This window comes from Girardinichthys multiradiatus, chromosome 5 (assembly GCF_021462225.1).
Source record: "Girardinichthys multiradiatus isolate DD_20200921_A chromosome 5, DD_fGirMul_XY1, whole genome shotgun sequence".
Classification (NCBI taxonomy): Eukaryota; Metazoa; Chordata; class Actinopteri; order Cyprinodontiformes; family Goodeidae; genus Girardinichthys; species Girardinichthys multiradiatus.
Window position 1 is genome coordinate 44,526,888 of NC_061798.1, and position 60,948 is coordinate 44,587,835.

At 40.2% G+C, this 60,948-nt stretch overlaps 2 protein-coding genes across 12 annotated transcripts; both read left to right on the forward strand.

Annotated features, from left to right (window-relative positions):
* The first annotated feature begins 4,617 nt into the window (after positions 1-4,617).
* uchl1 (ubiquitin carboxyl-terminal esterase L1 (ubiquitin thiolesterase)) lies at positions 4,618-10,953 on the forward strand. 2 transcript variants are annotated; one of them, XM_047364484.1, is made up of 9 exons: positions 4,618-4,766; positions 4,855-4,866; positions 5,245-5,373; positions 8,224-8,365; positions 8,810-8,895; positions 9,185-9,232; positions 9,451-9,520; positions 9,600-9,658; positions 10,184-10,953. In XM_047364484.1, the coding sequence occupies exons 1-9, from the start codon at positions 4,734-4,736 to the stop codon at positions 10,265-10,267; spliced, it is 663 nt and encodes a 220-aa protein (XP_047220440.1). In that variant the 5' UTR covers positions 4,618-4,733; the 3' UTR covers positions 10,268-10,953. The 2 variants fall into 2 exon arrangements, with proteins under 2 accessions (XP_047220440.1, XP_047220441.1); XM_047364485.1 differs by lacking the exons at positions 4,618-4,766; positions 4,855-4,866 and adding an exon at positions 4,878-4,930.
* A 3,363-nt stretch (positions 10,954-14,316) lies between these two features.
* LOC124868247 (LIM and calponin homology domains-containing protein 1-like) lies at positions 14,317-57,563 on the forward strand. 10 transcript variants are annotated; one of them, XM_047365260.1, is made up of 31 exons: positions 14,317-14,775; positions 25,669-25,739; positions 25,849-25,918; positions 26,012-26,118; positions 26,200-26,230; positions 26,335-26,445; positions 27,423-27,550; positions 27,686-27,756; positions 31,906-32,107; positions 32,213-32,410; positions 32,785-33,141; positions 33,297-33,539; positions 35,065-35,322; positions 38,510-38,869; positions 38,994-39,323; positions 40,512-40,850; positions 41,076-41,111; positions 42,765-42,894; positions 42,977-43,134; positions 43,223-43,844; positions 45,886-46,197; positions 50,957-51,053; positions 51,154-51,179; positions 51,370-51,483; positions 52,261-52,353; positions 52,462-52,666; positions 52,755-52,854; positions 53,800-53,859; positions 53,942-54,050; positions 55,302-55,404; positions 56,354-57,563. In XM_047365260.1, the coding sequence occupies exons 1-31, from the start codon at positions 14,713-14,715 to the stop codon at positions 56,377-56,379; spliced, it is 5,130 nt and encodes a 1,709-aa protein (XP_047221216.1). In that variant the 5' UTR covers positions 14,317-14,712; the 3' UTR covers positions 56,380-57,563. The 10 variants fall into 10 exon arrangements, with proteins under 10 accessions (XP_047221216.1, XP_047221210.1, XP_047221211.1 ...); XM_047365254.1 differs by having other exon boundaries at positions 14,406-14,775; positions 40,515-40,850; XM_047365255.1 differs by having other exon boundaries at positions 14,406-14,775; positions 38,513-38,869.
* Positions 57,564-60,948: the final 3,385 nt, after the last annotated feature.

The following is a 60,948-nucleotide window of genomic DNA, read 5'->3' on the forward strand; positions in this document are numbered from 1 at the left end:
TCATCAAAAGGTGAATACTTGTGCAAGGCACTGTATATGTACACACAACACTGGTTTAGAAAGAGGTTAGAAACATTTTTTAAGCATGAATGATTTACAGGTCAGAGATAAAATGCCTTAATGAAAACCATTCCTCTAAAAACTGTCAAGTATTGGACTGAAAATACACGATAAAGGAGGAAAAGTCCAAAGAAAATATTTTAAAGACCTTCAAGAACCCTGTGGAACAACAACATATTACTGGGAATTATTATACGATTCTCTGGCTCCTTGAAATACGGTTCTCAAACTTTTGCCCCGAGGTCCAGTGCCCTTTACGCGATGCGTCTTTGATCCAACACACCTGAATCAAATGGCTGAACTGTCTCCTCGGCATGCAACCCATTTCTTCAGAGTCCTGCTAATGACCTAATTATTTGATTCTGACGTGTTTGACCAGAAACATGTCAAAGCTGCAGGACCCCCTTGAGGATTAGAATTTGAGACCTGTGCCTTTGAAATAAAATATAAATGAATGAGGAAAAAATTCATTTCATTTTCAGCCTTGTGTTATTTTGCATGTTTCATAAAGGCAGGTCAAACTGAAATGCCCTCAATATGGTGCTACAAGCATGAAAATGTCTTCCCATTAAGGCTGCAGAGAAAGGTGTTTTGTCAGGAAAACTATTTGAAAACATGATTTGGTTCCTAAAACCTAATTAGAGTTGGTAGGACTGACATACAGCCAGACAGTGGTTTATTCATGCAGCAGAATGTGAGCAACATTAAGGTTCACATACCCTGGAAATGTTTTTTCTCACCACCTGACAAACATTAAATCTAACATTTGTTTATTTGTCTACACTTTGTCCAGCTCCTAAGCTGCAAAAGGCTCCACCCAAAGCAAATTCATATTCAAAACTCTTCCATATACACCTGTATTTCTCATACAATGGCTGTGCCACATACATTGTTTCATAAATAAATAAAAATTGTTTCATATTGCTGGAACAGCTCAGGTGCTGCAAAAGGAAACCAGAACTTTATAGGTTGCTGTATATGGACGCCTGTGGTTTGGTGGTGGGCATAAAACCAGACCTGAAAGAGAAGGATCCATACAGCTTAGCACTCGACGCATAGACACCTGATCCAGACTAAGTCTTTAAATATGTATTAGTTTCAAATATCATTGGATAGGAGGGGCCAGCTAACAGGCAGAAAACGTTCAGAAGCATGACATTTATCACAATGGCATTTAAAACACACTAGAGCGCAGCACTTCAGGTCATATTGGTAGAATGAAAATAATGGTCACTCAAAGTTTCAATTTCAACATGATATTAAGGTCTAAACTAAACCATATATAGATGCTGTTATGAGGAGAGAAAACCAAAGTCTCGTCACTAAAGAATATCACCGTGGAAACAAACTATGTTGATAAGCATTGCTAATTGTCCATTCTGGTGCCTTGTGGACTGGCATGCTGAAAATCCTCCTGGTGATAAGTCACTATTTCAACAATTAGCAAGAAACAGATATATACCCAAAGAGACAGTGTGTGTTCATCGTTGTTCAATACATCTTATAGGGATTTAATGTGACTGACCAACTTAAAATATTGGAAGGGAAACAGGTTTACGTATTTTTAAATGTGAAAAGTGTGGCGTGTCCCCATGGGTCAAAACTTTATAGAACCACCTTTCACCTTTCATAACTGAATGTCTCTTGCAGGTCTACACATCTAAGCACTGAATTTTTTTCACTAGTTTTTGTAAATGGCTCAAGCTCAGTTGGATTGAATCAAGAGTCTGTGGATTTAGGTCTGGACTTTGACTGGGCCATTCCAAAACATCACTATGCTTTCATCTAAGAAGTAACTTTGAAAGGCACTATAGATTATATGTTGTAAGATGACAGTTAAAATATTAACATATAGTCACAGTACTACAAAGAGCCAATACAATGTCCTGAGTATAACGGATAATAGAGAGATTTAACTTTGGTAGGAGCAGGTTTAATGATAATTCCTTTCTTTATTTGTTTCCATGTGAGGGAGGAAGTTACGCTGCAAAAAACTTTCCCCCACCAGCAGTTTCTCTCTACTGTTTGAAAGTTTTAATTTGTTCCTTTAAGAATAAATTTACATTCTCTAAATAGTGAGATGAATATATATATCTATCAGTTTCGTGTATTGATGTTCAGGCTCCTTGCCCTCATGTTTTACAATAACAAGTGTGATCAGATTATGTCTTTTCTGATTACATATTCTTTGCTTTGTTTGATTGTCAGTTATATAAGCAAGTGAATACATGAACAGAAAGGCTGTAAATAAATTGTCCTGCGTAGTTTCCATCTGACACGGAAATGTGTGCGGTTAAAATAAACATACATACAGACATACCTCTTTATTTTTGCGTTAACATTTTATCAGATGAAAACAGGGAAAATACACGTAAGACGGTAACAAATTACTATTATATACATGTTGGGCAAGCACGGTGTGCTCAGTACATTTGGGGAAAAAAGAATTACAAATAAAAAGTGTAAGTAAAAAATGAATGTTACGGTTTCAGGTAACGTTATTGTTCAAACTCCATTCATCCTTGGTTACAGCGCCATCTAACGGACAGAGTAGGGAGGATCCACAGAGAAAAATTGGCTGACTCACTGGGTTAAAGACCATGCAGACAGACCATGTTAAACAATAATGATGTAGCTTAGATATTTATTGCGTTGTTATTACTTTGTGAAATATTTTTGTCATAAAATGTTTTCTTCGAATTCTGTGACAACTTGTCTGTTTGTTGTGTTTACAGAACATTTTATTCATTTCTACATGCAAATCTGAGGTAGGTGCTGTGTTCGGCCTATCTATTAAAGCCTGTTATTGGACATATAGAGAGATGTGCAAACTGCATAATAAAAACATTAAAGTGAAACGTTTTACCGAAAAACGCCTATTGGAAAATAAAATAATAATAACAACAAAAACCTACCACATATTCATATGCTAAAAAAGACAGCACACTTTCTTCCCCAATCAACATGTTTGAGTAATGTCCACATTACAAACTGGTGATTTAAAGGAAATAAAATAAACAGCAATATCAAATTATAAGAAACGCGTTTCTCCTTATTATTGTAAAAAACTCATAAGTGGAAATGTGCATTTGTTTCGATTGTATTTGCATGTTCAAGATAAATAAATAAATGGCCAAAAACAACTTTTTCCTATATTCCTTAACAGGCACCTGATTCTACCGTCAACCTATACGGTGACTGTAGGGGGCGCTATTTCATCTATAACCCTTAAACGTTGTGCAACGGATTGATTGGCCGCCATAAAATTATAGATTATCGAGAACATATAAAATAAATAAACAAAATTTTGATAACTCACATTTTTAATCAGACCCTCACGCACACCATATATGGAGGGTGATGACACGGCGTAATGCATACAAAGTACTTTGCTAAGCAAGTTGAGGGGTGGAGGGGGTTTGGGTATTTGGGGGTATTTGCTGATGATTTCATGTTTTTATCAGTTTAAGTGTGAAAATAAAATCAAACCAAAAAATCAAACTACAGATAGGTTTCTTTTTCAATTTGCTCTTGCACGGAAGGACATTTTCCCTGAATCTATTCCCCAAGGTGCATTCCAACTCACATTTGAATAGGAAAAAAGACGTGCTTTAAAAAGGGAACATAAAGGGGAAAAGAAAAATATTTATTTTATTAATAGATAAAGGACAAGTGGATAGATAGATAGATAGATAGATAGATAGATAGATAGATAGATAGATAGATAGATAGATAGATAGATAGATAGATAGATAGATAGATAGATAGATAGATAGATAGATAGATAGATAGATAGATAGATAGATAGATAGATAGATAGATAGATAGATAGATAGATAGATGATACAGGAGGGGTTGGACAATGAAACTGAAACACCTGGTTTTAGACCACAATAATTTATTAGTATGGTGTAGGGCCTCCTTTTGCGTCCAATACAGCATCAATTCGTCTTGGGAATGACATATACAAGTCCTACACAGTGGTCAGAGGGATTTTAAGCCATTCTTCTTGCAGGATAGTGGCCAGGTCACTATGTGATACTGGTGGAGGAAAACGTTTCCTGACTCACTCCTCCAAAACACCCCAAAGTGGCTCAATAATATTTAGATCTGGTGACTGTGCAGGCCATGGGAGATGTTCAACTTCACTTTCATGTTCATCAAACCAATCTTTACCTTCACACTCTGCACGTACTGGTGCAATGTGCAATCAATGAAGACTGGCTACCAGGCTGGTCCAATTTAGCCATGAAACCTCCCACACTAAATTGACAGATGTTTCAGTTTCATTGTCCAACCCCTGTAGATAGAATATGAAGCATGACTCTTTCCGGAAAAAACGCGATTCAACCACTGTGTTCTGGTGTCAAGCGTTGGCGCCTGACTAACATTTAATTATTTTTACACAACAGTATAGTTAGTTTTCTGGGGGTGATTGTGTTTAAAAGCCTAGCAAACAAAGAATGGTCTTTAAATAGAACAAATATTTTCCTTTAAATCTGCCCGCCAACGGTTATTTTATTCTGAAACTCCCCCGTGTCTGCTGATAAATGGTATAATCGGCGGAATTAAAAGCGGGTACACCGTCCGCTTCAGCTGATAGGTCAGAAGTCAGAGTAGTTTAACGGATTTCGACGGTTTATCTGCTGAGTCACTGCCAAACGTTGCTGAAAATGGAGTGGACTGCGATGGAAATCAATCCCGATGTGGGCAATACAGCTACTCCGTAAATATTTTAACGTTTGTGAAGTTAAAAAAAAAACTAAATGTAATTCTGTTTTATTTACGTTTCAGATGCTGAACAAGGTGGGTATCAAACGTTAGAATCAGTAAAGACTACAGTTGATAACCGTTAAAATCCAACTGTCGGGTAAGTTTTACAGCAGTTCTTTAGTGAGGACCGATACACTTAAATTCTGAATACCGACAGGCCTTCGACAAAACAATATAATGTAGCTTATTTAAAATTGTGCATTATTTCTTAAATTTATCCCAATAATGAGGTGAACTGTATATCAGGGTTTTTGTTTTTTAAAGAGCGACAGCATCCTCTCCGTCCGGGCTGCAGGGTGTGGTCTGGACCACGACCTAGCATCTTTCAGTCGCCTCTCTCGGCATATTAATTGTAGTTACTTCCAGCTGTTAAGTTGTTTGTTCTTAATTCATTAGTCTTGCGTGTTTCAGATTATGAACAAGCTCGGTGTGAGTGGAAGCTGGCGTTTCGTGGACATTTTGGGTCTGGAGGGCGAGCAACTAACCGCCGTCCCGAAACCATGCTGTGCCTTGATGCTCCTCTTCCCCCTGACGCAACAGGTAATTCATGGCGCACAGGGGGGCTGTTTGGGTGGGATGGTGAAAAACTAAATGAAAATCCTGCAGTTTGAGGTGCAGGGAGGAGACCGATGGTGCGAGAATGAATCAGCAGATGTCTTTGTGTCCAGACTGATCTTGATGCCATTAAGGGCGAATCTCAAACTGTCGTATAATCAGCCTACAGGTCCTTCTCAAAAAATTAGCATATTGTGATGAAGTTCATTATTTTCTATAATGTCATGATGAAAATTTAATATTCATATATTTTAGATTCATTGCACAATAACTGAAATATTTCAGGTCTTTTATTGTCTTAATACGGATGATTTTGGCATACAGCTCATGAAAACCCAAAATTCCTATCTCACAAAATTAGCATATTTCATCCGACCAATAAAAGAAAAGTGTTTTTAATACAAAAAACGTCAACCTTCAAATAATCATGTACAGTTATGCACTCAATACTTGGTCGGGAATCCTTTTGCAGAAATGACTGCTTCAATGCGGCGTGGCATGGAGGCAATCAGCCTGTGGCACTGCTGAGGTCTTATGGAGGCCCAGGATGCTTCGATAGCGGCCTTTAGCTCATCCAGAGTGTTGGGTCTTGAGTCTCTCAACGTTCTCTTCACAATATCCCACAGATTCTCTATGGGGTTCAGGTCAGGAGAGTTGGCAGGCCAATTGAGCACAGTGATACCATGGTCAGTAAACCATTTACCAGTGGTTTTGGCACTGTGAGCAGGTGCCAGGTCGTGCTGAAAAATGAAATCTTCATTTACATAAAGCTTTTCAGCAGATGGAAGCATGAAGTGCTCCAAAATCTCCTGATAGCTAGCTGCATTGACCCTGCCCTTCATAAAACACAGTGGACCAACACCAGCAGCTGACACGGCACCCCAGACCATCACTGACTGTGGGTACTTGACACTGGACTTCTGGCATTTTGGCATTTCCTTCTCCCCAGTCTTCCTCCAGACTCTGGCACCTTGATTTCTGAATGACATGCAGAATTTGCTTTCATCTGAAAAAAGTACTTTGGACCACTGAGCAACAGTCCAGTGCTGCTTCTCTGTAGCCCAGGTCTGGGGAATGCGGCACCTGTAGCCCATTTCCTGCACACGCCTGTGCACGGTGGCTCTGGATGTTTCTACTCCAGACTCAGTCCACTGCTTCCGCAGGTCCCCCAAGGTCTGGAATCGGCCCTTCTCCACAATCTTCCTCAGGGTCCGGTCACCTCTTCTTGTTGTGCAGCGTTTTCTGCCACACTTTTTCCTTCCCACAGACTTCCCACTGAGGTGCCTTGATACAGCACTCTGGGAACAGCCTATTCTTTCAGAAATTTCTTTCTGTGTCTTACCCTCTTGCTTAAGGGTGTCAATAGTGGCCTTCTGGACAGCAGTCAGGTCGGCAGTCTTACCCATGATTGGGGTTTTGAGTGATGAACCAGGCTGGGAGTTTTAAAGGCCTCAGGAATCTTTTGCAGGTGTTTAGAGTTAACTCGTTGATTCAGATGATTAGGTTCATAGCTCATTTAGAGACCCTTTTAATGATATGCTAATTTTGTGAGACAGGAATTTTGGGTTTTCATGAGCTGTATGCCAAAATCATCCGTATTAAGACAATAAAAGACCTGAAATATTTCAGTTAGTGTGCAATGAATCTAAAATATATGAATGTTAAATTTTCATCATGACATTATAGAAAATAATGAACTTTATCACAATATGCTAATTTTTTGAGAAGGACCTGTAGTTAATCTCTTTCTGTAAGGAAATTTAAAGCGTTGATCGATTCATTACAAACAATATATTTCCACCAATCCATCTGTCTACTGTGGATTATGGTTAATGAAGAAACCAAACTCAGTTTCTCTGAACGGTATGACACTGCACACCACCAATAAAGGATTTTTAATATGAAAATGTCGGTGTAATTGAAAAGCGAGTATATGAACTGTACAGTATGTCTTCAGTAATTAGTCAGTTCTCATTTCAGATCAATAAAGTCTATTTTGCATGTATGACTGTATTCATGTGGTATGGCAACCCGTTTCACTGCTGAGTTCCAGCGTTTTTTCTCCTAATCCCAGGTTGGACCCTTCTGATTTTTTTCAGAAGTAGCTGAAAACATGAGCACAGCAGTTGGAGGCCATTTCCTTCATTTCTTTGTGTTGTCACTTCAAGCTCAGAGTTCAGTTGCAGTCCATGCCTCGTGAACCTTCCTTGACTCTTGAATGAGCTGTGCTTTACAATTAAGCCTGAGGTTATCCCTGTAGGAACATCTCCTTTACTACATGCTCTCCTTCCACTCAACTTTCTATTGAAATAACCCTTCTTGTGGATGGTGTCTGTCAGCCAGATGGCTGTCAAGTCAGCAGTCTTCAATATAATTTGAATAACTGAAAAGTTACTCCTTTATTTTATTTTAAGATTCATCTGTAGATTTATAAGGACAACCTTCTAGAAGCTGTGTCAAAACTAACTTATCAAAAATGCCTAAATAAACCTTCAGAGCATAAAGTTCATGTATCTAGGTTGATGATAAATGACGCATTTATAAAACCCTTTATGTACGCATGAGAAATGTTTCAACTTGATTGAGAATGCTATTAATTTGTGACTCTTTAAATTTGTAAAATTTCAATTATTTCAAGTAGTAATATGTGAATGTTGTAACCTGGACTCCTATTGTGAGCTTTGGGTGAACTGTTCCAGATATGGAACATTAGTATTCACTTTCTTTCAGTGAAACTATGCGTTGGCATCATTGCCAGCTATTTAGGAAAACTGAGTTTGCTGCAGCCTGTTGTGTAGATGATGCTGACTGTGATTCTGTATCTGTGCATTACAGCATGAATCTTTCAGAACTCGGCAGGCAGACAAGGTTTCAGGAGGCTCTGACGTTTATTTCCTGAAGCAGACGGCCTCCAATTCTTGTGGCACAATCGCTCTGCTGCACGCCGTTGCCAACAATAAGGCCAAAATGACTTTTGGTGAGTGCAGCAATAAAAGCATATTTTGTCAGAAAAATGTCCCTTTTAAATATGACCTCCTTTTTTTTAAGATGTTCATCCTGAAGGTAATTAGCCTAAAATCAAAGTAAAACTCTGTAGTTTAAGATGTTGGCACAAGTTTATTCTCACCCTTGGTGCTCTTAATCTAATCTACATGTTCAGTCTTGATCAACACAGCATAAACAACCTGATATGAATTTGAAGTCTTTCACACAACTGACATGAAAATGAGGGAAAACCGTTTTTCCCAGGCCCCATTTGTATATCAACTGTACTTAAAAGTGATTGTAAAAAGATGAATGAAATATTCACTATGGAGAAACCGTCATTGTGTTTCCAAGTAGATTAGATTATGCAGTTTTAGCATGGTGAATGTCCGTACTTGAATTGACCACTTTGCTGACCTGACAAATGCTTGTTTAGACAGCGGCTCGGTTCTGAAGACCTTCTTAGATGAGACGGCTGGCATGTCTCCGGATGGTCGTGCCAAACATCTTGAGGCAAACAAGGTAATGAAATGTAAAGACTAGAGGGATTACCTGTAAAACCTTTTTGTTCATCAGTCTTAGTTTGTGTCCCAACTGTTTTTAGATGGACAGAATAAACTGAGCATTTTAAAATAAACCCCAGACTGTCCTGAAGCAAATCCTACGTTTGACACGTTACCGATCGGTTTTGTTCTAGCCACTTGAGGGCGCTATAGACTGTTGCATTCTCCTAAACTGTAGTTTGGTTTTACTAAATGCTGCATTTAAAAAAAAATATTTTATCAAACTGTCAAATGTTTGTTTCCTCTAGGCAATCTGTGAGGCTCACAATGAGGTTGCAAAGGAGGGCCAATGTCGGGTAAGATGCTGTATATGAACTCTGGCTAGTTGTTTGTTCGACTGAAAGATTTATAAATCACACATTTTAAACAGAAATACTTACCCTTGTCTGGGTGCATACTCTGGTAGGAATGATTTCTGAGATATGTGGTGGAGACATATTGGAGTTAAACCAGAATGTCTGACTGTTAATACGTGTATGTTTAAATGTTTTTTTGTTTTTTGTTTTTCATACAGCCAGAAGCAGAAAAAGTAAACTTCCACTTTATTGCCTTTGTGAATGTAAATGGCCAACTTTATGAATTTGGTAAGCATGTCCTTTTTTGACTTTAATGTCCATGCTTTTGACATTGTACTTTCCTAATTGTCCTGTCTTTGTATCAAAGATGGGAAGATGAATGGACCAGTGAACCATGGAGCAACCAAAGATGAGTCCTTTGTCACCGTAAGCAAAACAGTTTTGTTTATATTATGCTCATTTAATGGCAAACTGTTACGTTATGATTTAATAGAGAAAAAACATTCAAAATCAAAAGCCCTATTGTAAATATTGTAATTTCTTCAAAGTATAAAATTCAGTTGATGGTTACCTGATTATGTTTAAAAGTACCAATAAATACCTCTAAGAAGCAGTTTATAGATCAGAGAGGCTTTAGATTATTGCATGAAACTAGAAGGGCTTCTTATAACTGATAAAAGTACATCAGTGAGTCTCAGTACAGCCAGAAACTGTTAGTATGCTTATGAAAACTGAATTTAACATTACTAGAAACTGTTTGCCCATATTGTTTTTAGCAAAGTGGAAAATAAACCAGTGACCTCAAAATTTGATCAAATTATCTCTGAATATGGTTAGCTTATCCACATGGTAGTTAATTTGTGCTCAGAACAGACTAAAAAGCTTTTATTTTTCAAGTCATGTTGAAGTGAGAATAAATATTGAAAATGATTTGACTCATTTGTTCTGCAGGATGCAGCCAAAGTGTGCCGTGAGTTCATAGAACGAGAGCAAGACGAAGTCCGTTTCTCTGCTGTGGCTCTTTGTCGGTCTTAAATTTTCATGTGACCAAATCATGCAAATTGTAAGCCACATGGTTCAAGAGCATTTACATCACAAACGGTTTAGAGATGACCCACGGTGGTCTGTGCACCTACATCTGTAGGCACTCTGCACTATAATCCTTTTCATCCTTAACGGTAATGTGTTCTTTAGCGTTGGAACAAACTATTTTAGGCAATGTTGCAAGCTTATTGAAAGTGACTCATGAATCCCACATATCTGTAAAGGTTGTTAAACATTTACCTGTGCATGTGTCTAGTTCTCTGTAATCATCTGTCAAACACCTTCTGTGCCAACGAGTGAAACACAGTGGAAACCTTCCCCGTTTTTCTGCATGCCTTCAGTTGCTGTGCAGTTTACCAAGACTGGCCGTTCTTCTACATGGCTCGGCTCTGGTTTAACCTTAGTTTTCGAATATGTTTGAGTAGTCATTTATGGCAACACTTTTGTTCCATGATTCCAGCATTTAAATGCACTTTGTGAAAATGGTTCTAGAATTTACAAGCCTGAAATGAGCACAGCTTTTACAATCTAAATAACTAGTTAAACTGCTCTTGTTTGAGTTTGTGCCATCTTGGGGCAAATGGCTTCAACTATTAAGATTGTTCACCTTAATGCACCTTACAAATTGTTTGCTGCTGTTCAGCTATGGCTATTTAATAAAACAAAACTTAAATGTTGCATGCCTCTGTTTGTTCTAAGTTGAAGAGATCACCATGTGTCACTCTGAACATGACCTACAGATTTATTTTCCTCATTTAAAAACCCACGACCAGAATGTGGCTCCACCTCTAGCCTGGTCATGTGTCTCCATGAGTGACCCAGATTATTTAATTTGAATTGTATCTTTGACAAACTGTTCATGACCTGAAATCCTTGACTTGCTATCTTCAAGTGGTCTCAACGAATTAAATTCTTTGAGCTGTACCTGGAAATATAAAAGGAGCTAACTTGGCACTTTCCATACATCCAGAAAACTAGTGACCAAATTTCTTGAAGCCTATTAAGGATGTTTGTAGTAATAAAAGACCCATATCTAACCAGATGTTTATCAAAATCATTCAGTTTTTTTATCTTGGGCATCTCCAGAGCTTTCTCCAAGTTTCAGGCCACAAGGCTGTGTTTAAAGGGTTATAAATGTCATTAGCAATGCTTTAAAACATCAGTACTGAAGCAGCACTGTTTAACACACATGACAGTAAAATACTGAAGGTAAGAAGTCGGCAGAATTGTTTTTCTTTTTAGCAGGTTAGATTACTCTAACAGTCCGTCAAATAAGTCAGCTGCAGCTCATCCAAACTGCTGTTGACAAAGTTTTCCAGAACTGCCTTCCAGCCAACTGAGTCCATCTCCATAGACTTGTATGCTCAAGTTTTTGCTTCTGTAACCATGACTCATCTTAACTTTTTTTTTTTTACACTCAAATGCATCATGAATTTAATGATTTAAATATTTTACTAGAAGTCCTTGCTGAAACCTCTTCAAAACATTTCATTTTACTGGCAGAAGATTGATCTAATTTAGCTGAAAAACTGACCTGTTGCATGAATCTGATACAAGCTGAGACTTTCACTGCTTTTGACTTGTTCTTAGAAACTGGCTGTAAATAGTTAAATTATGAAGCAAATAATGAAGAGCATCTAGTTCCGGTGGATCCAAACATCGCTTTAAAGGCACAGAGGAGCCCTGAGATTACACCAAATTAGAGAACTGGTTTGCAAACACAAAGCTCTACTACTGTACCTGTAAAGAGTTTGTACAGGTCCTTCTCAAAATATTAGCATATTGTGATAAAGTTCATTATTTTCCATAATGTAATGAGGAAAATTTTACATTCATATATTTTAGATTCATTGCACACTAACTGAAATATTTCAGGTCTTTTATTGTCTTAATACGGATGATTTTGGCATACAGCTCATGAAAACCCAAAATTCCTATCTCACAAAATTAGCATATCATTAAAAGGGTCTCTAAACGAGCTATGAACCTAATCATCTGAATCAACGAGTTAACTCTAAACACCTGCAAAAGATTCCTGAGGCCTTTAAAACTCCCAGCCTGGTTCATCACTCAAAACCCCAATCATGGGTAAGACTGCCGACCTGACTGCTGTCCAGAAGGCCACTATTGACACCCTCAAGCAAGAGGGTAAGACACAGAAAGACATTTCTGAACGAATAGGCTGTTCCCAGAGTGCTGTATCAAGGCACCTCAGTGGGAAGTCTGTGGGAAGGAAAAAGTGTGGCAGAAAACGCTGCACAACGAGAAGAGGTGACCGGACCTTGAGGAAGATTGTGGAGAAGGGCCGATTCCAGACCTTGGGGGACCTGCGGAAGCAGTGGACTGAGTCTGGAGTAGAAACATCCAGAGCCACCGTGCACAGGCGTGTGCAGGAAATGGGCTACAGGTGCCGCATTCCCCAGGTCAAGCCACTTTTGAACCAGAAACAGCGGCAGAAGCGCCTGACCTGGGCTACAGAGAAGCAGCACTGGACTGTTGCTCAGTGGTCCAAAGTACTTTTTTCGGATGAAAGCAAATTCTGCATGTCATTCAGAAATCAAGGTGCCAGAGTCTGGAGGAAGACTGGGGAGAAGGAAATGCCAAAATGCCAGAAGTCCAGTGTCACGTACCCACAGTCAGTGATGGTCTGGGGTGCCGTGTCAGCTGCTGGTGTTGGTCCACTGTGTTTTATCAAGGGCAGGGTCAATGCAGCTAGCTATCAGGAGATTTTGGAGCACTTCATGCTTCCATCTGCTGAAAAGCTTTATGAAGATGAAGATTTCATTTTTCAGCACGACCTGGCACCTGCTCACAGTGCCAAAACCACTGGTAAATGGTTTACTGACCATGGTATCACTGTGCTCAATTGGCCTGCCAACTCTCCTGACCTGAACCCCATAGAGAATCTGTGGGATATTGTGAAGAGAACGTTGAGAGACTCAAGACCCAACACTCTGGATGAGCTAAAGGCCGCTATCGAAGCATCCTGGACCTCCATAAGACCTCAGCAGTGCCACAGGCTGATTGCCTCCATGCCACGCCGCATTGAAGCAGTCATTTCTGCAAAAGGATTCCCGACCAAGTATTGAGTGCATAACTGTACATGATTATTTGAAGGTTGATGTTTTTTGTATTAAAAACACTTTTCTTTTATTGGTCGGATGAAATATGCTAATTTTGTGAGATATGAATTTTGGGTTTTCATGAGCTGTATGCCAAAATCATCCGTATTAAGACAATAAAAGACCTGAAATATTTCAGTTAGTGTGCAATGATTCTAAAATATATGAATGTTAAATTTTCATCATGACATTATGGAAAATAATGAACTTTATCACAATATGCTAATATTTATATTATTATATTTATATTATTCCATATTTCATAATGGAGACATTGTGTTCAAGGTGATGTGAAATGTTAGTTTTCTGACACATATGTGGTCCAGAAACTTTACTTTGTTTCATCTAACCAGACCAGCGTCTTCCAACATGTTTACTTTGTCATGGCTTTTAGCGAACTACAGAGGGGACTTCTTGTGGCTTTCTCTCAACAATGACTTTCTAATTGCCACTCTTCTATGAAGGCCAGATTTTTTACAAATAGTTTTCCTGTTAACAGATTCTCCCACAGAGCTGTGAATCTCTGCAGCTCCTCCAGAGTTCCCATGGGCCTCTTGGCTGCTTCTCTGATTAATGCTCTCCTTGTCTCCTCGCCTGTCAGTTTAGGTGGACTGCCATGTGTTGGTAGGTTTCCAGTTGCACCATGCTCTTTCCATTTTCAGATAAAGGAGTCATCTATGAGATGTTCAAAGTTTGGGATACTAATTTGTCGATTTCTGAAGAGAATAGGTTGCACTGGGTTTTATTTGGGGGTATTAGGGGGGCTGAATACAAATATTTTGTTTGATTTTTCCTCATTTTAAAACAGAGATTCGAGCTTTTATTTTTGTTTTGACGGAATGATGTAAAGTGAATGAAGCACACCTCCTCCAGTCGGAGCCGCTACCAGGTGACCCGTTTGAACTGTAACTGGGCATCTTCTGCAGCGCCCCTCCATCCCGCCTCTCTCTCTCTCCAGTATCTTTCCTGCCTCTCTCGACCTCCCCCCACAGAGATTCCTGCCTGCGCGTTCACGCCTCCTCCTTAAACGCGCGGCGGCGGCAGAGGACGGGAGCGGGGAGCGTCAGCCTCCCACTGTTCAGACTCGATATTTTTAGCGCCTGGTTCGTGTTGCAGCGTCGCCAGAGGCTTCTTCTTCTTCTTCTTCTTCTTCTCCTCCTCCTCCTCGGTCGTCAGTTCGGCACGGTTCGAGCACGAGGGGGGCTACGTGACGCCAACGGCTGCGTGTGGAGCGTGGAGGTGGAGGATACCGGGGAGAAAACAGGAGAGACTTCACATCATCAGCGAATTATCACCGTTCCCCCCCCCCATCAGATGGCTAGTCCCGAGCCGAGCCATCCCGAGCCAGCCTGCCTGGAGGCGCAGAAATGGATAGAGGTGAGTGAGGGGAGCGTTTACCAGCACGGTTCGTTGAAATGGGCCAAACTGCGATATAAATAAAGACACAGGAGCCGTGTATCGTCACCTGTTGGGGGCCACTGCGTAGTGTCGTGTTACCGTTCGGGACAACAAAGTTTCAACCGTCGCCTAGCTCGAGGCTAGCACCGTGGCCACTTTAACAGACTCCAAGCAAGATGCTAGGCTGAAAACATGCAGCTTTAACCTTTAATTTATTAGTGTTTATCCGTTAATGTGCTCGCTTGGCGTAGGAACGTCCCTTTCCCAGGAAAGAGGGGATTCCGGTTGCCATGGCCATGAAGCCGGGCTGCCTACCAGCATCTGATCGCATCGGATGAGATTATCATTTATGCTTTGCTGTCTCCAGTTCCATCATCATCTGCTCGGATGAAAACGCCTCCCTCCATAAGCCTCAGCGGTGAATCATGATTTGCCCGTGGAGCCGAGTTATGACCTATTTTTCTTTACTCCCACCACTGCTGTGTCCTTTAGAGTCGGAGGAATTAAAGCCCGGAGGCTGCAGCAAAATGGGTTTTATCTGCATGATGTGTGATTCTCTGTGATGTTCTCTTTCCATCCAGCTCAGCTCAGGCTCCGAGAAGATTCATTCTAGACAACGATTCATTTTAAAAGGTTTAATATCTAGAGGCCAGCCAAATTTATTGGCACTCCTGTTGTGTGTCATATTTAGAGTAACATTTATATATTATATTGATTTTATTTGAAAGTGGCATAATTTCACACACAAACATTAAGGAAAATTCAACATTTAATTTAAGTACATTAATTCAGTGAGTGAGAAAAGGTTATTTTTACATGAAGTCATTTCTACCACCCATTTGCCAATAGGACTCTAACAAGGTTCCCTTTGGAAGAGAAACAAGCCCACAGCATCACAGATCCTCCACTATACTTATCAGTGTGCATAAAGAGCTTTTCCATGCAGTCAACCTTTGGTTTGCACTAGGGTCCTTATTCAAAATAAGGAAGCTGGAGGGCCCTTTTTCCACTAGTCCCTACTCAGCGAGGTTTGGTACGGCTCTGATTGCCTTTTAGGCTTTTCCATTAGTAACTGTTACATGGAACCATTTAATGTTTTTAGTACCTGCTTGCTTGCAGTTCCAAGCGAGCCGACCCGTGCTGAAGATGCAACATCAGAAGGCTGTTGGTCACTGATTGGATAAATGGCGACGTCACTAGTCGCAGCATATTTTAATAGCTAAGATCTTCAACCGCTTAAATCATTATACGCTGGGCTTATTGTGTATATGAGCACTACAGGTCTGTAGATATCATTAAGTAGCGTTAGCTTACCCTTACAAGTCCTCTAATGTGTTCCCATCAGTTTGGTACCGCTCCATGGCTTCCCTCTCTCCTGTACTGATCCATAGTGCTTCGTCTTGCTGCCCGCAGGCTTCTCTCTTCTTTCACTCTGAGTCTGACTAAGGCCATAGGCTGGGCAGCAATCAAGGCTTTTGTTGTGTTATGACACATAAAAATCACATTAACTTTACTTTTTCGGACTGTGGGGCTGCCTTGCTATTGACGATCCCGCCCACATTGAGATGGTACTCAGTTGTGATCCCTGTACAGCCGACATGACCCGGCCCGAGTCGAGTTAATTAGAGTAGGTACTAATGGAAAAGGGGCATAAGTTGCAGAACAGCTCTGTCTTCTCTAACCAAAGGACTCCGTTCCAGTTTGACAAACTCTCCATGTTTATGTTGGTGATGGTGGGATAGGAAAACTTTCCCAGCCTCTATCTCAAACAACCAGTTGGCAGCTAGATAGCATCTAATGATCGCTAAGTACAATTGGTGAAAATACCACTCTGTTGTTGTCTCTAACACCATTGGAGATTTTCAACCTTCCTTACCATCCTTCTCACTGTGCGAAGTAGCAAAATGAAATTGGATCCTCTTCCAGCCTTGTAACCTGGTGTTGCATCATATTTAAAAGTCAATGTAACAGAAAGTTACAACAGACGTTGCTCTGATTACCTTTAAAAGTATAAATTAGTAGTATATTCTGTTACCTGCATTTTAAACTGTTATGGGTGCCAATAACTGTGTGTTTTTACTCTGGTGTTTATAGGAAAAAGCTTAAGATAATTGAAAATCACCTTATTCAATTAGTCTAGTTCTTCAAATACTGGTTATAATAATATTCTTTACAATAAGTCTTTTAACTACTCGTAATCGAGTACGAGTAAGTCTTTTAACTAAGTTTCCAAAAACTTAAAAAAGCCAAACTAAAACAAATACAAAGCACAAGCCACAGTTTTTACTTTATAAGTTGCATTTTGACCAGCAGAATTTCTGCTCCTCTGTTTCAGGGATCTCAAGTTTAAATCTACAAAAGCACCCATAAAACGTATTTACCTTTAATTGTACGATTTAATTGCACCATTTGTGCCCACCTATGATCTAATGAGTCTCATAATTAGGTAAAGAGGGGGATGATGATGATGGTGATAATTGTAGGGATGTTCTGAAGCTAAAAAGGCATGTCTGTGATGGTTTCAGACCAGTTAGTGAACCAGAAACATCCACATTTATAGTTCAAAACTGAGGCATAAAGAGTGAGACCGCAGCAACAAATCTGAAAGGGTCTTCTGGTGTTAAACAGGAGGTTGATTTTGTGTCGATTTCATTTTATAAGTACCAGTTTGACTAAAGGCACACAAGGTTTGATGAGATGGAGGTCTAAACTTGAAGTCAGCTACAGTTTCTGCACAGTCCACATGTTCTTCCTTTGTGTTTGTTCCCCTTCAGATAATAACATGTTTGTTAGTTTCATGGCAGTTTGAGCACAAACTGGAACATTTAAATGCACTGATCATTTGAACACTTTGCGATGGCAGCTAGAAGTCATCAGAAAAGTACACAAATCTGCTTCCTGTTTGAAGACTGGGTATAATCAGCCAGCCACCTGCAGCTAGACTAGACCGGTTTAAAAGCTGCTGTTTCAGATTTACTGTACAGATATTTATTGTCATTCTTACAGATTGTTGATGAGTCTTTGATGATGCTGTAGAAAGTGATCGGAGTTTTCAGAGTGTTCTGTGTATTAGAGCGTAAGATAAAGCAGTGGTGTCAAACAAAACCAACCCAGCTGTTTGCAGTTATTTCTAGTCATGGAAAGCATGGACACTCATGGTGTGAAAACTAAAGCAGCGTCCCCTCCCTCAGTTTTAAATCTAAAGCAGGCAAGCTGCAAATGATGTGGCTGTTACAGGGCAGATAGCCCAATTAATTACCCAGCTAATGGAGTTAGACTCCCAGTATTACTCTATAATGGTCAGAACAGCACTTTAAATCTACTACAAAATGTAGTGGGGGGTTTATTGTACATTTCTTGGTAGCAAACTGAAAACAAATCATTAAATTATACTATATACAGTTAGAATAACCATCATAATCAATATGTTTTATTAGTAGAGGTTTACAATAATTGTTATGTAAGAAGGTTTTTTCTGTTTTATATAACATTAAAAAAAGGTAATGTTACAAAAAAAAACTGAACTTTTTACCTTATTTTATTGTACCATAGTAATCTTATACCGACTCATGCTGTTTGCTTGTGGTGTATTTAGAAGACACTAATGTCCTTAGAGTTGCTTCATTTAGACGGAAATAAATAAGCCTTTTGGTTTTTAGCAGTAAAAAGATTTTGATTGTTATTTTAAATAGATGAGGCGATCAAGGTTTGACAAGATCTGTCTAGTGTTTTATTTTTAATGTGCAGACAAGGCCATAACCATGACCAACAATCAGTCCAGGTGTTTAAATACACGTTTTGACACTTTCTCCTTCAGTCCTGTAAATTGTATCATGGCTCAATTTTAAAACTTTGTGTCAACAGTTTGCTTTTTATTGAGAGCAGGAGCTAATTCGTCTTTAATGCAAGCCATTAACATCAAATTAGCAGCTACATTTAGTTGCTTTTGTCTTTTTTGCACAAACAGTATACACTATATGGTTGAAAGTAGTGGTTCATTTGCTTTTACAAAGACACACAAACTTTAATGACATCTCATTCTTTATGCAAAGGCTTTAATGTAGCGTTGGCCGACCCTTTGCAGCTACAATTGCCTCACCTCTTTTTGGAAGGCTCGCTACAAGGTTTAAGAGTGTATTTAGGGAGAGATTAGGCCATTCTTCTAGGAGAGCATTTGTGAGGTCAGGCACTGATGTTGGATGAGATGGTCTGGCTCTAAGTCATCCCAAAGGTGCTCTATCAGGTTAAAGTCACGGCTCTTGGTAGAGCATTAAGGTTCCTCCATCCCAAACTAACTCATTAATTTATTTACCAACCTTGCTTTGCAACTGAAGGGGCCATCTCCAATATCTCCACATCTCCACTGTATAATGCTAATCTGAAGGTCACGGGAAGTTTGGAGGTCTGTAGCTATTGGCTCTGCAGATAGTTGATGACTTCTGGACACTGTGCACCCCAGTATGCTCGGTGCTCCGCTGAGATTTTTTGTTATTGTTCCTATTATTTTACCATGCCACAAACGATTGACCACATAATGTTTAGTGGCGAGGAAGTTGCATGAAAAGACCTACGGCACAACTGACATCCCTTCACGGTACCTTGCTGGAATTCACGGAGGTTCTGAGAAGGACCTGTTCTTCCACAAATGTTTGTACAAGCAGCTTGCATGCTTAGGTGCTTGATTTTATACACCTGTGACCATAGAAGTGACTGCAAGATTGAGGTGATTTGGAGGGATAAGAATCACTTTTCTTTAAGTGAAAGGTGTCCTGAAGAAGCTTGTTTAAAAATGGGAACACTTTTTATTCTACTCTTTTATTGTTATCACAAAATACCACAAGACAGCGTGATAAAATCCTTAATCCATATCACCCACCCCAAGTATATATCTAATAAAATTAAATATAGTTTTAAACTGCTGTCTTTTTCTTTTTGGAAAGCCATGGGGATATATTCTTGGTTTTAGTACAAATAACTAACTAAACTCTGTCATAGACAACAGTGTAATTAGATCTTTCCTTGTCTGAAATGTCAATAAATTCCAAAATTTAAGCATCCAAATCTTGTTCAATTTCTCGTAGGTTTTGCTCTCAAATCATTATTTGTTATTAAATCAGTTGTAACCCACAGAAATTATAACCTGAGGACAATTTGTGACTCGGAGTCATTAACTGGTTTCAGCCTACACTTAAAAAAAGTGTCCCATTGGTGGTGGGAACTGTCTGCTCTGGGTTAATACTGGCCTCCTAAGTCTTAATCCCCCCTGCAGTGTCGTTGCTTTGTCGTCTTCCTGCCCCCTAATTCTCCGGTTATTTTCAGTCCCACTCTATTTCTGGGCATGTATTTTTACGACCCCCCCCCCCCCCCCACACAGGTGGGGATGATTCAGGGTTAACCAAGCTGCCCTGCAAAGCTCCCCTGTGCCATTTCTGTGAAGTATGCAAAGTGTATGCGCACACACACACACACACACACATACATACCAGTCAGCATTCAGCCTCGGACACACCCCGGTTGGATGACACTGGTCACTATGGGAACATAACACCGACAGGCTCTCAGGTGTTTCCAGGGGCCAGTGAAGCAGGGAATAACCCGAGCACAGCAAATCTAACTGTTTATAGACCAGAGAAAATATTGGAGAGTCTAAGAGACGATGGAAATGTTTAAAGGGGGTTTAAAACCCACACCAGAGAGGTTTATTTTATGCATATTTAGCAGTTAGCCCCCCTGCTGTTGCTGACATGCAGCACATTGCAAATGTTTAACACATATGGAATAAAGACAAGAATGTGTGTGTCAGGCTTAGCTTGTGCGTGTGCCAGATGTCACAGCATGATAAGGATTAACTCCAGTAGTCCCAGACAGCCAGCTGTTTCTGCATGGGAGAGGAGTGTGAGAGCTGGGAATCATGGATTTTACACGAATCAAGAGTTGAATAAAAGAATGTAACACAATGATGGCTCTGACTCGGGCTTGGTAAAAAATGTCTGTTTTTGTTTCATTGTTTTTTTGATAGTTGAACTCAATCACCAAAAAGTTAGTTTGACAAACTTGCAGGCAATATGCAACTTAGTTCTGTAAAATGTTATGTGTAGATTTGTCTAAGCTATGTCAGCTGTGACTCTGTATCAGAGGCTAAACTATTCAACATTTTATTAGCTTATATCAGCAGATGATGGGGACAGGATAAAGAAATGAGCTTGTTTGGTTCAGTGTAGGTTAAATGTAATCAGAAGTGGAGGTGTTACCATTAAACCACCTCATTATGATTAAATATACCCAAGAGTAAGTTCTCAATGAAATAAAAACCTGACTGGCTGCAGACCCTGAACTGGGATTTGTCTCAGATGCATTTTGGACCCTTACCAGTAAACAATACTAGAACATCCATTTACATCCCATTGAAGTGAAGTGCTGTAAGAATACCAAAAATACTTTAAAAAAGATTTAAGGCAACAAGTCCACTTGAATGAAATATAATCATTGTCAATTTGTCAAAATTCATGTTGATTTTTGTTTTTAGGTGAAAAAGAGACTCAGAATTGCAGCATTTTTGTTCATTTAAATTATTCCAGGTCAAAGCAAATGTCACCTCAAGGCATTTAACGAGAAATAACTGCAATACAATATAGAAAACTATTTAAAACTGCTAGAGTTTTATTTATGATTATTTAACATAACTGATAAATATACTGTTTTTGTTTGTGCAGCTCCGGCTGGACCTTTATAATAGATAATATCATCTCCACATCTAATCCCACTCCCTTGTTCTGTAAGCAAATAAACACATATGCTTCATTATTGCGGTTTGCAAGGACCTAATTACAGAGACATCATTTCTAACATCCTTTAATATGTCTGCATGTCCGTTTTAAAGCGAATCTAATCACTTCCTCAGATGAACAGACTGTATAATTCGCTCCATCTGCAGTGACCTTAATTTGAGTCCACCAGAAATATAAAACATAATTCTGTAGTCACCATGTTATCAACGCTTCCCGTCTTTTCCATAACCTCCAAATGAAGACGACATCTGAAATCCATTTAAATAGGTCAGTGCTTATTTGTATTTATATGACATTTCTAGTGCTCTAAAAGCCTACAGGACATTTGGACATCAGAAGGTCAATGGATATGCAGCCACCACACATTTAACATCTGTCTCTTTGGCGAAGGGAGACTGGAAAACCGAACACCTCCATCCAGTTTAGTTTCAAGGATGTACACAGATGTCCTAAAATAAATGGTTGTTGTTGAGGCTTGATGACCTCGAGGTGACACACTGCTGAAAAAGGGAGTTTTGAAGGCTGTGTTTTTGCTTGGTTGAAGGAGAAACTTGTGTTTTTGCCCACCCTTGTTTGTCAGTTTCAGTTATTTTCAATGTTTTAATTATTGCTCTGACTGTAGATATGGGCAGGTTAAAGACAGTAGCTTTCTTCTTGTTTGCCATTTCCTAACCCATGAAAATCAACACACATCTAAATTACCTGAATAACATGTTCTCTTGTCTTTTCTGTTTTGTAGAGTGGCTAAAAGAAAGGGATTTCTGTGTCAGATCATATTTAAATCCCAGAGAAGCATGGAGTCATGGTTAACTAATTAAAGTTCCTAGAAACTCAGATCAGCTTAAAACACTTCAGTAACAGTTAATTTAGAGGAATTGTTAGGACCGGCAATTATGTGATTTAGTTAAAAACAATTACTTGTATACTTGTATAATAGGAGTTACAAGAACATTTAATTTCCCTTTCGGTTTAATAAAATACTTTTGAAATCAAGATCTCAGGAAATTAAAGATTTGCTATAAGCACAAGGACTGCCATCTTGTTTTGCCCAATAAATGAGTAACAAAATAAACTAGCAGGTATCAGTTTAGCACATTTATTACTTAGTCTAGATCTCTTTTCCCTTATTGTTTATGCTGCCTAAACAGCAGTGGGCTTTGCAGAAACAGAGAAGGGACAAAAAAGATTGGAGCTGCAGCACACCCTGAAAACATCTCAAATTTACCTTAATTCATGGACTTGTATTGTCTGACATTACTTTAACTCATGGAACCTCTCATTTCCAATTTATTGGGAAAAGATCCAGAAACTCTTTATATTTAAGTGTTTTACTGGACAGACCACAGGAGATTACCTCTTCTGTCAGAACACTTGATCATACAGCATCTTAATGTTTTATAACAAAACATTTTTATGATCTTTGTGGACCACAAAAACATAGTTTTCATCATTTTAAGACATTCACTTTTCTACCATCAGTTACTTTCTCCTTCTCTGCACTGTCTTCTATGTATCTTCTACAGCACACATACAATGTTTCTCAACTGTCTTTAGGAGAGCATTCCATTGACCTCCAGCCATTGTGGACAGTTTAAATCAAACTCTTAAATTCACATAAGCACTGGTTCATCGTGACCTCGTCTTGATCTCAGTGAGAACTGATCATGACAAGGTCAGTGAAGTATACATGCTCCCTCTAGGCCTGCATGGTAGCTGCTGCTGCTGCCATTCACCCTGGCTGCACAGAGCAATGCACCATGCAGATGGAGAAGGCTCAAGTTACTATTACTGGCTTTAAAATACGCCTCAAGCCTAGGCTAGGTTTTTGTAGCAAAGGTAACTTAAAATAAACTCTGCTTTTACACATAAAACATGTATTAAATTCCTTCTTTTCCTTCTGTATAAGTGTCTCTTTGCTCTGCAGCAAAAAACACACGTGCCGCAGCTTTTTTCAAGTATTTCTTTATTTGGGTTTCAGCACACACAACCAGCACCTCCACTTTACACCAACTGTCTTTGTCATGTTTAACCTAAATACCTAAACAAAACACACAAAAGTAGTTGCGTTCCCATTTGAAAGTGCTATCTTCTGTGTGTAAATTATGCATGATCAGGCTGTAAATGTTTCAAAGACCCAGACTCCCTGAAATGTTGGAGGAAATGTCACTTCCAGACTTTAGGAGTGAGGATACTTCTGTAAAATGAACACATGTGGGATTTCCATGGGTTTTGTTTTAATTCTGATGGATGTAGTCCCATCAAAAATAAACACTCAGACTTTGTGATGAAAGACAAAAAAGGAAGTGCTGCCAGGGGCAAACATCTGGTCATCACTTATGTAACCAAAACAATACTGTGTTTTTTACACTACAGATGGTAAAATTCTGGAAGAATGAAAAATAAATCATAACCTGGGCTAAATCTCAGAAAGTATATGTTTCAGAGCATTGTTTGGAGTTGTTATGAAGCAAAGCTGATAGTCATTCCCAGAAAATCTAACCTGTGTTATTACCAGTTCTGAGTGACCACCAGCTGCTCTATTAGGAACTTTGCTCTCCCACAAAACCTACTCCGCCCCAACAATATGTTTCAGTTGTCACATTAAAGGCCTCATGCACAGACAAATTTAACTTAACTAAACTTACCCTGATCATGTCTGAAACCTGGCCTCTCTGATCAGTTCTCCTTAGAGTGAACTCTATGAGCACAACAGGTCATGACCCAAAGAAAGTCACTTTCTGCCATTTTGTTCCAAGAAGGAGCAACATCTGCAGGCAGGGAAAACGTACAGGAGAGTGTAGGTTTATCCATATTGAGGAAATTAACTGTTAGGGTGCAGGACTCAAACAGGAGCAGGAGATATGTTTGCTAGCAAATGTTTATCTGAGCACAGAAACAAAAAGCAAAGATTTTTAGCAGGGATTTCAGTGAGAAAAGGACAATTTCTTAGAGAGAAAATATGGATTTCTGTCCTTAAATTAAAAATGTATGCTTTTCTTTTCTGGAATAAAATTTTCCTGTACTGTCATGTATTCTTAATTACAACCAACCTCTAAAAACCCATATTGACCACTGTTCTTAATGAGCATCAGAATCAGCGAGTTCACAATTTGGGTGCAAACTGTAATCTGAGCTAATCTGGATTAGACATCTAAACACCATCAGTCAAACCTCTCTCCTTTTTCTCTTAATATTTGGCCGCTGGTTACACAACAGCCACTGAAATCTCTCCCCCTCTCTGTTCCCTGCATGAGTATGTGGGTTGGTGTTTTAACAAGATGTAACGTTAGTTTGATGATTTTCCTCCTCATCGCCGCAGCACAGGAATGAATCCCTGCAGTCCAGGTTGGGGGATTTGAGGCTACGTGTGGTGGTATTTTAGAAAGGATGAAATGAGGACGTGAAGCAGTGTTTCTTCACTGACCTGGAATCGCTTTAATTTGTCACTACTGAGGCAAAATGTTGGGAGGGGGGAGGGCGAATAGGGAAGCATCAGGTTCCTCTGTCAGTCAGTTACAGTGCTTGAATCTAAGGTGAGTGAGATTAAATGGCAAGAATTTAAATCAGATCTACATAGAACTGATAATGTTTCAGGTTAATTTTCACAAGACAAAACGGTCTCTGGTAGTGATGCATTAATCAGTCATCCAGTGATCAAAATCAGACTATTTTCCTTTCATGGTTCCAAAAGATAATTTTTTTTGTTTTGTTTTATGGGTTAGTAAAAATCTGATAAAGATAAGGACTGGCCTTTTATATGTGCAAACGTATTTCTCTACCTTTTTACATGTTGCAACTTAGCAACCACAAGCTTCAGTGTATTTAACCGTAACAAAGCAGAGAAGGATATAGGGTTTTTCAACCTTAAAAATCAAAATATGTATATAATTTCAGTATAAATCCAGATGTTCTATAAAGGTCTTAGATCTTTGTTAGGGAAGATCAATGAACAATTTATATCAAGAAGACAGAGGAACACAGTGTGAAAAAATAATATGTTTTATTTAATTATCTTTATTCAGCTGTCTGTTTTGCTTGCTGTTTGCTTCCGCCCCATGTCCCTCTTCCTGTCCTCTCTCTGCAGGCTGTAACAGGGAAGAGCTTTGGAGACAAAGACTTCCGCAGTGCACTGGAGAACGGCATCCTGTTATGCGAGTAGGCTTACGACATCATTCACTTTGGTTTCTGATGCCTGACGTAGCAACAACACACATAAACTGCCCTGAGACTCAATAAATCTCTGCTTCTCCACTCATCTACACAGGCTGCTGAGTGCAATCAAACCAGGGCTGGTCAAGAAGATCAACAGACTGCCCACCCCCATTGCTGGGCTGGTAAGAGGACACCTCTGCAGTGTTTTGTTCAGCCCAGTAAACCAACTTCATGATAAGTGCTAACTGCCTGTTATCCCCTGCTGGTTCTTGTAGGACAACCTGTCAGTCTTCCTCCGAGGCTGTGAGGAGCTGGGCTTGAAGGGCTCACAGCTGTTTGACCCGGGAGATTTACAAGATACCTCCATACGAGCTAATCTCAAGTAAACAAGCTCTTCTCTATTAACTTGTATGTTTGCTATAATCATAAATCACATGTTGCATAACATACCTTACTCTTTTAGGGACTCTGACTGCAACCGCAAACTAAAAAATGTAAGTCGTTGTTTGTAGTTTAATCTTGTTTTGCCTTACATTCCCTACATGGATATGTGTGACATTTATAAATGTGAACCAAATGTTGTATGTTTGCCCGTCAGGTGCTGAACACAGTTTTCTGGCTTGGAAAAGCTGCCAGTGGCTGTGCTTCCTACAGTGGTCCTAATCTCAACCTGAAAGAGTTTGAAGGACTTCTTGCTCAAATGAAGCTGGTGAGCCGTCCGTCCGTCCAAGCCACACCTCTGGAAAAATGACTATTATAGATAAATAGAATACTAGAAATTATTAGTTATAGTAAAAATATATATATATGTATATCTACTTTTGAATTTGCTGAATGTGAGTTAGAACTTTGGAAATCTGAGTCTGAAACAGCATGAAAATATGTAGGATCCCTGCTCTAAAGATGAGGAGCCTCTTGTAAAACCAGACTTCTTCAGGCAGGGCAGAGATTGTGCTGATTATAGGCTGCTAGCTCCTGATGAAAGGAGCAGAAACAAGGAAGAGGAGGAGACAGTTAGAAAGATGGAAGCTAGTGAAGAGGAGGTGCAGGGGCATCTGACAGAACATGGATGACCTTCGGTCTTCCTACCATAAGAACTGGATACAAATAATTAATATATTTATAATATAGCATATTGATTATGACAGTTACAGTTTTCAAATACATGCTATTATTTTGCAGAATGATACATTGTTTTGCGGTTCTGCTATTTATAGAGCAACACGAGTCTGACAAGCCGAAATCAGCTGGTTAGTTAGTTAGTTATGTGCTTTGGTAGACATCCTGCAGTCGGTTGCATCACAGACAAGCCACTTGTAGCTTACCAGTTTAAAAACAGTGTTATCATAAAAAGGGCGATGGGTGGCATTCCTTAAGTTTCCGTTCTGGAGGGAAAAGTGAAGTAGCCTTCCTTGACCCATCTGGTCGGCTGTACAGAGCAACAGTTCTGAGAGGGGTTGCGCTGCATTACTGAACCTCGGTCGCTTCAACATTTTAACAACAGGAACAGAAAGCTTAAAAGTTTAGGGTTTTTGAAACAGCAACTTTATAAACCTTTGATAGGTGACTGAAGGCTTTTGACCGGTACTCTGTTTCTGAAGTGTCCTACTATAGACTCAAAGTCCAGTTTTATTATTAAACTCTACACACCTTTTATTTTCCGCTGATGTTTTGATGTTTTTGTAGGAAAGCGATGAGTGCGGCGACAGCTCTCAGAAACGCAGCGTTCGAGACAGCGGCTACGACTGCTGGGACTCAGAGAGGAGCGAATCCCTGTCTCCACCACGACATACTCGGGACAACTCCCTGGACAGGTCAGATATCAGCCCAATCTTTGTCAACACAAAGTCTGCATTTCGATTTAGATGAATGTAAATTTTTTTATTTATCTTTAAATTTAAAACTCCAATATATATCTTATGTGCTATTTTCTCCTTTTGTTTTTACAGTCTGGATTCGTTTGGTTCCCGTTCGCAGCACAGTCCCTCTCCTGATGTTGTGAATCGAGGCAACAGTGATGGTTGGTTTTAATCTCTGTATTTTTGTCCTATTTAGAGAGACCCAAACCAGCTTCCTGCAGCTGCTGACAGTCTTATTCCTATTTACATATTGTATTTTAATTCACACACAAGACAACGGGAGAAACTTCCAGAGCTCTTGGAAACACAGTTAACCATAAATAAATGGACTGCTGTCCCCTTCCATGTTTTTTTAGGGTTACCCTTGGTATAAGGTGACCACTCAGGCTGAGTGCAGACAACAGCTGAACATCACAGCTTGAGTGTGTGTGTGTGGGGTGGTTAATGTTGCCTATTTGGGACCTTTTCTGCTATGTTCACTAACCCTGAAGATTGATGGCCCTATGGGGGCCAAAGTCTGGTCCACATGCAGCTGACCTCTATTTTTAGGGCTTAGGGTTAGTGGTCTGTTGTGAACTAAGTTTTTAAGGGTGGTTCAGAGATATACTTGTAAGAGTTTTAGGTAAGTGACCGGGTTAGAATGGAAGTCAATACATAGTCTTAATATAAACTTTTAAGTGTGTGTGTCCTGTCCCAGATGCATCAATACTGGGTCTATGTAGTAATCACTCGAGATGAGGAGCTGGGACCTGTGTCAGTGAGCAAGTTAGTAAGACTGTCTGGCAAATCTGTTACCAAGCATGAGAAGCCTGTTAAAGAGCAGTGTGCCGACGACTTTTAGATTTAGGTGAAATTACATTAGAATTAGATTCTATATTTTCACTCACAATGAGTTAAAAAAATTTGCTTCTTCTTTTTATGGTGAGATGAAGAGTCCAGCGATGCTTGGAGTACTGAGAAACCAACTTTATTTAGAGACTGCAATTTGGCTTGATGACCATGAGCTGGGGTCTTCAGCTTTGTCCCTCTCCATGTAGCTTGGAAGTAGAGGAAGTTGTGCCAGAAACCTTCTTTTTATGGCTTAAAAATGCCAGACTTTCACTGCACTGCCTCATATCAGGACAAAAGTTGTCAGCAGAGGTTTTGTACAACATTTCTAAAGACATAAAAGCTTATATTCCAGACACCAGATAAACTGAAGTAACAGATTCACAACAAATTTTTGCCCAGTTCACAACAACAATGTGAAACATCAATCTTAAAAGTTATGCTTTTCAAACCTGTCATCCTAAAATGGAAGACAATTGTTTTTGATCCATTACAGAGCTGAGAACCGAAGGTTGAATTTATTTTATTTTGGGTCTTAATCTAAATCACCATCTTTGAAGGAACTATTAGGAGTAGATGTCCTTGCGACTTTTTTTACTATTTTAATGGAGCAACACATTAAATATTATCTCTTATTTAAAGTCTAAAATCAATATTTCTGCTACAATGTTTTGTTTTGTTGGATATAGAAAGTTTTTCTCTTCAATAAAAATCTTAAGAGGTTCTAACTTTTTATTAGTCTAGTTCAGTTAAATTTTATTTACCGTATTTTCCGCACTATAAGGCGCACTGGATTATAAGGCGCACCTTCAATGAATGGCCTATTTTAGAACTTTTTTCATATATAGGGCGCACCGGATTATAAGGCGCATAGAATAGAAGCTACTGCAGTCAAACGTTTGACTGGGGTTGCGTTATGCATCCACTAGATGGAGCTGTGCTAAAGAGAATGTCAACAAAACAGTGAGATAAGTCAGTCAAACTTTATTAATACACTACAAACCAGCGTTCTGATAACTCCATTCACTCTCATGGTAAGGTCTCCTCTACATAGAAATCTATTGAATAGAGCCAACCGCACGTTAGGAATGCATTGGAGTCTATGAAGTTGAAATCAAACGTTAGTTAAAACGTGAAAGGGAACTTTTCCCTGATTCAGTAAACATGTAAAAGAAACAGTTTGATGCACTAAATCAAACGTTAATACTGTTAACCTTTCCTGTTTCTGTCCCCTGACCGTAGTCTGATGACACAGGGAAGACGCTTTCTCCAGGGCCGAAGTTACTAGTTTCCTCGGGGTTAACTCCCTCACTCATACGTTGCTGAGTTGAGCATGAAGAAACAGCATCAAAACACTGAGTTGTTGACGAGATTCGGGGTTCTTTTTAATGACTTTGCAGCACGTAAAAACACAGGGCTTACAGACTCATACACCGCTGCTCCGGTCGCCGTCTCTACCCACCCCACACACACAATAATACCGACGTCACTCCTTCACTCTTGATTCTCAGCTACGGCAGCACACAGCGCCACCTCTGTCCGGAGGAGTAATGTCAACATCTTCCATACACACACACGAAACATACACCCCACACACTGAGCTTCTAATCACATATAGTTCAGGCAATTCCTGCAACAGTACATTCAAACGTTATACACACACAAGTGGTGTTGGACTAGGAGTAAGTACAGTACAGGTGTTTACCGCTATTACTTCGGCGACACCCCTGACTACGGTAGCCGTAATGCTGCAAGCGGTGCAGCTTTGTAGTTTACCAGTCGTACTGAAACATTTTGACAGAGCGCCGTGTACAACCAGTATGGATCAACCAATTAACCAATTGATCCATATATAAGGCGCTCCGGATTACAAGGCGCACTGTCATTTTTTGAAACAATTTAAGGTTTTTAAGTGCGCCTTATAGTGCGAAAAATACAATAATTAATAAAACGATGTTCTTACTGAAGGGAATTTAGATGTTGTAGTTTCTCCCGTTATCCAAGTTTCCTTAAGAAGCCATTATGGATGGTTATATTAATAAGAAAAAGAGTCGTAACATTTAGCCTTAAAGGTAAGAGCATGGTGACTGCTGTCCTTCTAACTTTGCTGTCTGACGATCTTAGAAGTAAGTATAACCGAAACAAAAGCATGTTGTCTTTAAATTACGTGAGAAAGGATTTTTGTCTGCTGAGGCGTTAAAACACAATCAGGACTTTATTAAAGAGAAACACCAAACTCAGGCTCACTAGTGCTTTAAGGGACAAAGGTATAAAGAAAAACAGTCCTAAAAGCCAATATGTTTGGCTTTATGTTAACTAAAATATTAAAATATGTTAAAAAGGTAATCTTTTTTCAGAGTTTGAACACATAAAATAAAATAGTGTGAGCCAAAAAGAACAGGAGTGAATTAAACCTTATGATTTATATTTTATGAAACATTTTTCTTTGCCCAATCAGCTCTACAGGCTCCAGAATAGTTCCCACATCAGAGCCAGCCTTCTTTAACAACTTGGTTATCAAGTCACTGGCTCTGATGCTACCACCCCAACGGATCACTGGAAATGAGATTACGCTCTCCCCAAGAGACTGATACAGGATGTAGGAGCCAGTTCTTTACTTTGTGAATATATTTGCTGGTTTGTGTGTCACTCCTGGTGATGGTGGTTGGGCACGTCAGGCAGCATGTAGGTGTATCAACAGGTGATGTCTAATCATGCTTGGGTGGCAGGATGACTGCACGGTTTGTACTACTTGCTCCACTATGATTGTACATTTTTGCCTTTGATTACGTTTTTGGGTAGGCGATTAATCAGCACAACATCCTGTATAAACAATCAGTTTAAGCTGTAATCAGAGCTATAAATAATGGGAATCTCACCGAAATAAGAAGATGGTTGGACAGTTAATTGAAGCACTTCTCCACCTTCACCCAGCTACGTGACTAAATGGAAGAAGTCACTACAGCGGATCTGTGTCATCTTGCTCAAACACTGAAGGACCTAAGCTTCTTGAAGAAATACGGTCTTCTCTGTCCCTTGCTGTATACAGCCTCACGGTTGCGTCCCCAGTCCAGACTGTTGTGGTGGGGAACATCGACATATTTTATTTTTCATTATGGAAATAGTGTTTGAATTCAGCCTCTTGTCCTTCAGATAACCCCACAACTGCAGAGTCCTCTGAATATTTCTACAGATGGCAGGACTCTGGCGTATGCTGTCAGTCTGAGGTGTGCAGAGTGAAAAGCAGTGGTGTCAGAACAGTACAGGACCAGGTGCTACATGAATAAACTGACTTGGCTAACTTTGCTTGAGTGCATTTGTGATCAGAGTCGTACTGAGTGAGAATACATCTCAGCTTTATTACACATTTCTTTCCTGATGGTCCTCCAGACATCATGATTTTTTTCTGTTAGACATTTACAGTAGTTAGTAAATGTATTATTAATGATGCATTTACATTTTCTTTGTACCTTGATGAACAGGGCGAGGCAGCGACTCGGAGGCTGACGCTCCCAGCAGGAAACCTGATGTGCGGAAAGATGACATGTTGGCCAGAAGAACAGCCAGCAGCGAATCCCGATGCCCAGTTCCCTTTAACCAGTTTCTTCCAAACCGAACAAACGCCAGCTGCTACATCCCCGCCGCGCGGCGAAAACAACACACAGAAGAGGGAGAGCAGCGGAGGTAATTTATTTTTATGAAAAACAAAATCTTTTTGGAAGAGCTAAAACCCACAAGTGTATGGTCTTCAACCCTAATCTATCCCTACCATTACACGCCATTCATCAGTCACCTTCAGACCACTCCAGAACAAAGCAAAAGAACTGTATTGCACCACAAAACCCCCAAAACGGTGACTTGGGCACCTGAAAACAATGCTGAAACAGTAAAACAGGGAGCGGACTTGGAGGTGTTGGAGCAGAGGAGGTTGGAGAAGTTGAAGAAGGCAGGAATTAAAGTTCTTCCTGCTGCCGTACGCTACAACAGGTCAGGGTGGACGGGCATGAGAGCTGCGTCTGCTGTGGTTGTTTTCACTCACTAACAAGTTTTGTTTTTAGATTTTTGGAATGAGCTTGGTTTAAACTGATGTTGCAGCTGTGTGAAGCTTCTCCATGATGAAGTTTATGTCCCTGCCTGGAGGAATCATGGATTTGACATTGCTGGTGTTGTGAGAAAGATATTGACAGAAGAGGTGGTTTAGTATTTGTGTTAAAGGTGTCAGAGGTCTTTAATGCTGCCTGATGGGCATCTCCTGCTGATTTTCTGAAGGATCTAATGATGCATCTGATGGGAAACTAACCAACAAGACTGTCCGAAGTAACCCGCATGTTCCTGCTTCTGATTAATAAATCTTTCCAAAGGTTTGATTTCCTCTCTAAAAAGGACCACCATCCCCTCTACAACCCTAGCACTCCCATAGTAGAAGAAAAGGAAGTGAGGTCACCGTCTCCAAACATCATCCTGCGCTCTGAAAATGAATTTTTGAGCTTCCATAATTCGGCGTGCAATTCCTCCTCTGATGAGGAACAGGAACCAGAGAAGCAGAGAGTTCCTGATGTTCATAGAGATGACTTAGCGTCTCGACGAGTTCACCGGAGCCCAGTTAACTCCAGGGTCCATCAGTTCGTTCCTCCTCCTGTGTGCACCAACAAGGACAGAGAGCGCTGGGAGGGCATCAGACAAGCTTCACAGCACACCCTGCAGGAGAAGGAGATCAGGTCAGCTGTGGTCTCATATTTTTATTCCATTTTCTCCAACCCATTAATAAAATTCTTCTTTTCCGATTTTTTGCGGTGTTGTCTCGTGGTTCACGTATGATCCACTCTGATGGATGACATATCCCACTTATCTTCTCTGGCTGGTGATTGGACAGTGAGAAGGAAGCAGTCTGTGACATCATAACTCGTAATGACAACTCCTCTCTGAGGGAAGAGGAGGATGAGGGAGAAGAGGGAAAAGATAAGCCAATCCCTAATAAGCAGAGGGATGACCTGGCCCGTAGGCGGGGCCAAAGTAGGCCCCTCCCTCAGAGGGATGGACCAATGAGTTTTGTTTCATCCTTCATGAGCCAAGCTGATATGCAGAAGTGGGAGAGACTCAGGATGACTGAACCAAGGTGCTAAACACACTCACTATCTGAGAGTAGTACAATGCTTTTCAGTGCTGTTGTATATACTGTCAGGTGAAAAAATTAGGACAACCCATTAATGATTCTGTTTTTTAAAAGAAATGTTTACACATCAATATCTAATTCTTCTTTTTTATCTCGGGAAAAAAAGGTGATTTAGTTACAGATAACCACCATATAATTCCCCTGTTTTAGTTATTGAACTCAAGATATCAACAAATGTGTTGACTTCCCTAATAGCTAGTCTTACTTGCTTTAGCTGAGCGAGCTGCAGAATAGAATATGTGGAATGAATGAATATGTGGAAAGGTCCCTTGAGCTCACTGTTAAGTACAGTGAAAGATCTGTGATACCGTGGGTGTGTTTTTCTTCCAAAGGCTCTGGGACTCTTGTTAGATTCCATGGGATTGACAACTCTCTGAAATATTATCACTGAGTCTTTCAGCAGGAAATGATCCAAAACATTTGGTTCAGTCATCCCAAAAATGGTTCACCAGACCCCCAAATCTACTTTATTCCATGATCATCTCAGTCTCAGACCGAATTCTTGTAGAAAACTGGGTTGAGCTGAAGAAAAGAGAACATATGAGCAGATCCAGGACAGTAGATGGTCTAGGAAGTGATCCTCGGTCCTACTGATTTAATTCACTTAAAACCAGGATTTGTTTTTCTAAATTTTAACTGTGAGATTACTCAAATAAAAGATGAATACATTTTAAGGCTTTGTAGGCATCTTTACAGGGGGGACAATAAATGTGGAGGGGGCTGTGTGTTTTAATCTGTATCTTTATTAATTAACATATTGTTGGAAATTGGTAATCCCAAGACAATGTAATTTGCAATCAAGGACAAAAAAAACCCTATTAGAAGTTTTACCTTTATAAACACATGATTGGACTAATCTTCCAGCTCATTGATTACCCCCTTACAGTTCTGAAAAAATTATGCTTTAAACATCCCCATTCTCCTTTTAAGTCTCACCTCATTGTTGATTATCTTTATCATTTAAGCTTTCTCTATATTCTTGTTCAACTGGCATTAAAAAGGAGCAGGGAATTGGCTGCTCTGTATGAGACCTGGTGTGTGTGTGTGTGTGTGTGTGTGTGTGTGTTTGACCAAAAAACAGGCGACTGTTGGCTGCGAGCTCTGCTCCAGCTTTGTTTTTGTCTCCGTGCTGATCTCATTGTGACATGAAGAACAGGATAAAGAGTTTTTTGTGCTCCAACGGAGCAGCAGCGAGCAGGAAAATGTGGCTACCTACAGTATAGGAGATAAAATGCTAAGTGTTCTTGTGTGCTGAAGTGATTCAAACAAACAACCCCGTTCTTTGTCCTCCTCTGTTCATCCCCTACTTCCTGCCTAACAAAACATTTCAACCTCATCGACCTTTTGTCTTCACAATCTGATCTTCTTTTTCATGATTTCTCTTCCACCCTATTCTTTTCCCCCTGCTTGTCTGCTTGCTGTGTGTCTGTGTGTTTCCTTGTCTTGATTTGTGAGACTGCATTTACAGTGAGGATAGGCCAACCCCTGTGTGTCAGGCTTGTCTGCAGAAAACTTATGGGAGCTCTGTCAACGGATCAGCAAAGGCTGGACGAGGTCACAGCAAAGTTGTGACCTTTCGGGGCGTCACTGAGATCGAGCAGTCGACAGACACTGTCGTTTCGGCAGGAGGGGATGAGACAGAGTTGCTTAGACGACTCCTTTCCAAGGCAGCAGTAGCCATGCCTACCATTGGCCTGAGCTCCCAGCTTTCAGAGCGGGAACGCAGGTATGGACGAGGGCAAACACAAGACAAATGAAAGCAGTGGCCCCAATCCAAAGTCGCCTGCATTAGTCTGCGCTGCTTTGTGCACTAGTAGGCCCTTTTCTGTTGCTTTACTTATCGAGTTAGTTAAATAAACTGCTTGTTGCTGTTTCTCCATGTTTCAAGGTCCTAATGGCCGATTTCCCTTCACCACCTTATGTAGTTTGAAAGCACTTCTATACTGCACTGCATTGCATCAATTTTCTTGTAGTTTCAGTAGAAAACATGCATGCAGAATTAGCATGAAGGAGAGCTCGATGAATTCGCCAGACGTCTGAGGTGCCTTGTGAAATTAACTTACTCCAGATAAATCCGTGATGGCACATATACAAACAATACACGTTGAAAAGAAATATTAAAGTTTTAGAAAAAAAATCTTCTGCTTGTTCACGTTTTTGTGAAAAGAAGCCATGAGATCTGTAGTTCTTTGTCCCGTCTCATTTGCTTATTTTAGAGCCTTTATATGCTCTAATACAGGTCCTTCTCAAAATATTAGCATATTGTGATAAAGTTCATTATTTTCCATAATGTCATGATGAAAATTTAACATTCATATATTTTAGATTCATTGCACACTAACTGAAATATTTCAGGTCTTTTATTGTCTTAATACGGATGATTTTGGCATACAGCTCATGAAAACCCAAAATTCATATCTCACAAAATTAGCATATTTCATCCGACCAATAAAAGAAAAGTGTTTTTAATACAAAAAACGTCAACCTTCAAATAATCATGTACAGTTATGCACTCAATACTTGGTCGGGAATCCTTTTGCAGAAATGACTGCTTCAATGCGGCGTGGCATGGAGGCAATCAGCCTGTGGCACTGCTGAGGTCTTATGGAGGCCCAGGATGCTTCGATAGCGGCCTTTAGCTCATCCAGAGTGTTGGGTCTTGAGTCTCTCAACGTTCTCTTCACAATATCCCACAGATTCTCTATGGGGTTCAGGTCAGGAGAGTTGGCAGGCCAATTGAGCACAGTGATACCATGGTCAGTAAACCATTTACCAGTGGTTTTGGCACTGTGAGCAGGTGCCAGGTCGTGCTGAAAAATGAAATCTTCATCTCCATAAAGCTTTTCAGCAGATGGAAGCATGAAGTGCTCCAAAATCTCCTGATAGCTAGCTGCATTGACCCTGCCCTTGATAAAACACAGTGGACCAACACCAGCAGCTGACACGGCACCGCAGACCATCACTGACTGTGGGTACTTGACACTGGACTTCTGGCATTTTGGCATTTCCTTCTCCCCAGTCTTCCTCCAGACTCTGGCACCTTGATTTCCGAATGAAATGCAGAATTTGCTTTCATCTGAAAAAGTACTTTGGACCACTGAGCAACAGTCCAGTGCTGCTTCTCTGTAGCCCAGGTCAGGCGCTTCTGCCGCTGTTTCTGGTTCAAAAGTGGCTTGACCTGGGGAATGCGGCACCGGTAGCCCATTTCCTGCACACGCCTGTGCACGGTGGCTCTGGATGTTTCTACTTCAGACTCAGTCCACTGCTTCCGCAGGTCCCCCAAGGTCTGGAATCGGTCCTTCTCCACAATCTTCCTCAGGGTCCGGTCACCTCTTCTCGTTGTGCAGCGTTTTCTGCCACACTTTTTCCTTCCCACAGACTTCCCACTGAGGTGCCTTGATACAGCACTCTGGGAACAGCCTATTCGTTCAGAAATTTCTTTCTGTGTTTTACCCTCTTGCTTGAGGGTGTCAATAGTGGCCTTCTGGACAGCAGTCAGGTCGGCAGTCTTACCCATGATTGGGGTTTTGAGTGATGAACCAGGCTGGGAGTTTTAAAGGCCTCAGGAATCTTTTGCAGGTGTTTAGAGTTAACTCGTTGATTCAGATGATTAGGTTCATAGCTCGTTTAGAGACCCTTTTAATGATATGCTAATTTTGTGAGATAGGAATTTTGGGTTTTCATGAGCTGTATGCCAAAATCATCCGTATTAAGACAATAAAAGACCTGAAATATTTCAGTTAGTGTGCAATGAATCTAAAATATATGAATGTTAAATTTTCATCATGACATTATGGAAAATAATGAACTTTATCACAATATGCTAATATTTTGAGAAGGACCTGTAGATCTTCAGGGCCTTGCTACGTTTTAATACCCCTTACACTTTGCAACATTTTGTCTCGTTACAATATAAAAAAATCAATGTATTTGGATTTTATGTCATAGACATGGAGTGCATTTGTATTCTGCCCCCCTGACTCAATACTTTGTAGAACCACCTTCAGCTGCAATTACAGCTGCAGATCTTTTGGAGCATAACTACTATCTAGAAACTGAAAAATGTCCCCATTTTTCTTTGCATAATAACTGAAGCTCAGTCACAATGGATTGAGAGCATATGTGGGCATCAGTGTTCAAACCCTTGCATCAGATTTTCAATTGGGCTTACACCATGTGTAAGTTTAACACATGATTATACTTTAATCTTAACCATTTTATTGTAGCTCCAGCTGCAAGTTTCAGGTCGTTGTCCTGCTCAAACAACGCCCCTGTCTCAACTCCTTTGCACCCTTTTAACAGGTTTTTCTTACAGTATTGCCTTGTGTTTATCCATCTTCTCATTATCTCTGAGACCAGCCCTTTTCTGCTGAAGAAAAGTATCCCGACAGCATGATACAGCCACCAATATGTTTCATGGTGGGGATGATGTGTTCAGGGTGACATGCAGCATTGGGTTTTCTTTATACAAAGAGTTTTAAATGCAAGTCAAAAAGACGAATTTTGGTCTGACCAGAGCACTTTCTTGTGTTCTTACATGTTTTAGATGCGTTCCTTCTTTAAACACCTTATTCGGTTCGTTTAATTATCTCTCAGCCTCTTACCAAGCTGATGCATGCATGATTACTAGGGCAAGGCACTGTATTTATTTACTGCTATTTGAGTTACAGTCAGCCGTAGGTAATCCATCATTTCTGGGGTTTGCATATTTTTTCTTTGCTTTTTCTGTTTTAATATATAAACTAATTTTTAATAGAATTTGGAGAGGCATAACCTATTTTTTGTCCCGTTTTCTGCTCTCCTCTTAACCAGTTTCTCTGCATGTTTACATTTTATGCTGATCATTGCAATAGTTTGTGGGTGTCAGTTACAATCTCTGTTGCTGTGGCTTTGTGCTGCATGCTGTACTTTAGCAGTCTCGTGGCTGGATCTGCACCCAGTCAAGCTACCCCTCCCCCTGTGGACCTCCAACCCTGGACCACTGAGTCCACTCCTACGCCCGCTGAGATAGACGCTCGTTTTGCTCAGTATGAGCAGAGAGCAGGAGCAGAAGAAGATGATGAGGAGGAGAAAGAGGAGAGGATCCCTGATCTTCAGAAAGATGATATGATGGCCAGGAAGACAGGGGTTTTCCAAAAACAAACAGCCGCTTACAACCGTTTCCTGCCTTTGCCTGGCTCTAAGTGGTGCAGCCGAGAAGAAGCCCCTGCTGATGCAGCGCCTTTTAGCAAAAAGGGAATGCAGGCGGGAAAAAGCAAGGAGTTCAGCACCAGGTGGGATGACAATTGACATTTGCTGTGCTTTTGCATGGTGCAGAAGCCATTAACAAGCTTGGTGTTGCTTGCTTCATCATCATTGGTATTTTAGTTGTTTAAATTACAGACTATTTTGCCCTAGAGTGGATAGCCAACGTCCCAAAGTTCCTGACGAAACACCTCAACACCAACTTGAGGCTGCAGTGATCAGAGCAATGTCTCAAACTGCCGGTGGATCTGATGAGGACGAAGACAATTACGATAAGAACGATCATGTCCCTGACGTGGAGAAAGACGACATGATGGCTCGGAGAACCAGATTGTTACAGAAAGCAAGTGTGGTCAGAGGAAATCAGTGCTTCAATCAGTTCCTCCCGGTCCCTGGATCAGTCAAGTGCAACATCAGCCCGGTGTCTGCAGTGAAGCAGACCTGCAACAGGTCTAAACACACAGAAAACATAGACAGAGAAAGGTATTTACTGTGCTGCACTGAAGACCTGTGTGTTGTGTGGGTAGTTGCTGCAATTAACACTAGAATACTTTGCAGACCTAGTTTGGATTAAATTGCTTTATGTGTCTTGAAGGACTAACATCAGTTAGTACCCTTGTTATTTAAAGCTGATCCTGAATGAATTGGCTTGTTTTGGTTTTCTGCAGGCATGTTTGGATGCCTGGCGTGGATTTATTTGTGCTAAAAGGCTTGCTATCTTGGGTTAGCTGAATTAATGGCTCCTATCAGCTATGTTCCTCACATGAATGGCTTGTTTCATGCTTTGTTTGGACTAACGTGGTTTTTAGGTTTTCAGTCACTAACTTTGGCTTTGGTTGGCGTGACTCTGGTTGCTGAGTTTTATCGTTTTAGATTAAAACAGAACTGAATCAAAAGGAAACCGCTGCTGTTCCTCTCAGGTGGAAAACACTTGAAGGATAAGTTCACTCAAATTACAATGCTGCCTAACTACTCCACAATTTGTAACAATGAATGAAAGAAATCCTTATTTAGTTAAACATGAGCTAATATTGAGTTCAGTTCAGTTATTTATATACACAAAACAAATATCATCTCAAGGCATTTTACAAACAAACAATTCAAATCCAGTTTTATAGAATCTAATTCTGATAAAATTGTATTGAACTTATTCCAGTCCAATCTAATCATATGACAAATTCAGAGGAAACTTTGTCCAAAAATGTTACACAATATAGAAAAATTAATTTGATTATTAAAATTGGAAATATTTTTGCACCAATTGTGTTGAATCGTTGCATTTGGATCAATCGTTTATCCACAGCATGCATGTGGTGACAGTGGAAAGCAACAACTCCCTTTCAACGGGAGCAGTTCCTGGCTCCGTGCGAGTGGCCATCAGCTGCAACCCACTGAGGGTTTGAGTGGACAGAGGCGGCACAGAAAACACAAGCACTGGTCCTGAAGTGCTTTTTATATGTAAGACAATGTGGACAGAGGTTCTGGCAGCAGTAGATCTTTTAATGGCTTCATCAAAGAGAGAAGCACAGATAAATTCTGAGCTACTTGCACTACAGTGGGGAACTGATCCAATGAGGCGATCAGCAGTCAGTTTTTGGAGAAACAGTTCTGATTTACCATTTTGGTGTATTTCCTGTTAATCCTGGCTCTGTTATTGGATCGTTGTTTCAGCAGCATTGTTGCCATGACAACACAACATGAAGCTCCGCCCTTGAAAGCCCCAGCCAGCCTGAGGTATCCTGGGCTGAGGGGGAGACGGGGAAAGGAAAAGCAAGAAGAGGGAGACACAGTGATGGTCCCTAACGCTGCTGTCAGTGATGTGACTGAACCATCCTCCTCCTCTTCTTCACTCAAACCTCCTCTCAGTCCTCCCTTGGCTCAGATTGGTAGGGTGGAGGAAGAGTTGGAGGTTAGAAGAGAGAAGGAGAAAATTGAGGAGAAAAACAGAGATGGGATTATGAAACTGGAAAAGAAACCATCTTGGCTGGAGGATGAGCTTCCTCCAATGATGTGAGATGAATGTTTGCTTTTTCATAATTTCTCTGATTTGACCAACAGGACAGTAGCACTGACATCAAAGCCGGTCTCTTCCTGTTTCGCTCATCATGTCTTCATATTAATAACAGAATCAATTGAAAGTTCTCTAATGTTCACTTCTTAACTTGTTTGAAACGTGACACGTGCCTTTCGGAGCCCGTTTTCCTCACACGTTTTCTTCTTCTGCTGCTGTTATAGGGTGAGCCGACGAGTTGCTTTTCTGTTAGACAACGAGTAAGTTTCACTGACTGGTTCTCACTGAGGTCCTGCATGACAATGTATGCATGGTCTGCATGTCAAGATGTCGGTCAAAAACTGCAAAGATTCACCTTGCAACGACAAACATGCTGGAACTGTTTTTCTTTGTCTGCTTTTCTTTGTCATCTCATTGTGCATTTCTACCACTGGGCCTGAATGTTTAATTGCTTATTTCATTGTTTCATTCCTTAATGCTGGGTAAAAGTTATTAACAACCCCTAATTTCATGAATCCTATCAGATTTTCATGTAATCTTTGAAGTTGTGTTGATCAGTAGTTCTTTCCTTTCTATCCCTGACCCTGTCACCACATTATCCAATTTGTACTAAAACAATTAGATGAAGGGAACAAGAGGAAGTCAAAAGATGGAGCAACAGGTTGATGCAAAGGTGCTTGTGATCTCAGCTTTTTACCATTTTGCCCTTTTGCCACTTTGATGGTTTTGTATCCAAATTTTCTTGTGCAAAATGGAGCCTTCTGCCTTGGGATGTTTCATACCAACCACGTGTCAGTTTGTATCTGCCGGGGGGATATTTCTGACAGCTAATATTTTTTTAATCTAAATTCTACTCACAGTCTACGGTAGGGATATGTGGTTATATAACCACCCACAGGCGGTCACGTCTAGTTATTTAACTCATACAGGTCTAGGATGAGAAAAGGGCGCAGCTAACATCTCTGCAGATCCCACACATGCTGAACACAAACTGTTTGGATTTTTACCCTCAGGTCGGCGCCACAGAGACAGTTTCTTTCCCCAGGCTGTTCCTCTGATTAACTCTCAACAGTCAGAGTCTCCACATCATTACTATACATATTTGCCCTAATTCAACCTTGTCTTCCCCTTTTTGTAAAAACAATGCATATGTACATATTTACAGGATAGGGTGCCTATCCCCAGCAGTTATTAGGCGAGGGGCAGGATACAATCTGGACAGGTTGATCAGAAGTCATAAACTTTCATAATTCATACAAATCATTTGGCCCAAATGGGGATCAGAACCAAAAAAAAATTTAAATAGGATATATGACAAACTAAGATCAAATATACATGCAATTTAAGTGATTTAAGTATGATTATCTCCATAATTCATTAACAATACATAGCCACCAAGCGAAATAAACTTATACACAATCATTAGATAGACATTTTTACTGGAACAAAATGGAAATTGATAGGGATGAAATGGCAACAAAACATAATGAACTGACCCAGAATATTGACCCATTGGTCAGATTTAAATTGCTTGTCAACAAATTAAAATAAATGAAAAGTATCAAAATTAAAATGAAAGAAATCCTCTGAGAGACCTCTAGAAAGCATTTAGAGATATTGTTCAAGCTACTAAACAAATACTTGTTTAATCAAACATTAAAAGATTTCATGGAAGGCTTGGCTGCTTGGAAGCACAATGTAGAGAAATAAGGGATTTTCACCATATCATACTCAAAAATGATTGTTTGCCATTTCTGTTTATAATTTTTTTCTGTTTTGTCCGTGCGTATTGTTTATCATTACACTCTTCATATCGCTCGACACCGTGTGCTGCAAAACAAAAACTCATGCATGTAATTAAAAAACTTATTTTTCAGAGTCAGACAGAACATTTACAGTGTTTTAATTTCCAGGAGTGTGAGTATGGGTGACATGGCCAACGAGGAACAGGTGGGACACTTACCTTCGCTGAGTCCATCGCGATATGAACGCATGCAGCAGCAATACAACGCCTTTCTGGAAGAGGGGGACCACTGGCAGGATGTAAGGATCTTCATGTACTGAAATGGTGTAAGTTAGCGTTTAGCAGAGTTTAAACTGATTGATGCTGTGAACTTTGTCTCAGGACCTGGCTCGCTGGAAGAATCGGCGCCGCAGCGCGTCCCAGGAGCTGATTAAAAAAGAGGAGGAGAGGAAAAGAATGGAGAAAAGGATGAAGGAGGACAGAGTGGACGGCAACAGAAGGAAGAGCATTAAGACTTACAAAGAGATTGTAGAGGAGAAGTATGTATACGTTTTACTGTTGCTGTAAACGTGAGACCAACATATCTGCGTTGTATTAAGTTGTGTCCTGGTTGTTCCTGTTTTTTAGAGAACGTAGGGAAGCTGAGCTGTGCGAAGCCTACAGAAATGCAGCGACTCCGGAGGAGGCAGCTATGGTTTTGCAGCGTTACGCTCTCCGCTTCACCATCAGCGATGCAACACTGGACAGCCTGAAGCTGCCCAGAAGCACCAACAAACCCAAGCAGGACCTGAACCAGACAGAGCAGGACCCCAAACTGACATCAGCTGTTAATAACGCAGAGATGTTGGACCATCCAAACCAGCCAAACTCAGATGTTGTAATGAAACAGGAACGCTTATTAGCTCGAGATATAAAAACAGAGGGTATCCATGAAATAGAGAACTCTGGTGTGATCACCACCAGCTCTTTGACACCAGACACAAACTCACAAAATGAGAAGCCTCAGTCAGAACATCTTTATGAGCCCTCCACCCACCTGATAGACCCACACGCTGAGCACCAGAAACAGCCAGACACAGGAGTACCACCACCCCAGACTGAGTTAGCTTCATCTCAACCTGCACAACCCACACACACAGTCCACTCCCCTCTATCTGCACCCTCCAGACCGCTCCCCCTCCTGGTAGCCAAGCCCTACTGCCCACCCAAGAGCTGTCCCTCTGGACAAAAACATGTCCATGTCCAAAAGGTAGGAGTTCTGTATTTGTCTCATCTTATACCATGGATCAGAACTAAACGCCTCTGTGAAAATATTTTTTTACATAGAAAAATGAGCATACTGTATTATTTTCAAAGCCTTTTCCATCCTAAATGTGAAACAGATTCTGCACAATTCAACAGAAAAGCATGCATATAATTAAGAAGATAATTCAGTTTCCTTGAACGCCATAAATTATCTGATTAACCTCAGATAAAGTTTTGCTGTGCAAGGATGCCATTTATCTCTTTGTACATACTCATACCAAAGAAGCCTCAACAAAGAATTAGTTTAAAGGTTTAGGCATTAATGCAACCAGGTTATTCCCATTTTTTTATGTTTTTCCTCTAGAAGATTTGTTCCTTTTTCAGCCGGATTTTACAGAAGATACATCATAATATATGTGGAAAAGGTTTAGGAAATTAGTTGTAGTTTTTTATTTCACAAAAACCTACCTACCCACCTACCTACAGTACAGACCAAAAGTTTGGACACCTTCTCATTCAAAGAGTTGTCTTTAAAACTATGAATTAACACATGTGGAATTATATACTGAACAAAAAAGTGTGAAACAACTGAAAATATGTCTTATATTCTAGGTTCTTCAAAGTAGCCACCTTTTGCTTTGATTACTGCTCCGTACACTCTTGGCATTCTGTTGATGAGCTTCAAGAGGTAGTCACCTGAAATGGTTTTCCAACATGTTTAATTCATAGTTTTGATGCCTTCAGTGTGAAGCTACAATATTCATAGTCATGAAAATAAAGAAAACTCTTTGAATGAGAAGGTGTGTCCAAACTTTTGGTCTGTACTGTACCTACCTACCTACTTACCTACTTGACTAACCACACCTACTAACCTACCTGACCACCTACCTATCTACCTACCTACCTAAGTCCACCTACCACTGTTGTCAGCTAAGAACAGGAACTGAAGCTACATTTCACACAGGTTCACCAAATTTAGAAAATGGCACAATGAAACAATATTGCCTGGTCCCATTTCAGCTGCAACAGTCAGACTTTAGGGTCAGAATCTTTGGTTGAGACATGAAAACATGGATCCATTCTGCCATGCATCAACAGTTTAGGCTTGTGGTGATTAGATAATGGTGAAGCTAGTACCAGTTCAGCATCATTTAATGAGTGTCATTCATTATCTCTGACCATGCTCTTCCTTTTATGACCACGTCATTTGATGGCTACATCAAGCAGGATAATACAGCCTGTCAGAAAGCTCAGATAATCTTCTAGTGGTAGCTTAAACAAGACAATGAGTTCCTCCTACCCCAGTGGACTCCTCTTCCATTAGTAATCTCCATATGTCCAGAATGTCTTTCTTCCAAAGAAAACATCCAAACCTGGCTAAAATCTCAGAAAACCTTTTTGGAAGACGGTCTTATGAAACCAAACTTGAACTTTTGGACCAAATCAAAACCACACCAACAGTGAAACAGGGTAGTGCCAGGATCATGCTGAGGGGTTACTTTTCTTCAGATGGATCTGAGGATGAAATCACTAACAGTACCAAATGGCGGTCAGTTCTGGCCCAAAAGCTTCAGTTGTCTGACAAAAAGCTGTGAGTCCAGGCACACATCCAGTCAACGAAAGGATGATAGAAAAGTAAAGATTATTTATTTAAATGGGTTTACAGATATTCTTGTGTTTCACGCAGTTTGTTATCTTAACAGAATAATTTCACTGATATTTTTTAGCAATAAATAAGTTAAACATTTCTAACCAAGGAAACTGTAATGAACATTTTTCATGATAACCAACAAAAAGGCGATATATTCTATAATAAATAAGAGTTGTCAAGATCTGAAACATTTATGACCTTTATAAATAAACATATTGATATTTATAATAACCTGTAATCCACATGTAATTTTGAGCAACAATCCTGAAACCTATTTTATAATGTTAGTGTAAAGCAGCGGTTTTTTAAAAGTATTCATCAAAGATTTTCTGTGAATTCTTGTAAAAATGCTAATTGGGTGTTAAAAGCAGATACTTGTCTGTATTCTGTTCAGACGGACGGGTTGATGCGGGTAAACGGAGAGGCGACTGAGGATTTCCCGCCCCTTCAGGACCCGCTACAGGAAAACAAAGATGTTTCCTCCCAACAGACACAAAAACATGATCTTCCAGAGGAGACCGAGGAAAGTCCAAAGACTGCAGAGCAGCTGGAACATCTGCAGACGGAAAAATCAACCCTGACTTCAGGCTCTGCCATCAGCTCCCTGATCGCAGGCCGAAATTGCATCATCACAACCACAATTGTGACCGAACTTACAAAGACGTACATGGAGCTGCTTCAACCAGACATCCAGAACAATGGACAGGTAATTAAACAAGAGACACGTTAAAGGATCATTGCTCTAATTGGTTGAAGCCACTTTTATACATTTTTCCAGTTTTATGTAGATTGTTGAAAGCTTTTCAAAGACGCTGGATACATAAACAAATCTATACGACAAATGTTATTGTCAAAGTTAGTGTTATTGTTGTCAATGACTGATTTTACTGCAAAGAAAACTATATAAGTGGGAGATTTCCAGGACGTTTCCCTTCGCAGGGGCACAGTTCCACTGAGAAGCTTACAAACTCATCGTAGGCATGAATATCGTAATATTTTGGGCTTTTATTGATTTAATTTAATTGCTCTTTTCCCAGGGTTCATTGATTATACTCCATTCAAGACTAAAATCTGATTGGGCCATTCTAGGACATCTTACTGATTTTCTTTAAACCACTGGAGTGTTGGTTTTGTGATGTGTTTAGGGACATTATCCTCCTAGAATGTCTCTCTGGAAGGTTATGCAGTAGAGTTTCTCCTATTCTGACCAGTTTTACAGTCTTTGTAAGTGACAAATGTGACCACAGCATGATTCTGCCACTGCCATGCTTCACTTTGTTGGTGTTGTTGGTGTTGTTCTTGATGGCAATAACATTTATTTTTCTCTCATCTGACTGCTGTACCTTCTTCCACATATTTCCACAGCAACATGTGGAAGAACATGCTCTGGTCAGATGTAAGCAAGACTGAACTGTTTTTGGCGGAAAACGAACAGCATATGACCCACACAGTGACACAAGGTGGTGGCAGCATCATGCTGTGGAGATGCTGTTCCTCAGCAGGAAAAGGGAAGCTTGTCAAAGCACATGAGAAGATGATTGACATACATTCAGGCTTCTCCAAGCAGCAAAAAGTGGAAAGGTTCAAGGGGCATTCATGCTTTTGTGAGGCACTGTAAAACTCAGAGGTGCTTTTAAGGGGACATATCATGCATTCAAATATTTCCTTTTCACACTTCAATCATCCAGTTGTGGTCTATATACAGAGGAACTGCAATGCTTTGGTCTGAACTCCTTGTTATTGTAGCTCCACAGGCTCCTCTTTTACCTGGTCTGAGGTGCGTCTGAGAGCAACTCATTTTGGTGCCGTCTCTTTAAATGCTCTTGAGGCCCTCAAGGAGCTAAAAGCAGCAAACAGCGCTAACACAATAAATTCATGTCTAAAATAAAGCTTGTTGTAATTTCAGAGTTATTTGCAGCTTACTGCTTTGCCCCGCCTGTCGTTTCCATAGACAGAAGGAACCGAACCCCTTATCAGATGAAGTCTTTCAGCAAATCCTTCTAGATACTGGCAGAGGTTGCTGAAGGCACTCGTCCTTGAAGTGGGAAAATAGAAGTTTCCTCACTGATGTGGGAACATTTCCATGAAAAATAAAGTTTAACCAGACACTTCAAAGAGGTTCTGATGCTGGGGATGTAATGAATTGTGTGGGTTAATACACCCAACAACCGAACAGAACTTATCCTCTTTCAGTGTAGGCATACTTGAGGCATAATTGATCAGCAGGAAGTCCGTGACCTTATTTTGCTGTTCTGCAGCAAATACTGTGACGTAACAGTTTGGAAAACATAACTGATGAGAGAGACAACTGAACAGACTGAAAAATATGACCCAAACACACTATAAGGATATCTATGCAGCACCTGGAGAGACTATTCAACTATTCTGCACTCTTACAGCCTCCAAGTACACAACAAAATATATTTAAAGGCTAAAAAACTCCATTATTCTGCTGGGGGACTTCAACGCCCACGTGGGAAATGACAGTGACACCTGGAGAGGCGTGATCGGGAGGAATGGCCGCCCCGATCTGAATCCAAGTGGTGTTTTGTTATTGGACTTCTGTGCTAGTCACGGATTGTCCATAATGAACACCATGTTCAAACATAAGGGTGTCCATCAGTGCACTTGGCACCAGGACACCCTAGGCAGGAGGTCAATGATCTACTTTGTTGTCGTATCATCAGACCTTCAGCCGCATGTTTTGGACACAAGAGAGGGTCTGAGCTGTCCACTGATCACCACCTGGTGGTGAGTTGGATCCGCTGGAGAAGGAGAAAGCCGGACAGATTTGGCAGGCCCAAGCGCATAGTGAGGGACTGCCAGGAACGTCTGGTGGACCCCTTGGCCAGGGATGTATTTAACTCTCATCTCCGAGAGAGCTTTGACCAGATTCCGGGGGATGTTGGAGACATAGAGTCCGAGTGGACCATGTTCTCCGCATTTATTGTCAATGCTGCTGCCCATAGCTGCGGCGGTAAGGTTGCGGTGCCTTTCGCGACGGCAATCCCCGAACCCGGTGGGGGACACCGGCAGTAAGGGACGCTGTCAAGCTGAAGAAGGAGTCCTATCGGCTGTGCTTGGCTTGTGGGACTCCTGAGGTGGCTGACTTGTACCGTGAGGCCAAGCGTGCTGCGGCCCGGGCGGTGGCAGAGGCAAAAACTCGGGCCTGGAAGGAGTTTGGTGAGGCCATGGAGAAGGAATACCGGTTGGCCTCGAAGTGATTCTGGCAAACCGTCCGCCGCCTCAGGAGGGGGAAGCAGTGCTTCGCCAACACTGTTTACAGTGGGGGTGGGGAGCTGCTGACCTCAACTGAGGACATTATTGGGCGGTAGAAGGAGTACTTCGAGGATCTCCTCAATCCTGCCATCACGCATTCCCTGGTGGAAACAGAGGCTGGGGACTCGGGGTCGGACTCTTTCATCACCCAGGCTGAAGTCACCGAGGTGGTTAAAAAGCTCCGCGGTGGCAAGGCTTCGGGGTTGGATGAGATCCGCCCAGAGTACCTCAAGTCTCTGGATGTTGTGGGGCTGTCATGGTTGACACGCCTCTTCAACATTGAGTGGCGGTCGGGGACAGTGCCTCTGGACTGGCAGACTGGGGTGGTGGTCCCCCTACATAAGAAGGGTGACCGGAGGATGTGCTCCAACTACAGGGGGATCACACTCCTCAGCCTCCCTGGTAAGGCCTACGCCAGGGTATTGGAGAGGAGAGTCTGGCCGATAGTCGAACCTCGGCTTCAGGAGGAGCAGTGTGGTTTTCGTCCCAGCCGTGGAACACCGGAGCAGCTCTATACCCTCTACAGGGTACTCGAGGGTTCATGGGAGTTTGCCCAACCGGTCCACGTGTGTTTTGTGGACCTGGAGAAAGCATTTGACTCTGTCCCTCATGATGCCCTGTGGGGGGTGCTCCAGGAGTATGGAGTCGGGGGCCCTTTATTAGGGGCCATCCGATCTCTGTACAAGTGGAGCAGGAGTTTGGTTCGCATATCCGGCACTAAATCGGACCTGTTCCTGGTACATGTTGGACTCCGGCAGAGCTGCCCTTTGTCACCGGTCCTGTTCATAACTTTTATGGACAGGATTTCTAGACGCAGCCAAGGGCCAGAGGGGGTCTGGTTTGGGGACCAGAGGATTCCGTCTCTTCTTTTTGCGGATGACATGGTCCTGCTGGCCCCCTCTAGCCAAGACCTACAGCATGCGCTGTGGCGGTTCGCAGCCGAGTGTGAAGCGGCTGGGATGAGGATCAGCTCCTCCAAGTCCGAGGCCATGGTACTCGACCGGAAAAGGGTGGCTTGTCCTCTTCAGGTTGGAGGAGAGTTCCTGCCTCAAGTGGAGGAGTTTAAGTATCTCGGGGTCTTGTTCACAAGTGAGGGAAGAATGGAACGGGAGATCGACAGACGGATCGGTGCGGCTGCCACAGCAATGGGGTCGCTGTGCCGGTCCGTTGTGGTGAAGAGAGAGCTGAGCCGAAAAGTGAAGCTCTAGATTTACCGGTCGGTCTACGTTCTTACCCTCACATATGGCCATGAACTTTGGGTCATGACCAAAAGAACGAGACCCAGGATACAAGCGGCTGAAATGAGCTTCTTCCGTAGGGTGGCCGGGCACTCCCTTAGAGATAGGGTGAGGAGCTCGGCCATCCGGGAGGGGCTCGGAGTAGAGCCGCTGCTCCTCCACATCGAGAGGAGCCAGTTGAGGTGGCTCAGGCATCTATACCGGATGCCTCCTGGACGCCTTCCTTGGGAGGTGTTCCAGGCACGTCCCACCGGGAGGAGGCCCACGGGACGGCCCAGGACACGCTGGAGGGACTATGTCTCTCGGCTGGCCTGGGAACGCCTTGGGCTCCCCCCGGAGGAGCTGAAGGAGGTGTCTGGGGAGAGGGACGTCTGGGTGTCTCTGCTGAGTCTGCTGCCCCCGCGACCCGGTCCCGGATGAGCAGAGGCCGACAAGTATGAGGCTAAAAAATTGGTTTTTGCATGATATGTCCCCATTAATGTGTAGTCCATGGGGAATCCGTGGCAATCCATTTAAATTCTTGGATGTAAAGAAGTGAAACGAGGAAAACCAAGGAGGCTGAAATTTTACAACTTTCTGTAGACTCAGCTGTTTGCACGTCTAAGTTAGATTTGTTTTAAAATGTTAAAAATATGTTGTATTTTGAAATCCTTTCCTCAAGTAGAGAACATAACCCTGTTGTAAAACTTGCTCTAAATCCTTCCCTGTAAGAGCTCTTTTAGGTAAAACAGGTGTCTTGTTTCTTCTTGTACATTTTCATAGACATTTACATGAATAGAAAACAGCGACCGCACCAAGAACAACACATTTACTAGATCACCACAATGGTTAGGAAGCGTCTTAGTATTCCACTGCTGTCGCTTCACTTTGCTAGATCTTAAATAAAGAAAATATCCCACGGTATCTTTTGGTTTTAATAGTTTATTCAATTTTAACTGTAACCCTCAGGATGGGACTACTGATTACGCTGAGACTCCAGCAGAGGAGAATACTGAGCCTGCACCATCACCCAGCAGTATGCAAGAATATTCTCCAACTGTTTCAGGTAAATCTCCTTTTTTTTGTCAATTATCTTCACAACTTTCTCTTTCTTTGGACTCTTTTCTTTATCAGTGATGTTTTTCATTGTGTCCATCTTTCCACAGAAGGGCTAGAGGAGAGCAGTGTGACTGTAAGTATCTCTAAGCATCAGCTCCATCTCCTTCTTTCTGTTTCTGCTCCATCCTCAGATTTGACCCCGTCCTGACCCTTTGTCTCCAGTGGTCGCTGTAGTCAGACTTGTGTCCTCACCTTTCCTCTCTTTCTGTCCTTTTGGTTCGTATATATGTGTGTTTGTGTGGTTGTTGGTCGGGTCTGGTTAGATTGAGACCCCCATGTTGAACTTGGCTAAACGTGTTAATCACTGGGTCTGGGACCCCAATGAGGAGCGTAAGCGCTTGGAAAGGTGGCAGCAGGAGCAGGAGCGCCTCCTACAGGTACTGTAGTGTGAGGTTGTGTATGTGCATGGCTCTGCAAGTGCTGTGGAAAGAACAGATGTTCTGGATGTGTGTATAGAACTGGGTCCAGATGGTCACATACGCTCATCCTAGGCATTTATGCCTAACTAATGTTGAACTTAAAAAAATTATTTTGAGCTTTTTCCCAGGATGCTGTGGTTGTACAACAAGAAGTTTTACCTATTTTTAAACACCAGAATTAAAGCAGATTCTAGCTTTTTTCTTTGCTTATGCACCTTAAAGCAGGTCGGATAACCCGGTTTTGTTTGGACGATGTCCTGGAAGGGGTGCCACACAGTTATTCTGTAGCGCTTCTGGGGGGTTTCAGTCCCCATGTAGGCAATGTCAACTGGAGATCTGTTAATGGGAGGAAACGTTTCCTAAATATTTTTCCCATGTTTGTTGTTGGATCTTGTGCCGGGCATGAGATGCCTACTATGAAGATGGTGTTTGAGCTCAAGGTGGTCCAGTGACCCAGTCTTAGACAAGAGATCTTTGTCCCTGTAAGGATCAGAGAAAATCCATAATATATTTAATTCTTTGAACCCAGTTTTTTATGTTTTTTAGTAGCTTACCGGATCATTATTCCATCCTGGAAAATCAGCTGTTTAAATATTTGAAAGCAAAAAATTACCATGACATTCATGCCCATGATAAGTGTATCCGACCAGAACTGTTTGTCCATGTTTTATATCTGTGTGTTTGCATGTGCATTTTTATTTATTATTATCTTACATGAACTGTCCCTGGCATTAGGAGCAATACCAGAAAGAACAAGAGAAGCTGAAAAAAGAGTGGGAGAAGGCCCAGCTGGAGGTGGAGGAGGAGGAGAGAAAACACAATGAAGAGGTGGGAGCGCTCAGATAGAGGCGCTGGAAACAAAACTAACTTTTTTTCTTGCTATGTTTCACTTAGATTTTCCTCCTTTTTTGTTTGGCATTTCTTTCATTTTTCCAGGAAAGACGAATTTTAGAAGAGACCGCTGCACCTTTGAGTCCCTCTGCCTTGCTGCAGAAGCAGGCAGAACACACAACATCATCTTTTTCTGCAGAAGAAAACAACAACACCACAGTGGAAGGAAATGTGTCTCTGCAGCAGAATGGACAGAAAATCCACGCGGGAACTCAGGATCAGCATGCATCGAAGCTTCATTTTTTCCAGGGTGAGAACACAGCAGACGTACTCACAAATATGTCCAACCTGTCCAAATGTTTGTCTAAACAGCAGCAAACGTCATATATTTCTGGTAGATTCTGGATTTGATGATCAGCCTCCAAAGAAACAGGAAATGTGGAAGACGGCGTCTCTGGACCGGAGCCCTCAGCTGAACCAGGCAGAAACCGTTAAAAGGTGAGTGTAAATATAATATCTGCTAGTATTCATCCCATTAACAGTTTTTGCCTACAGTCAGGACAGACTCATTGCAGCATCTTGATTCTTTACTTTTTCAGCCATTTTGTGATAGATTTACTCTTGTGTTTGGGATCATGACGTGTGGGCCAAGCTTCAGCCAACAGACAGAGAGCTTCACATGTGTCCCCAGAACACTTTTGTTGAATAGATGATTTCATGATGAGTTCAATGTGTGCAACGCTCCCAAATTCTGTGTCTGTAAAATAAGCCCAAATGAGGCATTTGTGCTGATATCCTGTATTTGTTTTTCTCCAGACATAGAGCTGTGCATTATGACCAAACATCTCTACTTTGGTCTCATCTGTACAAAGGACAGTGTCCTGAACTTTTTGTTAAACAATGTTAAACAAACATTTCAATTTGTAATATAAATGGATAATGATATCATCATATAATAACTATCTAATATTGTATAGTTAATGATAGAGGGGAATCTGTGGTGTGTTTTTGAAAAAGTTGAGGTTATAACTTCAGAACCTGGTACAGACCAGAACAAATAATTATGTTCTGATACTTAAAACTCTCAGATTAAAAGATAATTTCGTTTAAACAAACATTTTATCTAAACATGAGGTTTTAAAGTAATTATGCACATGTTTTATGGTGAGATTGATTTCTTTGATTTGTTAGCCTTAAAAGCCGAGCAGATCTGCAGACATCTGAAAATAAATGGTCTCAAACTTTATTCTGGGTCTACTTAGCTGTGGATTATAACCAAACACTAACAAACAAGATCTATAAAAGCCATTCAGGCCTAAACCTGCCATAAAACACAAAAATGTTGCTCAATGAAAAGGCTTCAGTGATTCACAATAATAAAAGACTGACAAGCGTGTTTTCTGTCTGTAATAAATAAAATACTGCTTCTCAAATATACTTCAGATCAGGATCACATGATGCTGTAAAAAGTAACCAGGACCTCTCCCCTCCATCAGCCAGCAGGTAACAATGTTCACACGGTTATCTGAAAACATGCAGGCGTCAGTAGATCATACCTGCTGTTTTCTTCCGATCTTTATTTCAGGTGTGTTAGTGGGAAGCGACTTTGTTCTGGCTGTTCAAACCCTCTGGGAAGAGGAGCTGCTATGATCATCGACACTCTGGGGCTGTTTTTCCACATGCAATGTTTTAAGGTCTGTGTTAAACCACTACGCCCATTTATTATAATTACAACACATATTCCAGAAGCAAAAACATGCATAGCTCAGGCCAAAACATGTTTATCTCACAAAAAGAGTCTAGATTTACTAACCATTTTATCCCACTGCGGGATTTTGGCTAAAAACACATCTTTAGCAACCCCTACAGTCCTTAAGAAGAGCCAGCAGCGGCTCTACTTTCGTTGGAAGTTGCAGGAAGAATGACTCTATTTTTTAAAAGTTTATCATTGAATTGGTTTTAACATTTCTGCCATTGGCTGGTTTGGAAATGTCACAATCAGTTCTGTAGGGTGTTAAAATTATAAGTCTTCGGTGTTATTTTTGGTCCTTTGTAATGTTTTTGTATTGTGAGTTGAGTCCACGTCTTTCCTTCAGGGCATGTTTGAAAACGACATTTCAGTGGTCATTTAAAGCCACATTTAGACATTAAATTTATATTTTTATTCAGATGAGGTTATAAAGGATATACAGTAATTAGGATAAGAAAAAAATCCATTCAAATCCAAGGCCTCTGTTCTAAAGCACCCATGGCTTTTGTTCATTTTTAGCTTTTCTTAACAGACAAGTCAAGTCAAGTTTATTTATATAGCTATATAAATGGTCATATTTCCCTGGAACAAACATGCCATATAGTATATTTTATATATATATATATATATATATATACTAAATGTTTTTTTTTATACATTAGCATCTCCAGCATAGACTGCTGGAGATAGGCACCAGCTCCCCCGCGACCCACTATGGAATAAGCGGTAGAAAATGACTGACTGACTGACATTAGCTTTAAATGACAAGTAGATTTATTCTTCACTGATATACCTTTGATGTTATATTGTTGTTCCTCCCAAAAAAGAATAAAAATACAGATAGAGTAAGAACCTGTGAAAACTGATGATTTATCAACTTTTAATGGAGTTTCCCATTTCTCAGGAGAATAATTTAACCAACTCTCTGAAGGTCCAAAGAGAAAGTGGTAGCGATAACACTGGGTGAGTGGATTCAGCCTAAATGTGCTCCTGAAAAACCTAAATTTTACCCCTATTCCACAGATACAATCTGGACGCCATATTCCTAGCATTGTAGGGTTGGAGGCTAACTATGACCGACAAGGGGGGAAATGGGATTCAATCTCACAGGGATATGGACTTTAGTGAAGAAAAATGCTTGATTTGGTCTTAGTGAACAAGAATTATGTTGTTTTGGTTGCATTTCATTTTTCAGTGTGGAGTATGCAAAGGGCAGCTGGGTGACGCCACTGCAGGGACTGACGTCAGGATTCGGAACGGACTGCTGAGCTGTCATGAGTGCTACATCGCATCTCGAGGTGGGAAAACATCCACATGCATCACAATACACACTGACTGATGTTTGTACTTTGACACTGGCTCTAGAAGGAAAAGTTCACAACATGAATGTTTGAAAATCTATTAACACTATTGTAAAATATAAGACAATCCAGCATTTATGTTCTTGATAAGAAGTAACACAGCCTGCTTCATGCTGAGACTAAATGTTGCCATCAAAACGTGTCAGTTAAAATGTGGGGTTAAACAAACAAAAATAATTAATTTAGTTTAACTTAAATTATTTTTGACAGCCTGATCCTCTGAGTTAGGTAACCAAGGTATCCATCCTGAAGCGACTGATAACAGGAAGAAAAGTTGCTGCTTCAAGAGCAGTCAACTAGTTTGAAGGAAATGATTTTTCTCCTTTGATTTTTTAAAAGAAACTTTTTCTGCTTTCAGATATTTTGGTAAACTTTTCCTTTAAAGTTTTATTTGAGATTTGATGTTCTGTCAGTGAACCGCCATCTTTTATCTAACTGTTCTCCATCGCCAGGTGCGCCCTCTAGTGGCATAACTAAATATAATCCCTTTTTTTATCCATCCATTCATATTTGAAACTTGCATCTTCTTGTTGCACCACATTAACCACTGCTCCACCAGGCTGACCATAAATATGTTAATGGAAAATAATAAACACCACGCCTAAAACTGATTCTCTACAGTCACTAATACCGTGGAAGAATTAATGCACAGATTGAATAGATAGATAGATAGATAGATAGATAGATAGATAGATAGATAGATAGATAGATAGATAGATAGATAGATAGATAGATAGATAGATAGATAGATAGATAGATAGATAGATAGATAGATAGATAGATAGATAGATAGATAATTCTGAGCTAATTTCCTACATCCACCCACTTATGTTTTCTAATACAACACTACAGACAACAAAGAGACAAATCTTTTGCTTTTTTGCAGGCAGAGGTCAGCCCACTCCTCTATAAGACCCAAATAATTAACTGGACCTGCAACATTGGAGGCACTGATGGAATAAACACCAGCTCTGTAACGATGAGTCTGGATGTTCGGGAAAAGCCCTGGAACTTCTGGAATATTCGTTCTATTTTCTGAATTGCACAAACACAACTGACTCTTCTTGTTTTGTGTTGATTTTTGAACTGGAATTGGACTGAACATATTGACAAAGTACTATTGATGTACTTCTTAACTGTACACATGTAAACACCTGTTTTAATGTGAGTGGCATGGATGTGAACATGGGAAAAACACATTTAGGGGTTTGTACATCCATGCCTGAACTTTCCTTTGTCACATGTGAAACCCTTAAACTGTACACTAAATGTTGGCCCATTAACCCGTGGTTTTGGACTGATCATGTGACTGTGTTTTCCAAATGTAATGCAAAGCGATTCAGGTTAAATGACCTAAAGTAGCTTGATGATTGTAATGCCTTACTCCTAACTTTTAACACATAACTTTGGTTTTGTGTTAACAGTTTTGCATGAAAGAACATATATAGGTTATTGAGTTGTTTCTCAGAAGGACAGTAAGTCCTTTAGTTTTATTTGGACATAATTATAATAATTTTAAAGTTTTATGAACCTGATTAACTTACACAAACTTTTCTTCATATTTTGTTTCACAAGAACGGTGTTGCATGTTATTAATTAATATTTACTCAAAGTATTTTCCTGTTTTTGATGTTTTAGATTTACTTTCTTCTCAGACTGCATCTGAATCAGTGCCTTATGTAATGAATGCAAGGGTGAGGCGTTTTACACTCAGTTTGACCTTTGGGTCTAGGCACAACGTGTGTTTGAGTGCGTGCATGTCCGGTATAGAACTGAATGTTGTGTGTGATTTGATTCGAAGTACAGTTTCATACCAGCAAATAATGTCTGATGAACCACCGTTTTCCCATAATAACCCGGTGTCTGCTTATTAGGCTAGTAAAATAAAGTTAATTATTGTTTTATGACAAATCAGAATGTCATAAAACCCTCTCCTCCTTTGCCTCTGTCACAAGTGCTGCCTCCCCACAGATTTATTCTTTCCTCTGTCTCAGCTTGGTGTAAACACCTCACAGCCATGTTACCCCTCAGAGGAACAGAGCTCTGATTGTCTTTTATAACAAGTGTTTGTTTATCAATAAAACAGTTTAAGCTGATGTGTCTTTATCTATTTTCTTTCATGTCATTGGACCTAAACTTGATGACTTTACAGTAGATTTATAAAGCAGGAAAAAGGGCTTGCATTTAGGCAATAAAATACGTTTTCAGTTCCTGCCTTGTCGGTTTTCCCCATTGGCAGTTCTAGAGGAGCCAACAGGGACCAGGGTCCCAGTAGAACGGCTCCTGCCCCCTCTAATGGCCCCTGCACTGAAAAGATAATACTAAATCAATTTCTTATGATATTTGCTGGCACAGAAACCGTAGCTGAATTTTTTACCTTTACAGTTTTACTTTAACAATTAATTAAAAATTAAGGTGTTGCACTTTTAGCTTTAGCCATATTGAGAGAGGATCACAGTATTTATCTGCTAGATCAGGGGTCTGCAACATGCAGCTACAGGACCGCAAGAGGCTCTGTGGCTCACTTGATATATGAAACTATAAAATAGTTCCTTGTTCTTTTTGTTTTATTATTTTGTTCTGTGCCCCCATAAAAAAACACTGGCCCCCTGGTAAATTTGGTCTAGAACTGCCACTGAGTTTCACGCCCTCTAACTGTGGAAGGACCACTGCAGTGTCATTTAATTGGGTTTGGCTAAAATCCAACCAAATTTCACTGCCTGAGAGAAGTGATTATGTGACTTTGTACAACAGAAGATCTAATTTACTGTTTTCATAACTGATTTATTTTTCAGGTCATCTGTTTTAACCCCTTTAAAGCATTTTTTTTTTATACTTATGAAATCTGTAAACCTCTATATAGATATACTTTTATCAGTTTAAAAAGTGCTGTACAGATAAAGTTTGTACCCAGAAAAAAAATCATGCGAACTCCACAGATGTTAAATGCCAAACCAGGGATGTATTGGCTCTTAAGAAATTTAACTATGAATGACTTATGAGTTTATTTTATACATGAAGACAGTTGAGCAGTCTTAAAATTAAAATAAATTCAGAAAGCTTTCTAAACCAAGAGGACTATTTTAAGAATGGATAATTTTTTTTCTTTTATTTGGTGTTTTTATGTTGTTAGCCTGGAAATTACATATAAGCCCTTTATTATTCATACCCCTGGCATATTTGGATTTAAGGTAAAGTCTCTTCTAACTGGAAACTTAATGTTTTGGCAATGGCCTGGCGAGAGTCAAGACTTGAATCTGTATAAGGAACTAAAGATCAGGGTGATGGAAAAGAGGCCATGCAACCTCCAAGGCATTGAGGTCATCACCAAAGATAAATGGTCAAAATACCAGCAGAGATTTTTTAAAAGTGTATAGCGTTTTTTTATAATACAGATCGCTGTGTAAATAGAAAGTGTTTGCTTGTTGATAAAAGAAGAGACTAGACTGAGACTTGATCAATGTGGACTTAAAAGTCGCCTTGCTCTGATAAGAAAGAACCAGGATGGAAAATGTGAAAGTGAAGGCGTTAAAACAGTCAAACACATTCTTCTTGAGTGTAACAAGTCCAGTCAGCACAGAAGAGTTTAGAGAACAAGAATCAACTAGAGCAACTTCTTTTTTTATATGCAAGCACTTCCACGCATTGAGAGCTGGACCAGAAAAAAATGTATACAATGTATGTAATGTTACAGAGTTTGTGACTGACCTTCTGCATAGCTTAGCTAATTACAAGATCAACTTGTAATAAACAGGAGATGGCAACATGCCACTGATGCATCTAGCTCAGGTGTCTGCAACCACAAGTGGCTCTTTGGACCTTCCACAATGGCTCTTAATAACATCTCTTTCACAAACATCCTCTATTTACAAACGTTTTATATTTTTCTTTAAATTGAAACCAAAAAATATAAATGAAACAATGGTTCTGTTAAAATGACAACACATTTTCTATAGTAGATATTTATCAAGAATTAAAAGTAGTCTTTTTTAAAAGGTCGTGTAACATTTGCGGCTCTAAACAAATTTTATTTAGCTGGGCCGAGGGCAGAAATGGCTCTTTGGATTAAATTCCCCGGTGTAGCTTCTCCTACAAAAAACAAAAACACCGGAACTAATATGCTAGGAACCAAAGTTGCAGGCGACAACGGACCATTAAAAGTGTGGCTCACTGGAAGTATGTTGCTGCCAAATTTGGAAAACAATTAAAAGAATGAATGGTATTAGAAAAGAATATGGATATCCTATATTAAAAATAGATAATACAACTATAACGGAAGATAAAGAAAAAGCAGAAATATTAGCTAAAACATTTAGTAAAATTCATAGTTCAAATAATATTAGTGAAGAGGGAAAGAAAGGTAGGGAAATCACAAAGATGAAATATAAAGATTTAATGCGAAATAATATAGATACGAATAAATTAATAAATGAACTATTTACACAAGGAGTATTGAACTTTGTAACCAGGAAAACAAAAAATACATCACCAGAAAAAGATCAAATTTACTATGCAATGATAGAACATCTCAATGACAAAGCAAAAGAAAAAATATTTGAATTATACAATAAAGTCTGGGAGGAGGGAGAGCTGCCACAGAGCTGGAAGGAACCAATAATTATTCCAATAGATAAACCAGGAAAAGATAACACAAAACCAGAAAATTATAGACCGATCGCATTAACATCAAATATTTGTAAAATAATGGAAAGAATTATTAATAATAGATTAACATATTATTTAAATATTAATGGATATATATCTAGAAATCAAAATGGGTTTCGAAAAGGGAGAAGCACAAATGACTCGGCTTTATGTTTAGAATATGAAATTAGGAGAGCACAAATAAACAAAGAAAATGTAGTAGCTGTATTTTTTGACATAGAAAAAGCTTATGACATGATGTGGGTTGAAGGATTATTAATTAAATTAAATAAAATGGGTATTACTGGAAAAATGTTTAACTGGATTAAAGATTTTTTATCAAATAGAACAATACAAGTAAAAATTGGTCAAGAATTGTCAGATAAATATATAATAGATAATGGTACTCCTCAAGGAAGTATTATTCCGTTACTGTTTTCTATAATGATAAATGATGTATTTAAAAATATTGGTAAGAAAGTCGGTTGTTCCCTATTTGCAGATGATGGAGCTATATGGAAAAGGGGTCGTAATATCAAACTTATTGAAAAGAAAATACAGGATGAGATTATTAGAATAGAACAATGGGCAAATCAATGGGGATTTAAATTCTCAGTAGAAAAAACAAAAGTAATGGTGTTTACACAGAAAAGGAAAAGAGAAAATATAAAACTAAAATTATACAATCAAGTTTTAGAACAAGTAAAAAATATAAAGTTTTTAGGTATATGGTTTGATGAAAAAATTATATGGAAAGTACATATAGAAAAATCATAGATAAATGCAAAAAAATATTAAACATTATGAGATATATGGCTGGTATTGATTGGGGAGCAG

Bases quoted from the DNA above. Each gene is read 5' to 3' on its own strand.
- uchl1 (XM_047364484.1), top strand. From the start codon at position 4,734: ATGGAGTGGACTGCGATGGAAATCAATCCCGAT. The intron at 5,374-8,223 runs GTAATTCATGGC...TGTGCATTACAG, and splicing joins TCTTCCCCCTGACGCAACAG to CATGAATCTTTCAGAACTCG. The intron at 8,896-9,184 runs GTAATGAAATGT...TGTTTCCTCTAG, and splicing joins AACATCTTGAGGCAAACAAG to GCAATCTGTGAGGCTCACAA.
- LOC124868247 (XM_047365260.1), top strand. From the start codon at position 14,713: ATGGCTAGTCCCGAGCCGAGCCATCCCGAGCCAGCCTGCCTGGAGGCG. The intron at 14,776-25,668 runs GTGAGTGAGGGG...CTCTCTCTGCAG, and splicing joins AGGCGCAGAAATGGATAGAG to GCTGTAACAGGGAAGAGCTT. The intron at 53,860-53,941 runs GTAACAATGTTC...TCTTTATTTCAG, and splicing joins TCCCCTCCATCAGCCAGCAG to GTGTGTTAGTGGGAAGCGAC.